The sequence below is a fragment of the Brachycentrus maculatus genome, unplaced genomic scaffold (genome assembly GCF_059751285.1).
Source record: "Brachycentrus maculatus isolate JH-2025_06_01 unplaced genomic scaffold, ASM5975128v1 h1tg000210l, whole genome shotgun sequence".
Lineage (NCBI taxonomy): Eukaryota > Metazoa > Arthropoda > Insecta > Trichoptera > Brachycentridae > Brachycentrus > Brachycentrus maculatus.
Genome location: NW_028280961.1, coordinates 190,039 through 262,127, shown reverse-complemented (window position 1 = coordinate 262,127; position 72,089 = coordinate 190,039). Strand labels below are relative to the sequence as shown.

Genomic DNA, 72,089 nt, shown 5'->3' with positions numbered 1-72,089 from the left:
TCATGATAATTAATATTAAATTGGGTCGAATTTGGTGAGATTTCTTTTTACATCATTGACAACAATGGCGATTTTCCTGAAAGCAACGTTCGAGCTCGTTGCTAGTTATTCGTTACGAGCTCAAAGTCACCAATTACAGCAACGCCGGCGCACGCAACGCAACTGTTCCGACTTCTCGACAGCGCGGTGAACACATCTGGTTCTCACAAGCGATCTTATTATGATTTGAGTGAGCTAACACACTTTTTCATAGGCCCGATTGTCAATGGCCCATTTTCTAAAAAACAGTAGTTCGCTTACTGATATTATTTTTATACTATTTTTGACATCTCATCAAAGATGAAGAAGAATATGGAAGTCTGGGCATTTACGGGGTTTACGACGTGTCATAGCATAAATATAACGCAATGTATTAAAAATAAATATCAAGCCACTTATCGAACTTTTTACTGTGCAACAGATCTTTTTAGGTAAAACCTGAAGGTTTTTTTCTCCATATGAAAAAAGTTTAGTATATATAAAAAAAAATTAAAACCCTTATCCGCACCCCAATGATGCATAGGGCACTGTCATATAAACGCAGTGTTATCTTGATCGTTTATACATGAAGGTAAGGTGATCAGCCCTCCGCTTCAGGTACCAGTCCATGGTAATTTTGAATAAATATTACAGTGAAAAAATCACTAATATTTATTTTACCACCCTTGGGAATCGAGCCCGGAACCTCTAGAACCTTAGCCGAGCGTGCTGACCATTACACTACGAAGGCGGACAAAAATGTACTAAATATTTTTCAAATGGAGAAAAAAAGTTCAGGTTTTACCAAAAAGATTTGTTGCACAGTAAAAAGTTCGATAAGTGGCTTGATATTTATTTTTAATACATTGTGTTATATTTTTAAACTTTAAAAACGATCTCCTAAAATATCAAGTTTTTTATTTATGACGTTATTGAAAGGAGTGAGCGACATGAGAGTCAAGTCTGACGATAATTGAGAGTCAGGGTTTACTTTTAAAATCGGTAAGTACTTTAATAATAAACGCAAATCGTGCTGTTGTCATGAATCGAATTTTCCACTTGAACGATTACCAAACAATGTAGCTATGTAGGTACTGTTGAAAACTATGTAATAAATCACATGGTGTATTTAAACTCTATTGGCAAGAAAAATCAATACCCATAACTCTTATAATTTGTAAAAGCACGAAATATTATTGTTGGAATTAAATATTAACATTTTTAATGTGTCCAAATACTGGTTCACAAAATCTGGTTTATCTCCAATTACAGGAGTTATTTTCATATTATTTTTTGACATCTCATCAAAGATAAAGAAGAATATGGAAGTCTGGGCATTTACGGGGCTGACGACCGTCATAGGCTGGTTTAAGTGATCACTTTACACACGTGTAACATTTACCAATTCCACCCATTATTGACAACCACACTACTCGAATTCTTGAAAGTTCTATATATGTATATATGAACCAATTTTGAAATATCGTTCTTGAATCATTAGAACTTCACTAGAGACATCTATTGGCGAGATAATAAAAATGAAAATGATATTTTCTGACGTTTCTCATGTGTGTGATTATAATCCAGGATTCGGACCTCACATACTAATAAGAGTTTCTGCTCAATAAACAGCTTCTTTTCATCTCGATGAAACCAAGTCTAAGATGGTAGTAAGTCATATTCTTCTTCATCTATGTTGAGATGTTAAAAAAGTGATAAATTTCTCCTTTGATTCCCCAAATATCGTTACGTCACAGTTTGTATGTGGCAATAATACCGCTTGTGGTCTATTTATTACCTTCCACATGATGGCATTCGTGTACATACCCACATTTGCTGCAATTCACCATTAGTACCCGTACATGATTCAATTTCTGGCGATAATTCACTATTTGAAAGGCAGCCAAAGACTGAAATCTAGAAGCACGTTTCATTTGCCAACGTCAGTCGAGTCGTGATCCACAGCGAGCTGTTAAAAATCACAACACTGCCATTCTACTTGTGCTTCAATCTGACCAAATTATACATTCTGCCCTGTCATTACACACAACACTTCACAGCCAAACGTACTAATGCCTGTAGGAATTTTAATATTATCCTTTCTCAAATTTTAACAGAGAAATTCATCGTTTTATTATACGAACACATGATAAAATACATGGGGAGGCGATACACAAGTAAGTTGTTAGTAAGATCCTTGCAATATATTAGCTATAGCTAAATTAACCAGCTGCCTGACATGTCGCTCACTCCTTTAAAGAACGTCATAAATTTTAAAAAAATATTTTTCAGGAGAACGTTTTTAATGTTTAGAAATATAACACAATGTATTAAAAATAAATATCATGCCACTTATTGAACTTTTTACTGTGCAACAGATCTTTTTAGGTAAAACGTGATTTTTTATTTCTCAAATTGAAAAATATTTAGTATATTTCAAAAAATAATTAAACAATACCTTTTCTTCAAAATGCAAAAATAACACTTTTTGCCATGTAGCGGGTAAAGATTAAATTAAAAAGATGCCTCTCTTGCTGGGATATAGTACATTTTCTAGGCATTCCGAAAACATGCACAACTGAAAATTGACGATTTTTGACGTTCTTGAAAGGAGTGAGCGATATCATTACGATTAATTTTTATGTTTCCGCAATTTCGCAATGAGTTGCAACGCCTCCCATATAAGCGATAATGTGTAAATAATATTTAGTTTTAACTGGCAAATTGCTTTCAACACCAGTATCGCAATGCCCTGTATAAGAGATAAACAACATCGTTTTATGGTATGGTTGACTTTTTGTTGAAATACCCATGGTGTTTGATAACATTGTGTAACCTCTCGATTAGATAACGTTTTCAGCGTTACGTTTTTAAATGAAAACCCATTTAATATTGTAAAAAATAACAAGTGGCGTGTACAGAGAATTCAATAAGGTAGGCAGTTGAGGTTGGTAGTAAGGTAAGGTAGATATTCCTTACTAGGGTAAGCAGAAGTACTTTATTGAAAGCTGTCCCACCGCATGCCCAGATCTGATACAGAAGCATCTAGGCTTCCTGACAGATCTGCTTTTGCTAAGCATTTTTTTTACGTAACTAAGTTTATTGAAAATGTGAAACAATATATAATTGTTTACATTTAATTTACATTTAAAAGCTTTCAATATACCTGTCACTGCCAATCTAAATAATGCAGGTATTCCTTGCTAGGGTAGTAGAGATAGGTAGTAAGGTAAGCTAGGTACTACTTAGTAAGGTAGAGTAGGTTCTGGATACGTTTTTATGTCACGCGGGCGCGGGTATGTAAGGATAGGCACTGCTTTTCTGGGTAAAACATATACTTTAGGCTAGCCACTATTTATTTCATTTTTAATCTCACCAATAGATGTCTATAGTGAAGTTTTAGTGATTTAAGAATAATGTTTCTAAATTGGTTCATACATATATATATATATATATATATATATATATATATATATATATATATATATATATATATATATATATATATATATATATATATATATATATATATATATATATATATATGTATATATATATATATATATTTATATATAAATATATATATATGTATATATATATATATATATATATATAAATATATATAACGTGGTAATATTTTTCTTCGTAAATTGGGTGTAAATAATATGTAAAGTAAGTGTATTATAATAAAATAAACAATCTGTTGCTTTGTAATTAAAGTTTATTCTTAATTTATCTTTATAATATTTTTCTGTCTATCAATCTGATTCTGACAATTCAGAATATTATATTTTTTCTATCTGATGTCTTTTGTTTTATTCAGTGCGACGCATGCGACATCTGGTGGTAGAACTGTTTTATGTAGGTACTATTTGTAAGTACTAAATAAAATGTATAGGTAGGTACCTAGTTATATTATTACATATATAGAACTTTCAAGAATTTGAGTAGTGTGGTTGTCAATAATGGGTAGAATTGGTGAATGTTACACGTGTGTGAAGTGATCACTTAAACCAGCCTATGTCGGTCGTCAGCCCCGTAAATGCCCGGACTTCTATACTTCTATATTTTGATGAGATGTCAAAAAATAATTAAAAAAAATTTAAAAAATTTTTTTTTTGTATAATTAGAGATACTTCGTTCGAAGGTTTAAACTTTCTCTTGCAAGTTACTCCGAAATAACTGCGCGCATCAATATAATAATGCAGTTGCATCGGTATCTATGTATGTAATTAAGAGTAGTGTAAAGAAAAGGAGCAATTAAAGCACGATTTACTCGTGCCTAGAGTTGTTTGAAACTAGTATTCACTTGCGCTCTTCTGAAATTGACAAGAAAATTCCGGTTTTCTCATTAGCACGAGCATTCGTTTGCCATTAATTATTATAAAAAATGTCAATTAAGGAAAAAGGATGTCAACTCTTTTTGTTTTAATTGTATAAGATATGTAATTATTACATTAAAAAATAATGATGAAAAAAAAACAGACTCGTAAGACTGCAAAATGTATAATGGGTTGGAAAATGTGTGATGAGATGGCTTAATGCATGAAGAATGAAAAGAGTCTGAAAGAATTTAAAAAGAAATGTTTTGTATACTATAAGTAACATACGAGTATATATTATTTAATTTTTAATTTAAGTTTTACGAAGTATTTTATTTTTTTTTTTTTACTAACATAAATTGTGTAGATTGATTTAAATCACAATTTTAAACATATTTAAAACAATTTTTTTGCAGAGACCTATCAAGCCACCTTGTGTGTCTCGTCGGTGGGATGCAGTCAATACCATTATTTCAATTGCAACATTTTTATTGTGTCCAAATACTTGATCACAAATCTGGATTATTTCCAAGTAGGAGTTATTTTTATATATATTTTTTGACATCTCAACATAGATGAAGAAGAATATGGAATTCTGGGCATTTACGGGGGCTAATATTTACATATCGCTCACTCCTTTCAAGAACGTCATAAATCAAAAATCGTCAATTTTCAGTGGTGCATGTTTTCGGAATGCCCAGAAAATGTACTATATCCCAGCAAAAGAGGCATATTTTTAACATAATATTTACCCGCTACAGGGCACAAAATGTTGTTTTTGCATTTTGAAGAAAATGTATTGTTTAATTATTTTTATAAATAAATAAAATATTTTTCAAATGTAGAAAAAACCTTCAGGTTTTACCTAAAAAGATCTTTTGCACGGTTAAAAGTTCAATAAGTGGCTTGATATTTATTTTTAATACATTGTGTTTTATTTTTAAACTTTAAAATCGTTCTCCTGAAAAATCAAGTATTTTGATTTATGACGTTCTTGAAAGTAGTGAGCGATATATGTAGAAGTACCAAGAATTTGAGTAGTGTGCTGTCAATCATGGGTAGAATGGTGAATGTTAAACGTGTGTAAAGTTATCACTTAACCAGCCTATGACGGTCGTAAGCCCCCGTAAATACTCAGACTACTATATTCGTCTTCATTTCTGTTGAAATGTGAAAAAATCATTTGAATTGAATTTAAAAAATAGTTCGTATTCAATATGGAGTTTGTTTTATGAAAATTGTAAAATGCTTATATTCTTAATTTTTCTCTCTTTTTGTGTGTATATTAAGGTTAAAATGGTTAAAAACAGTAAAAATGCATTAAAAAAGAACTACACCGACAAGACACATAAGGTGGCTTGATGAGTCTCGGCATTTTTTTTAAAAATATGTTTGATTGTGATTTAAAAAAATGTATACAATTTATGTTTAAGTATTTTTTAATATATAATATATATGACCCCTGATATAATAAATATGACCCCTCCTCTCTTTCTTAAACTTGCTACCGAATTCTACCTATTTATCATTAGAATCCTAGAATACTTTTTTGTCTAATTGTTAATTAATTGTTTTTTAGTTTTTTGATAAAATCTATTACATCAGACAATAATATGTATTAACTTTTAAAAACGTCTGAGACATTACTATCTGTCATTAGAATCCTAACTGTCGATCAAACCTCCTCCCTCTACCTCCTTCCCTAAATTCCTTCTTCCTTTGCCCTCCTTATTATCGTCTTTTGTTAATTTATGTTTCTTTTTAAATGTCAATTTGTAATTTATGTTTTTTTTAATTGTTCAAGTACTATCTGCCCACTGATTGCAAACGGCTATATATGGTATCAAACGTTTTGATCAATATCACTAGTCTGTCTTTGGTCGGTTGGAAGATATTGCTTTTTAGCAATAAGCCCGCCAATGTACTTTTTATTTTCTGTACATGAAGTTTAAATAAATATAAGCTAATTAAATAAATAAAAAAGGAAAAAACAGTAAGTCAGATATTAACATTCTGTCCTCTCTGCCTACCACCTTCAGGAAATGATGTAACAGCAGATAACTTTAGAATACTCTACTAAAACAGAGACCTTCGACGATTTTTCTTGTATTATTGACCATTATTTAGCAGAAAATGATACAATCCTTGAATCTATTCTAATGCCAAGGTTGTCGAAACTACCATTTAGCCAGAGCTAGCATTAAGTGAAGTATATGCATTTTCATTTATCGTATACTTATCATACCGGACAGTACAGCACGCGAAGCTAAAAATATATACGCCTGAGTTAGGTAATTCATAAATAATTCAACAGATAAATTAATTACAACATTTTGAGTGTGCCCAAATACTTGTTCACAAAATCTGTATTATCTCCTATTACAGGAGTTATTTTCATATTATTTTTTGACATCTCATCAAAGATGAAGAAGAATATGGAAGTCTGGGGATTTAAAGGGCTGACGACCGTTAAAGACTGGTTTAAGATATCACTTTACACACGTGTAACATTCACCAATTCTACCCATTATTGACAACCACACTACTCAAATTCTTGGAAGTTCTATACATAAGTATATATGAACCAATTTTGAAACATTGTTCTCGAATCACTAGAACTTCACTAGAGACAACTATTGGTGAGATGAAAAGAAGCTTTTTATTGAGCAGAAACTCTTTTATTAGTATGTGAGGTCCGAATCCTGGATTATAATCATAACTTCTGTAATTAGAGATAATCCAGATTTCGTGAACAAGTATTTGGACACACTCAAAATGTTGTAAATTCATAAATAATTCAACAGATAAATTAATTGGTATAAATTCAACAAAATAAGAGAGATTAATCGTTTTAACGTAGTAAATTACTTACAACATTTTGAGTGTGTCCAAATACTTGTTCACAAATCTTAAGCTAATCAAATCACAAATCTTGGTCAAATTATAAGCTAAAATAATAAGAATGAAAATGATATTTTCTGGTGTTTCTCATGTATGTGATTATAATCCAGGATTTGGACCTCACATACTAATAAAAGAGTACATGTTAAACCCTGATGATGACAAGGTTCTTGTCGAAACCAGAAAAAGTGTACCAGTAAAAAAGTGGTTAAAAACAAAGTTGTTTCATTTTTATTTTATAAAGTTTATAAAATGTGCCACAAAGTATCTGCGATAAACATTCAAGATATAAAAGAGTTTTTAAAATAAAGTAACAACATATAAAGTTTTTCCATTAATATTTTCATCAGTCTGATGATGTCGGTATATAGAGTCTAGAAATACAAAATAAAACGTTAAGATCCATAATATAATGTAAATTATTAGTAATAAATTATTTTTACGCATAACTGTAATAAGTATATTGTGTATAAGTACATGTTCAACTTTATTGTATAACAAACTTTTATACAATATGGTGTAAGATGTAAAGAACTAAAGGTAACGGTTTTATTGGCAGTGTGAAATTTGAATCGATGGCGTTTCTAATGAAACAATGGTGGCATCATGGGATATTCCCTTCCTATATAGTAGGTACTTAGTATAAATATCTAGTTTAATGCCATGAAATCAATTCATCACTCGTTATTATATCTACAGGTATTTTAACGTAGGTACATGATATTAGTCGATTTCAACGCATGGTCAGTTCAGAAACTTCTATAACTAGTCAAATTATAAGTTTAAAAAAAATCATGTTTTCGGACATCTCCCGGTACACAAAAAATTCTAAAATAATCTTAAATACATTTCATAAAAATCTCTGTTAAATAAAAAGCTTACTCAACTCAACCATAGATGGTGTCGAGAGCTCACATGTGAAAGAAAGTGTCAATCAAAGGATATATACAAGTTCCTAAATTTAAGCAGTGTGGTTGTCAGTCATGCGTATTCCATATTCTTCGTCATCTATGTTGACATCTCAACATAGATGAAGAAGAATATGGATGTTTTGTTTTTACAGGGCTAACTATATTTATATCATATCGCTCACTCCTTTCAACAATGTTATATTTCAAAAAACTTGATTTTTCAGGAGATCGTTTTAAAAAGTTTAAAAATATAATTAAATGTATTAAAAATAAATATCAAGCCACTTATTGAACTTTTTACAGTGCAACAGATCTTTTAAGGTAAAACCTGAACTTTTTTTTCTCAAATTGAAAAATATTTAGTGTATTAAAAAAAATAATAAAACAATACATTTTCTTCGAAATGCAAAAACAACGCTTTCTGCCCTGTAGCGGGTAAATATTAAGTTAAAAATATGCCGCTTTTGCTGGGATATAGTACATTTTCTGGGCATTTCGAAAACATGCACAACTGAAAATTGACGATTTTTGATATTTGACGTTGTTGAAAGGAGTGAGCGATATGCATAAACTTATGTGTATTTGTGTTAATATATATTTTAATTAATGAAATGAAAAAAAAACGGAGGTCATTTTCGCTACGAAAAGGTTTATTTAAAGTACTTATGTGCAAGTTTATAATTGTAGCTGTAGATGTGTAGCTACATTTTGTATATTGTATTTTCAAGGATTATATTGTAAAAGGTTATTTTTTTCTAATTAGTAACGAAACAAACAATTAAAACTTCAATTTATTTCTTGTGTTTTGACACCACAGACTTTGGTAATGTGGATTTGAAAATTTGATGTTAATTAACGCGAAAAAACGTAATCATTCCACCGTAAAGGTCAAAGACCACAAAAGTTCACCTGAACTAGGATGAATCTTACTCTTCACGTTGATTGGATGTCTAATTACTCTCTTAATTTCAATTAATTAACATTGCAAAGCATAAAATAATGTCCGCCTCCGTAGTGTAATGGTCAGCACGCTCGGCTACCGTGCTGGAGATCCCGGGTTTTATTCCCAGGGGGGTCAAATAAATACAAGCGATTTTTTCACTCTAATATTTATTCAATATTATCCTGGACTGGTACCTGAAGCGGAGGGCTGATCACATTTCCTTCATGTTTTAACGATCAAGATAACACTGCGTCTATATCATAGAGGGCACTGCATTATATAAACGCAGTTTTATCTTGATCGTTAACACACGAAGGAAAGGTGATCAGCCCTCCGCTTCAGATACCAGTACAGGGTAATATAGAATAAATGTATTTATTTCCTTTATGTGTCAACAATCGAGGTAACACTAAGTTTACGTGATGCAGAGCCCTATTCATCTTTGGGGTGCGGATAAGGGTATGAAGAATATGAATATACAGTATAACCTCGATATAACGTACTTATTGGGGGGAGGGGGTTTCCGTTAAAGCTGAAAGTCCGTTATATAAGAAAAAGGTTTAAAATAAATCAAACAATTGTTGGGTATATATAATATATCCAAAATTAAACAAGGTTTATTTGCAACATTTTCAGTGTGTCCAAATACTTGTTCACAAAATCTGGATTATCTCCAATTACAGGAGTTACTTTCATATTATTTTTTAACATCTCATCAAAGATGAAGAAGAATATGGAAGTCTGGGCATTTACGGGGCTGACGACCTTTACATCTCACCAATAGATGTCTCTTGTGAAGTTCTAGTGATTCCAGAACAAGGTTTCTAAATTGGTTCATATATATAGAACTTCCAAGAATTTGAGTAGTGTGGTTGTCAATAATGGGTAGAATTGGTGAATGTTACACGTGTGTAAAGTGATCACTCAAACTAGCCTATGACGGTAAATTATCTGGTCAAATTATAAGCTTAATAATAAAAATGAAGGTTTATTTTGTTGAATTCTACATTTATTTATGTATATGTTAATACGTGACGCGTTTCGTCTTCTTAGGACATTATCAAACACTCAATGATGTTTGATAATGTCCTAAGAAGACGAAACGCGTCACGTATTAACATATACATAAATAAATGTAGAATTCAACGAAATATACCTTGTTTAATTTTGGATATATTACCCAACAATTCAATATGGAATTCTACCAACTGTCTGCAGTTACAATAAATAAATCAAAAAATTTAAAGTAAGCTTCTTTGTTCGAAATAGTACGGATTGTCTTTGGTATATACAGCATGTTGCATTTACCTTATGTTGCAGATGTAAAATGATGTAATTGCATGTAGATTGCGTAATAACTAGACCCTAGACCCGTTTGCATTCTGCCCGGAACACGCTCGGACCAGGAAGGCTTCCCAGAAGAGATGCTGCCCATAGAGAGATGTCGGTAGTTATATTTAAAATAAGTGTAATATTTCAGCCGATAGTTGTCGAGGTACCGTTGCGGCAAAATTGAACGGAGCAACATACCGACTGCCTTGGGATAACTGGCTCTCACAGCTGAGTCAATGGCCGCACTGCCTACTAGAAGAATTTTGACACAGCGCTGACAAGAGTTGAACAATACCGGCGTCAATAATTAAATACAGGCGGACCTCAACTTTCGCACATGATTGGTACCTGAAAATGTGTGCGAAAGCTAAATGTTCGAAAGTAGAGTGATGTAAAAAGAAATAATAATAAAAAAACACCAAAAATAGGGCTTTGTAAAGATGTAAGATTATTGGCTAATAAATTTATATGAAAAATCAAGACTATCGATGACATTCTTATTGAAATCTGTAGGGAACTAAGGGAGATATTAAAGTTTAAACATTAGATACATATTTGAATAAAACGGAAAACATGCGTTCCCATACGTCATCAAATTTCCGTCATCGAACGTTTTATGACGTCATATGGTTTATAGAGCTGTAATAGTAGTAGTATGGATTGTTTGTTTACCACCACACTACCATTTGTGTTATACAAATATGAGGGCAGGGGGGGAGGTGGGAGGGTGGAGGGAGCCAATAATTTAGCAATGTTACCAATATTAAAATAACACCATGGTTTCTGTGACGTCATTCATTGCCAACTTACGAAAAAAAATTTTTCGATGGCGAATTTTCCAAAAGAAAATGATGAATGAAAATATTAATTATATCGGCTGTTATAATATAATATAATCCTTTATAGGTTGAGTATGTTAAATTAGATATTCCTCCCGTCTGACAAAGATCCATTACGAGTTTATTCATTACCGCAATAAAAATTTGAATATTAAATTGTCATACTTAATATTTTGCACGTTCTAAATACTAACGCTGAAAACGGTGACCGAATTTATTACCGTTATCGTTTAAATAATAATAAATTTGACTCGTACTATACTGCGTGCGGAAAATCGACATTGGATTTTTCTCATAATGTTGGTTTATTTGCCAGTAAATTAAGATGAGAAATCACAAGACTATCGGTAACATTCTTATTGAAATCTGTAGAGAACTAAGGGTAGATATTTTAATAAAACGAAAAACGGACACCGCTATACGTCATCAAATTTTACGTCATCGGGTGTGTTATGGGGCGTATGTCTATGTATCTGCTTTATAGAGCTGTAATAGTATGTAGTAGTGTGGATTCGTTTCTGCGACGTCATACGTTACCAACGTACGAAAACAACGTATTTACGAAGGCGAATTTTGCAAAAGAGAATGATGAATGAAAATATTGATTAAATCGGCTGTTATAAACACAAAACGAGTCTTACACAATCCTTTACAAATTAGATATTCCTCCCGAGTGATAATACCCTATTCGTTCGTTAAGAGAAAAATGTGACTAATTGAAATTTTATAAATTTAAGAAAAATATAAATTATATTTTTATTCTAATTTTTCATATTTTTCCTTCTTATAGATCCTCGGATTTGTGTGTTCAGTTATAATTAATTTAATTGGCATCATACTGTATCGAATCGAAGCGGTGTTATTTTGATTACTCAAGCAAGATTGCTGAACGCTTTAACCACTACAAAATATATACAACTTAGAAAATGAATGCAATGTGGATGTTCAATAATTGGTAAAATGGTGATCGATACACAGGCATATAAAGTGATCACTTAAGCCCGCCTACAACATGTCACTAAAAATGACAAAAAAAATACATACTCTTTTACCATAACAAAATGCATAATGTGTATGGGTAATAATGTAATCTATAATGTGTACTTTGATTATTAAAAAAAATAATAGTAAAATGAACTCCCTCTCTTAACACAAGTATCTAATTTATTAGAGGGGTAGAAACGTTATATTTGAAATGTATTGTATATTTACCAACTATTTATTATTATTTAAATATGTATTGTAAAAAGAAATCAATAAAAAATAAATGGGACGTCTATAAAATAATATATCTTGGAAAAAAATCATTAATGGAAAATAAGACTTTTCTATTGTATGTACTTCAATATATATAAATCAGTAGTGTGGTTGTCAATCATGGATAGAATGTATAAATATTACACATGTATAAAGTCATCACTTAAACCAGCATAGACAGGTCGGAAGCCTTTTAAATTCTCAGACTTCCAGATCCTTTTTCATCCCTGTTGAGATTATCAATGTAAATAACTAATAAGTGCAGACAACCCCAAAATTTGTGTACAATGATTTGGACATTTAGTACCTGAGGCGTAGGACTGATTACCTTGCCATGTATGTATACAACTTTCAAGAAAACATTGCATCGATACGATGCAGTGCCCTATGCACCATCGGGTGGAAAAATGAGCTAGAAGGAGAAGTACGAAAAATATTTACGATATATCTGCTTCTAAATAAAATAAAACCGTTAAATTTTTCTTAAAATCTATTATTTAGGTACCTACATAACCACGGTTTTAAAAATCGCTAGGGTTTAGTAAGTAGGTACTTACTTGTATAAAAAATAAAATGGGTATATCATTATTTGCGCTAAAGAAAGTAGTAGAACATTATTTCTCTGTCGTGTTCCCGCAAGATTTCCTTGCAAAATGTCAGCTATACCTTTTTGTATGAATCTGTATGTGTATTGTATTTACTAAAATAGGTCCTTAGAATGAAAACGGGTTCAGGTCCTTGAAGACGTAAACACAACAAAAGTAAAAGGACACAAGTAAGACTCACCAATACAGAGTTATTCCAAGGAATTCGGTTAATTCTTTCAACTATTTCACTGAAAAAAAAACGAAGAAACACCAAATAATTTAACAGTATTTTGAACTGCAGTCACTATGAATGTTTTCGGCGGGCGAAAAGGTCACTAAGAGTGTTAAAAGACGATCAGAGAACGGTCGGCGTTCCTGTCAAATGGCGCGTTCGGTTTCTCGACCAATGGGAGGCGGTTAGTCGGAATTGCGGATCGAGCGATTGGACGTTGTGGAGAAATGGCCGGCGGTTCGCGCGCCAAGACGGACGGCTAGATACGTGCGCAGCGGCGGACGGAGAGCGCCACACTACCGCGGGACAAGTCTCGAGCCCCATGAAGCGATGGCCTCGATAAAATTAAGAATTGCTTCTGGCACGAGCAGACCAAACTGTGGCGCGGGCACCGAGGAAATTGATAACAATAAACCAGTTCCCAGTAATAATAGTGTTAATTTTCTTCTTTATATAGATCTTCAGAATCTGTTTGTGCCTCCACCTGTTGCTCTTGGGATAGTACTAACAATAATAGTAATATAAGGAATAATCGGCGGGTATGTACGAAGTCCACCTCCATAGTGTAGTGGCTCGATAGGCTACCTTGCTGGAGGTCTCGGGTTCGATTCCCAAGAGGGTCAAAATAAATATACGTGATTTTCCCGTCTAATATTGATTTAATATCAGACTGAAAGTAGTACCTGAAGTGCAAGGCTGATCACCTTTCCTTCGTATATTTAACGAGCAAGATAACACTGCGTTTAAATGATGCAGTACCCTATGCACCATTGGGTGTGGATAAAGGTTAGAAGAAGATGTCCGAGGAGATGCATGAATGTGGAATAGACAATGATTGTTTGCAAAGACAGATTTGTGCAGCATTCTTTCCTTTCTGCCTACCCTTGTGGGAAAGGGGCTTGACGGATAGTTAGTTGTAACATGTGATTTTTCACTTATTTATAACATTCATTACTTGTTCACTTTCATTACATTCTTTACATCATTCGTCACTTGTTTATATTATTCATCAGAACCGTCGAGACGCTGTTTAGAGCTGCCCAAGCAAGGACAATTACTCTCAAGTGATAGTTGACCTCAGGGGGACTTGACATGACATGCACATAAGAAGGAGATAACTTTCATTCAAAATCATACTAGTGGTAGGTAACTAAAACGCAGAACTGGGCTTCTTTCCTTCATATATAACGATTAAGATAAAAATATGATTACTACTGTAATATGATCACCTACATGTGTAGGTGTAACCTACATATTACGTCACTGTTGCAACAATGACGTAATTAAACTTTTATAAATATTACAGGAGATGCCATTCAGACGTTGTAGCAACAGAAATGGCGCCATTTGACTCAATTCTACAATGTCACTCACGCCATCTCGCAGCATTTCACCACAAAATCAATTCTGTCCATGTTTCTCCCGAAGTAAATAGTTTTTCCACAAATTTTGACATGTTTAACTTGTTTTTTAAAAAAAGGTGTAATTACATCATTGTTGAATCAAATAAGCGATATATGTCAAATACCTAAGTAATGCCAATCAATAACCATATTTACTGACATAAGTCCTGATAATATTTGATCTAGCGACGAAAAATTCACACAAAAAAATATATTTAGCCGGTCCTCATCCCCTGTATTATACTCATTACAAAAAGGAAGCTGAAAACAGAAAATTCAGCGTCAGGAGCCCATTAAAAAAAGTTTGACATTCCTCGTTTCCAGCATAACATCGGCGCAGGGCACTCCCGCCTCACGCACACCAGCACAGCTCACCTGTGTTACATTACACCCACCAACACACTCGCAATACACCTGTGGAGCACCCACACCAGCGCATGATCAATTCGCATTCACACGCTACGGCCAGAACTATTCACTTTTAATGTAACAGCATACCATCACACACACAAACACACACATGCCACTTGTGACCAAAATAAGAAATCGGGTGATAAAAAATAAACAGGTACTACTAAATCGAAAATGCACAGCGTGTTGCATTCTTCTACATGACCCTATGGTAATCATAAGTGGTACAACAAGGCACCACATAAAACCGATGCGATGTTATCTTGATCGTAATATATAGTGAATTTGTTCAATTTGGCTACGAATGCTGGACGATATATAACACCTACTCTAGGCGACTAGAACCTGCTGAAATGCGAAATTAGATTTTTTCAATTTATTTAGTGATTTACAACATTTTGAGTGTGTCCAAATACTTGTTCACAAATCTGGATTATCTCCAATTACAGGAGTTATTTTTCATATTATTTTTTGACATTTTCTTCATCTCACCAATAGATGTCTGTAGTGAAATTCTAGTGATTCAAGAACAATGTTTCTAAATTGGTTCATATATATAGAATTTCCAAGAATATGAGTAGTGTGGTTGTCAATAATGGGTAGAGTTGGTGAATGTTACAAGTGTGTAAAGTGATCAATTGAACCAGCCTATGACGGTCGTCAGCCCCGTAAATGCCCTTTTTTGCCTAGAATTTTCACTCATGAATTACATGAAATTATAGTTATTTTAAACATAAAGAGTTAATCCACTCACGAGTAACATAGGCTATGAAACTTATAAAGTTGAAGCCTGAGTAGGGACATGATAAACGGTGTTGCATAAGCCGTAGCTAGATTTCAGAGTCACTTGGACGTTAGGTAATTTATAAATATATATATTGAGTAGTGTGGTTGTCAATAATGGGTAGAATTGGTGAATGTTGCACGTGTGTAAAGTGATAATTTAAACCAGCCTATGACGGTCGTCAGCCCCGTAAATGCCCAGACTTCCTTATTCTTCTTCATCTTTGACGAGATGTCAAAAAATATTATTTTGTAATAATTAATATATACTCATATATTACAAAATGTCCACCAATTATCCGCCTCCGTAGTGTAATGGTCAGCACGCTCGGCTACCATTCTGGAGGTCCCGGGTTCGATTCCCAGGGGGGGGGGCCAATAAATTAAAGTGATTTTTTCACTCTAAAATTTATTCAATATTACCCTGGACTGTAACCTGAAGCAAAGGGCTGATCACCTTTCCTTCGTGCGTTAACGATCAAGATAGCACTGTGTTTATATAATGCAGTGCCCTATGCATCATTGGGGTGCGGATAAGGGTTTGAATTGAATTACAAACTAAAATTTCAAAGCGTCTCATCAGAGATGTAGAAGAATATGGAAGTCTGGGCATTTGCGGGGCTGACGACCGTCATAGGCTGGTTTATTCTTCTTCATCTTTGATGAGACGTCAAAAAATAATATGAAAATAACTCCTGTAATTGGAGATAGTCCAGATTTTGTGAACAAGTGTTTGAAGCAGGTTCTAGTTGCCTAGGGTAGGTGTTATACATCTTCCAGAATTCGGAGCCGATTTGAAAAAATTCACTATATATTACGATCAAGATAACATCTCATCGGTTTTATGTGGTGGGTATATATATATATATATATATATATATATATATATATATATATATATATATATATGTGTGTGTATATATATATATACAAATATTTATATATATATATATATATATATATATATATATATATATATATATATATATATATATATATATATATATATATATATATATATATATATATATATATATATATATATATATATATATATATATATATTTATATATATATTTATATATATATTTTTAAACCCTTATCCGCACCCGATGGTGCATAGGGCACTGCGTCATATAAACGCAGTGTTATCTTGATTGTTTACACATGAAGAAAAGGTGATCAGCCCTCCGCTTCAGGTACCAGTCCTATATATATATATATATATATATATATATATATATATATATATATATATATATATATATATATTTATATAAATATATATATATATATATATATATATATATATATATATATATATTTATATAAATATATATATATATATATATATATATATATATATATATATATATATATTTATATAAATATATATATATATATATATATATATATATATATATATATATATATATATATATATATATATATATATATATATATACATATATATATATATATATATATATATATATATATATATATATATATTATATATATATATATATATATATATATATATATATATATATATATATATATATATTTATATATATATATATATATATGTATATATATATATATATATATATATATATATATATATATATATATATTTTTTTTTTTTTTTTTTTTAACTCTTTATTCCAGCTTGACTAAGTGGTGGGTGCAATACTTAGTCAGCCATATATGTTTTACAACATTTTATTTAAACAATGAAATTAGAAATAAGAAGGAAATAAGAAATTGAAAGAAATATTAAAAAATAAAAATAAAATAAAATAAAAATAAAAATAAAAATAAAAATAATAATAAATTTGGAGAGATGTAGACGAAAATTAGCTCGCTGGCAAACGCAGCACTGCGCTCCAGTGCCGCCACATGTCCAGCCCCCATCTGTGCTCCACAAGCCGCTTTATGATGAGGTTGGAGCTCTTCATCAGCCTCTCCCGGAAGCCTGCCACTCGGTGCCTTAACAGGCCATCCCAATGTGGTAGGCGTGCTGTGGCAAACATACCACTCGCGCTGCAGTGTCGGGGTAACTTCATTAAAGCTCTGTAGCCGTTATTGTAGCATATTTTCATGCTCTTTAAGCTTCGTTGTGTAACCTTACACCATAGCTCGCTGCCGTATTGCTGCGTACACAACACTTGGAACAGTCTATTTTTTACCTGCGCGGAGCAGTGGGCAAAGCGGCGTGTCAGCATATTGGACCGCACGCAATGAGCACGATACTGGCGCTTGATGTCCTCATCATCCGCACAGTTCTCCTGTAGGATATGTCCCAAATACTTGAAGCTACTTACCCGCTTAACTTCTTGTCCATTTATAGTTATGGGCGGTACCTTTAATGAGTAATTTTTGGGTTTAAATACCACAAGCTCACATTTTTTGGCGTTGTACTCTAGGCCGTTTTCTGTGGCATAACATTCACAAATGGCAATAAGTTTACGTAGGCCAGCTATCGATGGTGCCATCAGGACCATATCATCGGCGTATGAGATGGCATTCACTCTCCCTCCTCCTATGGAGCATCCCGCATTTACTTGGTTTAACCTATCATGTAATGCATCCACGTAAAGGTTAAATAGGCTAGGAGATGTGATTCCACCTTGTTTGAGTCCTCGCTGAGCTTTAAACGGAGTTGAGGTTTCGGTCCCCCATTTTACTCTATAAATGAGATTTTCGTTCCAGTTTTTTAACATGCATTTCGTCGTAGGACATTCAATTGATTTTTGTATTTTTTCTTCCAAAATGTGATGTACTACTGTATCATATGCTTTCCTGAGATCCATAAAACAGGCATATACTGGCGTATTTCGGCGCACATATATATTTATAGTATTTTTAACAGCGAAGACAGCTGTGTCCGTTCCCGATCCTTTTTTAAAACCAAATTGGTTGTCGGTCGTTTTTAGGTTTTCAACAGCTTTCTCCATCATTATGTTTTCTATGGTTTTTGCCGCCATGGTGGAAAATCGCTATTGGCCTGTAATTTTCTTTTTCTGTTAAATTTCCCATAGGATTTTTTGCAATAGGTATAATTATTGACGTACACAGAGACTCAGGTATGAACGAGTGCCGGAACATTGCTGTGAAAGCTAGCGCCCACAGTACGTGTATTCTCGCGCTAGCATATCTAAGGTACTCAGCACAAATTTCGTCTCCTCCGGCGGCTTTATTACATTTCAGTGACCTAATGGCAGTCTGGATTTCCTTCACTTGTATAATGCAGGGACTCAGTGGATGCATATTGTTAGCATTATTATTGTAAATATTACAATTTTCCGCACTTCCTGTTTTCTCATACATTGAACTGAAGTGGGCTTTCCATAGTTCGCTGATTTTTCCGTCACCCGTTATGTTATCAATTTCTGTGGGTCTTGTAGCTTTGGACGATCTCATTTTATTTGTTTGTTTCCAGAACATTTTGAAATCAGCAGTAAGCATATTCTTTGCCAATATATCGGCTTGCATCTGTTTTTTTATTCTTCACCACCGTGCGTAGATTTGTTTTGAAAATACTTCGCGTTTCCGCTCTCCTCTGGGCAACTGGTCCTGTAGACGGTTTTCCCTCTATGAGCCACGCTTTGAAGGCATTTCGTGCATTAATATGGCTTTGTTTTACTTGCTCATTCCATCCTGGAATGTTTCCTGAATTTTGTTTTCCGCTTTTGGGCCCCCCTGCATTCACTTTAAATGCAAGTTGTGCGGCATTTCGCATAGCTTTTATCGTACTTTCGTAAAATTCTTTAATAATGAATTTATGATGTGGGTTTATACACTGTTCACATGTTAAAGCTTCGTAAGGAATTATTATTTTCTTAAAGAGCGACTCTGTCTTATCGTGGTATTTCTTCAGTTGTATTTGACTGTATTTGTTCCAATTAATTTTTTCCTCATTTATTTGAGTATTACTTTTAGATGTATATTTACACTTCATCTCCACTTGTATGTGTAGTGGAAAATGGTCGGACATCTGTTGGTTGTCGTCAATATGGATATTTGTGATCCGCTGTTCGAGCGTACTGGATATTATACAATGGTCCAACCAAGAGGTAGTATTATGCGCCTCACTGAAGAACGTAAAGGAGCTGATGTCGAGTTTTTTCACGTCATAGATACTATACTCGTTTTCCTGAGAAAAGGCATCTAATTCCTCCATGAATCTACTGTGTATGGGCGCATTGAAATCTCCCATACAAATTAACTCATTCACTTGAGTTTCATCTACGATAGCTGTAACTCGGCTCAAGATGTCCACAAAGACAGGCAGGTTTTCGTTGCAACATACTGGCATATAAACATTTACCAATAGAGTGACTCCGTGGCTATGTTGTATGGTTATTGCCGCCATCCGATCGTCACCACATTCGATAATAGTTACATTAGCAATTTGCTTCCTTACCAGTATGGCTACGCCTCCGTGTGGTCTTCCCTGGATTATTTCCTCGGAAGAGTTCATTGCTGATGTTCCAGTGGCCAGAAACTCCTCGTGGATACTATTCAGGAAGTTTAAGTCGTCCTTCATCAACCAGGTTTCTTGTAGGAGAAGAATGTCAACATTGTTGCAAATTTCGTGTATACCCGGTGCTATGCGATGTACTGATTTACAGTTGTAGGAACATATTCTAATGGAATTGTTCATGATGAAATATTAGTTTTTTTTTTTCGCTATAAAAAAATCGTCGTACAAAAGAGTACTGTGGCCAAATATCTCCGTTTAGTGTGGTACTATACATGGATTCAGGAACTCCTATTTTAAAAGTCTTATAATCACCCGATTTTGTTTGTAACTCCTCACATTTATGAACGTCCACATCTTTTGTTTTCAGAAAGTCAATGATCATCTCACAATTCGTTTCTAGACTTAATCTCGATACCACTAAATATTTAACATTTTCTATTGCCTTAAGCCCAGACGAGACATTACTGCCTCGTATGGCGTTTTTATTTTTGAATTTTGGGCGTTTATTATCGTTATTATTGGAGTTATTTTTACTCTTTGCATTTTTAACGATTGTCCACTGGCTAGAAGATTCAGTAATATTATTTACATTTTGAGTTTTGTTTTTAGTGACATCTGTCAATTCATTTCCAACTATTTCGCTATAGAGCGTTGGTGGCTTTGGGTCGCTGTTCACAGATGGCGTTATCTCTTTGTTCGGTATGAATTTTTCATGCTGTCTCCTACCTACATTATGGTGGTCGTTTACGTTATGTTGACGTTTAATTTCTGCCACTTCACATTTCAGAGATTGGATCGATTCCGAATTCTTTGGCGTTTCAATGTTTAACTTATGGATTTCGTTCTTAAGATATGTTAACTCTCTAAGTAGAGAACTCACATCGATATAGTCAAACGTGATGGGAGGCAGTCTATTGATGTTTAGCACAGCGAATTTGGGCAGAGTATCTGGGTCTGTCTCTCTCAGAATTTTAATAATATCGTTGATATTACGTTTCTTCTTACCTTCGCCCACTCTTCTGGTTTGTGCAGCAGGCACGTAGGTTATTAAGATTGCCTTTGCGGCATCTATTTCGTCTTCCTTGAAGAATTCACAAAGTTGGCACAAACTGACTTCGTCCATAACATATATATATATATATATATATATATATATATATATATATATATATATATATATATATATATATATATATATATATATATAATTTCTTATTCTAAAAAACAAAAAAAGATTCTTCAAAAGATTATCCAAATAGATTCTTTTAAAAATCGAGCGTAAGGACATTCTGATTTGAACGCTTGAAATCTGGGCCTTAAAATGACTAACCACAAAAAAATTCTAAAAATATGAATAGCATATGCATTTTTATTCGTATAGATTCTGTACACTTCAGTCAGATGGTCGCTCAAGTAAATGTGGATATTATCGATAATTTATTGATCTTCAATCAAAGGAAAATGAGCACGAGATCGCGTAGGTACTTTCTGCACTCTCTCGAGTCATAAGTTAGTGGAACGCGGCATCCGCAGTTGCAGGTAACCCATATACCCAAACTCTGTTCTCGGCGTCTTGGGCCATGTTCGATCACATCCGCTGATCGTCTAGTGATCACACATTGATTACTTTAAATTATCGTTATTGCGAAGCGCAGTGTTGCCATCGCCAGTGATCTAATCTTCCCTCTGAATGCTGGGAACAAAGTGGATTGCGTACGGAATTCAGTTTTAGCAAATAAAAACCTTTCAGCGAAAGCTTAACTGGAAGAATACGATGGAGTCCTGGTTCCAACTCTGTAAATGTATGGAAGCGGTGTTAGCAAAAGAAGCACGAAATTAGGCTGAATTCAGTCGAAATGCGTTCTCTCAAACGAGTGTGCCGCAAATGGAATAATCGGCGAGTATGTATGAGGAGATGCATGAATTTGGAAAAAGGGAAGATTGTTTGCAAAGGTAAATAGATTGGTGTGGTATTCTATACTAAAACATGATTTTAAAAAAATCAAAACACAGGTACATATATACTCGTATTTACGCATAGGTGTATAAAATGAACAAAATCATTAAAAACAAAGAACAAAACCATTATTACATGATTTTCAGACAAAAACAAAAACAAAATAATGCACATTTCGAAATGACGACACTTTATGACAATATATCTAGTACATTTGTTATGACGTACTTGAAGTCCCATCCCATTAAAAAAATACAATGCAAAGTGCGTGCATTGTTTTAGCGTTTGAGCTCTTGTATTTATTTTATTGCTAGATTGATATATTACTTTCAAATAATGTGCTAGATCTAATGGATAAAGTAATATCGTACAATAAGAGCGTTCGTGCACTACACGGAATTTTACCGTCCGGCCGTCCGGTTTTTAAAAATAAAAGCGACTACGACAGTTTAGCGTGATCGAATTAACGCACCGTGATCACGCACTGATCCGAAGAAAGACGGCCAAAAGCACAAGCCAATCCAAGCCAAGCTAATCGGACTGCCGGACGGTAAATTCCTGTATTGCACAAGCGCCCTAAGTCGGGTGAGTGTTTTGACCTCCGCCGAACCCGGGAGACTGACTCACCAAACCCCTGGGGTTTCATCGAACCCAGGTTAAGAACCACTGCGTTAGAGCGATCATTCAATGATCAGAAGTAGTAACAGAACGCTCTGAAGTCTCTCTACTTCTTTGTGCCTAGTAGCTTCTCGCATGCACTGTTCATACTCGTAAACTAATTCAATATAACATGCCGACTTCCGACTGGTATACTCTGCAGTCTACAGGATGTTACAAACAGATGTTATAACCGGAAGCTGTATAAAAGGTGAGTGAAAATGGTAATGAAAATTATATCGTGATATATTTTCGACTTATGCTTGAATTGGCGGTTTTAAATCAATCTATATCGCGCACCTAGATCAAAACTGTATCGACTCAAAAATTATGATTTTTTAGACAGTCACTTATTCAGATTCTACAAACGAAGACGCATACCATATATCAATTTATCCGATTTGTCAATATCTTAAAAATTATTCAGTATATAGCACTACATATTCCTTTTGGTGAATAAAAGAGTTCGATTCTCTCTGCCTACCCCTTCGGGGAAGCGGCGTAATGGTTGGTTAGTTAATTACAATGAAATGTTTTAATGTAAATATTCTTAAGTATGCATTGTCCATTCATAAAAGAAAACAGGAAACTTGTATTACATAAGACGACATCACTATAAGTTTTTCGTCTCTCCTGAAAAAACAGTTATTTTGAGTTGATACTCTTTTGACCTAGGGGTGCGATATAATAAAATAAAAATAAATATTTATTTGTTAAATATATACAGTCAACCCCCCTTTAACGTTGAAATAAATACTACGTTATCGGAGAGAACGTTATAGAGGATAAATGTTTTTAAATTGTATTTTAATATAATAATGGCTCATATCAGTTATTTCGGCTGGTTTGAATGTAAAAATACAATTTAAAACATTAACTTCTTATAACTTTTCTTCGACAACGCGGTACCCGTCAACGTTATAGGGGGGTTACTGTATTTACATATGTATAAACACATATAAACATTCATTTAAAAATTCATATTAACATAATTGACTTTTTTGCAAAGACCCACCAAGCCACCTTATGTGTCTTGCAGGTGGAGTCTTAAAAAATGTAATTCCAACCCCATCAGCGAAAGCTAAACTGGCAGTACACAATGGAGTCCTGGTTTCAACCCTAATGTATGGAAGTGAGGCATAGAGTTGTCAAAAGAAGGATGAAAGAAGAAATTTGATTATTTTTGTAAAACGTCCAATTTTATCAGTCGAACGTCCAATTTAGTTAGTTAAACGTCTAATTTGATTAGTTAAACGACCAATTTGATTAGTTAAACGTCCAATTTAATTAGTTAAACGACAATTTTTTTTAATTAAACGTCAAATTTGACTAGTTTAACGTCCAATTTACTTAGTTAAACATCCAATTTGATTAGGTAAACGTTCAATTTGATTAGTTAAACGTCCAATTTGATTAGTTAAACGTCCAATTAGATTTTAAAGGCATCCAAATTGGTTCTTAAAACGTAAAATTTTAAGTGAAAACCCTGTATTGTCTGTAGAAGTCAGAAGTGTATAATGATTTTTTTGTATGATATTCATAAATCGATTAAAACTTAATAATGAACATAAAACCCAGGTTTTATTCATTTTAAGGTTCCTATGAAACATGTGGTGTTTCTAAGCGGTCCCGTTACCAAAAAAGTTTGAGAGTCGCTTATAGAATCTCAAGTTTTTTCTTGTAATTTAAATACAATCAAACCTTAAATCTGGCTCTGTATAAAACATAAGTAAGTACTTATTAAAATGTTATAGTTTTCTCAGACAGTAAGCATTATCTGGTTATTTATTTTCACATATCAATCAGCGGCAACAATCACAGAAATAAATCCACTCATTCTGAAAACTCCCAAAATGTGGAATACATGATTACATTCTCGAAAAAAGGTACATAGAAAACCAACCATGGCAATATATTTTAACTTTATAAAATAAATAAAATTAAGACTCCGTTTTGAATCAGTTTTATTTTCGTATTATTTTTTCAAACGGTTTTGACCGTTTGAAAAAATAACCGTGTCTTTTTCAGGATATGTTATTAGTTTCGGCAAGCATCTTGTCTTCTCCAGTTTGGGGGTCTCGATGCTTGTCTTCTTTAAGATATATTGACGGTTTCTAGCATACAAAAAAAAGTCTCTGCGTAATAAAAGCTTTTTAAATCCAATCATAGATGTATGTTTTGAACTCAATCACGGAACATCAAGAGATGGATCATATATGTATGACTTGAATTGGAATTCGAGAAGTGTGAGTGAATTTACGTAATGTACAGGAATATATGGATAATAAAAACAAGATTTTTCTGGAAACAGAATGGATATACAGTAAAACCCAAATTTTACGTCCCCGGATTTAACATTTTCCCGCCAATCGCGTGTAATTATTTCAGTCTCGATATATTTTCGTATATTTATTACCTGCATTTACGTTTTTCCCCCAGTTTACGTCTAAAATATCCTGTTATTTGATTTTTGTCTCTAACTGTGACGCTTTTTTTTACATCAATCGCAGTTTTTACGTTTTTTGTTTGCTTTGTTCCTCAAGTCAATTGCAGTTTTTACAAAAAAATCAATTAAAATGTTTTTTTTAATGCATTTCCCTCCACATTTTTTTCTATGCAAAAATTCTCAACTACATAATTTTCACAGGAAATAATGAAAATTAATTTTTTTTTTCAATACCCCGAATTCATATTTTCCCCTTCTTCTTCTGCTTCTTCTGCGCCTTGTGGCCTGTTTTTATGAGGGATTAGCCTCCTGCGATGTCGATTTCCAGCTGTCTATCAAATTTTCCCTCCATTTTTTTCAGTCCTTTTAAAAACGTAAATAGGGGTTTCACTATGTTTAAAATAATCGCGTGTCAGTAATGATTTACAATTAATACATAGATACACAGTATATGAGAGTCAGTGATGCGGAAATTATTAGTCTACGTACTCGTATGATGCATTGTTACCGACGTACTGAAATCTCAATTCTTGGTAATATGGTATTATCCATTGTTTGATGAGACCCAGGCTTTGGTTACCAGGTCTTCTAAACTCGAAAAAGATCATTTATATGTTAGTATTTATAAGGGGGTACTCTGAAACGTAAAAATTTAGTACCACACCTGTTTTCTGCGCACATTTTTTCTTAGAATATCTAAATATGTATTAGAATATATACTGATGTCTGGAATAATATATTATTTTGAGAAATAAAAAGACTTTGTGTTTTGATCCACTCAAATCATCATTAACCAACTAGTTTCGGCAACAACCTGTTGCCCTCTTCAGGGTTTAACTTTTGATAAATTACTAGTTGGTTAATAAAAATGTGAATGGATCAAAACACAAAGTCTTTTTATTTCTCAAAATAATATATCAATTTAATGCTTTCAATATTCAAAACATCTGGAATAATATATATTGATATATAGAGTATACATAAATAAATATGTATCTATCCGCCTCCGTAGCGTAATGGTCAGCAGGCTCGTGTACCGTAGAGGTCCCGGGTTCAATTCCCAGGGAGGGTAGTCAAATAAATATATAAAAAAATTCACTCTGATATTTATTTAATATTACTCTGGACTAGTTCCTGAAACGGAGGGCTGATCAACTTTCCTGATCAAGATAACACTGTGTCAATACGATGCAGTGACCTATTTTTTTTAATACAAAAACGGCGTTTTAAAAAAAATTATTTACTTCATGTTACCTGGCTTTAAAGATAATTATGTTGCTATTTAACGCCTCTCATTTTTGCATTGAATAAAAAAAAATAGTTATTTTTTTGAACACGTTCGATCCAAAAGGTTGACGATTTCTTTTGTCGGTAAATATATCATTCATCGCGAGAGCACCTCGTGAGATAGAAGATCGCAGGTACAAATACTGACTGTGAAACAATAACTCCGTAATTATGGTTTCCATCAATACGATGAAGGTACAACTGAATTGGAACATATGAGAATATAAAGCATACATTGTAGGATGATATACTTGTCTTCGTGAAGGCTGAGTTTCATTCTTTCGGATAAGATAATACTCTCCGTTGCATCATCCGAGAAAACGTGCATTCTATTTATCTAATGAAGTCAAACTGCTTAGGCGGCGGTTCGAAAGTCAATAACAGGGTATTATCACTTGGGAGGAATATCTAATTCAACATACTCAACATATAAAGGATTGTATAAGACTCATTTTGTGTTTATAACAGACGATATAATTAATATTTTCATTCATCATTTTCTTTTGGAAAATTCGCCTTCGAAAAAACCTTATTTTCGTAAGTTGGCAGTGGATGACGTCACAGAAACGTTGGAGTTATTTTAATATTGATAACATTGCTAAATTATTGGCGGCTCTAATTGCTCATGTCTATGGTCCACCCTTCCACCCCTCACATTTGTATTACACAAACGGTAGTGTAGTGGTAAACAAACAATCCATACTACTACTATTACAGCTCTTTAATATGACGTCATAAAACGTTCGATTGGAAGCCCTGTAAATGCCCAGACTTCCATATTCTTCTTCATCTATATAGAGGTGTCAAAAAATAATGTAAAAAAATAACTCCTGATTGGAGGTAATCCAGATTTGTGAACAAGTACTTGGACACACTCAAAATGTTGGTTGATATGGTCTAGTCACGGTACTCGGCGAGTGTTTGACGAGTTATCGGGTCGCAAAGCAGCCTTCACATTTCGTTATACGGTGTTACGAAACGGAGCCATCTTCTGGGATCACTTCCAATCGCACGGCTAGCTACTCACTGCGCTGCTCGCAGACTCGCGAACTTTTACCATATCGGTCACTCGTTTCAACAACGTCATATATCAAAAATCGTCAATTTTCAGTTGTGCGTGTTTTCGAAATGCCCAGAAAATGTACTATATCCCAGCAAAAGTGGCATATTTTTAACTTAATATTTACCCGCTACAGGGCAGAAAATGATGTTTTCGCATTTTGAAGAAAATGTATTGTTTAATTTTTTAAAAATATATTAAATATTTTTCAAATGGAGAAAAAACATTTGGGTTTTACCTAAAAAGATCTGTTGCACAGTAAAAAGTTCAATAAGTGGCTTGATATTTATTTTTAATACATGGTATTATATTTTTAAACTTTAAAAACGTTCTCCTGATTTATGACGTTCTTGAAAGGAGTGAGCGATATGTCATGGGCAATTAATATGAAAAAAATTCTATGCTAATAAATTAATATGAAAAATCACAAGACTATCGGTAGCATTCCTATTGAAATATGTAGAGAAATAAGGAATATATGAAGATTTAAACTTTAGATATTTTCATAAAACGAAAAACGTGCGTTTGCATACGTCATCAAATTTCCGTCATTGAACGTTTTATGGCGTCATATGGTTTATAGAGCTGTAATAGAAGTAGTGTGGATTGTTTGTTTACAAATACACTACCATTTGTGTTATGCAAATATGAGGGGAGGGGGGATGGACCATAGACATCAACAAATAGAGCCGCCAATAATTTAGCAAAGTTACCAATATCAAAATAACTCCATCGTTTCTGTGACGTCATTCATTGCCAACATACGAAAATAACGTTTTTCGAAGGCGAATTTTGCAACAATTCTCTCTGCTTTCCTCTGCGATGAGCAGTGTGATGGTTAGTTAGTTAGTTTTACGTTCAACGAATCAATGGGTAAGGAATTAAAACGCAACATAATTATAAATGTTTTATTCATAAAAAAAACATTCATGTACTTTTTTAAAACATTTTCAATAGACTGCATATATTTATATAATAATAATATGTACTACTACTTGTCTTCTCCATATATACATCCTAGAATGAAAATTCGTAAATCAATACAAATAATATAAATAAAAAAAATACTTGCATAACTAATAAATAATTGCCATATAATTTATATTTGAAGCACAAACATTGTGATTTTCCGTTTTATAATTGAAATATAACTTTGTTTTAAAAACACTATGAATATTTTATTATAACTTAATTATAATGTCCACCGGTTTCGAAGCTAACCGCTTCATTATCCAATACATTACACACATGCAATAGAGGACTAAAATTAGATTACTTAAAAATATTAGAAATTAAAAAGGCAATTGATAATAATTTACAATTAATAAATACACAAGTAAATGATTTTTCTTAAAGTCTGTTATTAAATATGTTTCCAATCACTCATCATCCCTGATCCCTTTTGACAGTGACTGCCAATCAACACAAAAAATGAAGCCGCTTGAGATCTAACCAAGCTCCTTTGACTAACCGTCAAAATATTTAGAATTTTGTTAAGTAGATAGTGTTTTAGTATTGATCAGTCTTGATAAAGAAGCGAGCTTCGAAACCGGTAGACATTATAATTAAGTTATATAAAATATTTAGAGTGATTTTAAAACAAAGTTACATTTTAATTATAAATAATTGCCAACTCAGATACTTACAAATGCACAATTGGAAGCATGTTACGGAATGTGCAAATGTGTACAAGATCCAAAAATATTCATGATATTGGTTTAATACTATATGCAGGTTATTGTGATATGTTGAATTATATTATATATTACACATGTTCTTTTAAATTTTATGACAGTAAAACCTTGATATAACGAACCTCTATTTAACAAACTTCGGGCATAACAGACAGAAAATCCGGTGAATGTATTCAAAATAATTTAAGAATGAGTTTAAAACCCATTTTCGTCATTTTAGACAGTTGATTTAAAAAAAAAACAGCAAACTTCAAAAATGCAAACAAACCATGATTCTTTTTTCAAAGCGGGATTACCGAAAGTAAGCGTTTCGATATCAGACAGCAACGTCACATAAATATGGTTTTAATGATTATTTATATTTAAATACTTAAATTTTTTCAATTCAATTCCAACCCCTTACCGCACCCCAATGGTGCACAGAGCACTGCATCATATAAATGCAGTGTTATCTTGTAGTTAACTAATAAAGGAAAAGTGATCAGCGCTCCGCTTCAGGTACCAGTCCAGGGTAATATTTAATAAATATTAGAGTGAAAAAATCACTTATATTTATTTGACCCCCCCTGGGAATTGAACCCGGGACCTCCAGAACGATAGTCGAGCATGCTGAACATCACACTGCGGAGGCGGACAGATATTTAAATACAGTGTTTATATATTTTATTATGTATAAGTTCCTGATTTAGTCTTGATTAGATTTTGATTAGTCCGTTATATCGAGGTTTTACTGTATATTATAAAACAAATTAATAATTTCAAGAGGAAACTGCTTTAACACAACATATTAATGCAGATATTCCCAAAAATGCATTTGATAATCTAATATACATTGACGTGTCAACATAGATGAAGAAGAATATGGAAGTCTGGGTATTGATACACTGATTACACGCTTGTACCATTCACCATTCTACCCATGATTGACAACCACATTATCAGTCACTTCATGTGTGAGTTCACAGCAGCATCTATGGACAATTTGAGTCAAGTTTTTATTTAGCAGGGATTAACTATTATTGTTTTTAAATGTACGCAAGATCCTTTTCGCAGTTATTTCGCATACTGGGAGACACAGGTATTTTAGACTCTACATTTATTTTCAGTGTCTGAATCCTTGTTAAAAAATCAGGGTTTTTCCAAATTTTAAAAATATTTAATTAGTGTATGTTGAGAAGAAATTTAATGGAATGAAGGTAAGAAATACAGATAAGTCATAAAAATCCGTAATATTACTAAGTAAATTTATATAAACATATTTATTTATATATATATATATATATATATATATATATATATATATATATATATATATATATATATATATATATATATATATATATATATATATGTATACATATTTATATATCGTAGTCATACAGGAGAAAGTGACCAAATGCGTTTTTTACAAAAACATTATCAACTATTTGATATCTTACTAGCTTAATATTGCCCTGAAAAAAATACCAAAGGATTTTAAACTCGGAAGTATAATATATTGACTTGTTAAAAATGACTAACTGCATTGTTGTTAATTTTCTTGCCAAGCCAAAGTGATTTAAATGGACCTCCTGAACATTTAATGTTTTGTTATGTAATTTATTATTAGATTAAAACCAATATTTTTAGCTTTTCCACTTTTTTATTTGACCAGCGACCGGGTTTCGTCGTTACCGACATCATCAGACTGGTAATTTTGTTATGTGTTCACTTTCTCCTGTATGACAACGATATTAAGGTGGAGACTAACCGGAGCATTTCCTCGTAAGATAACGTCGTAAAATTTCTCGCGGCGAGCATCACCGAGTATCCGAAACTATGGATGGAGCGCTCGGCTCGGTGTACTGACTGCCTGAATACTCGCATCGTAACGTGTTATGCTACGATAAAATGCTACGGTCAGTCTCCACCTTTAACAGTCAACAATTTTGAAAATGTTTTCGTAAAACTTTACAATAGTTCAATATAAATTTGTCAGAGAACCTACTACCTATATTACTAATATCACTAGCTAAGTTCTGACTGTTATTTTATTGAATTGTTACTTCATTATAGTAAGATTATATAAATTACACATTATCTCAATCAACAAGGATTGAAAAAAAATAGGTAGATGAAAAAAATAAGAAAATAACAGTGTTTTTAAAAGGTTGAGTCAAGTATTGTATATTCACACATTTTTCTTGATCCATGTTCATTCCCTAAGTGTAGCAAGTTGACTCAAAGCCACTTTCTCATCTGTCATAATATTACTAACACGTTGACACCCAACTACGAGATTGCATTCTTTACTAGGACGCCGACTAGGAGTTATCTCATAGGGCGATTGTCCACTACCCGGAATTTGACCATCCGGCTGTCCGGTTTTGAAAAATGAAAGCGACTACGACAGTTTAGCGTGATAGAATTTAAGCGCAACGTGTTCACGCTCCGATCCGAAAAAATATGGACAAAAGCACACCAAGCCAATCGTCATTTTAAAACGCTAACGCTAAGACGGTAACATTCCGTGTAATTCCGTGTAGTGGGCAAACACCCATACTGTTTACTTGCCGTATTCCTGCAGCTATGATAAAATTCCTAGTATATCAGTGTTAATATGGATAGATGGCAAATGGGAAGAGAACGAAAAATGAATGCTGGCGCTTACATGAACGGAAAATGGATGAATAAATTAACAGAAATCAAAATAAAAAAGTAAAAGAATATCTGTATTGAATATGATTTGATGAAATTGGCTTTTTTAGATCATAATTATGAATATTGCCTAAGCAGTCAACGTGTTAAAACAGCAAACAATGGTTTAGACATTTTGAGAGAAAGAATGATTGGTAAAAAAGTTTTACAATGCAAATATTGTCAGACATAGAAGCCGAGGAAGACCATGAAAGGCATGGAATATCAGACATGACAGGTATTGAATTAAAATGAATTCATATTAGTAATCAAATATGCATATATTTCAAATTGGAGATTTCTATAGTCTAAATAATTGGCATATTTGTATAAGGAAACTGGAAGGTCAAGAGGGTGATGTGAGATATTTTGTAAAAATACTGACATATCATTAATCCAGTACAGTCAAACTCGGTTAAAACATGTATTTAAAATTCACAAAATAAAAAAATACTTTGATTTTTACCAAAACACTTAATGATAAGCTCATTGCTTTTTACATACTCAATATGTACTCATCTTTAGAGCTTTATTTGATTGTAAATGTTCAAAAGTGAATTTTTAAGTGCCATGAAATTATATTTAAAAGCTATGGGTATATTACGAATGATATATTTAAGAATAGGTCATAGAAATAGTGGTCCAATATCAAAGGGATATTATAAGAAGAAAATAATTCAATACTTTAAAAGTGTATTGCGTTGTACATACTACTTTATCTAATGTATACATACATACAAATATATGTATAAATATGTACATATACAGTGAAACCTCTATCATTCCTCAAATAATCATTTTCCCGGATGTGTCGCTTATTTCTTCTACCCCGAATTCATTTCATACAAAAATAGATCGCATCGAAAGTTTCTCTATCACCATTATACTGCATTCATCGTTTGAATTACGCTGCGTTTGCAGCATCAAATGGGTGGATAAGTCATTTTAATGATTGCAACGGTCCACATTCAATAACAGATGATGAAAAAAATATCATTTGCAAAGCCTAAAATATACTGTTGACTTACGGAAATAAAACATTAAAAAGCAAATGTCGATGGCAGATTATTTACAATACAATAAACTTAAAAATTTTCATGGTTTGTTTCAGCTTTGTATTATAAAAATACATTTATTTGTATCTAAAACTAGGATTCTTCCTAGAATTTTAACCTACCAATGATAATGCGAATTGGGAGGAAGGTATCTTTACTCGATCGTATCTCCTCGTGTATTGACCCCTTAATCCCGCATTCATAGTTTATTTCAATAGGTCATTTTAAAAACGATAGATAGAGATTTCACTGTGTATAAGTAACACACATATATAAATATGTGTGTGTAATTTTTATGATTATCTCTATGTATATCTTCAAATATGTTGCCTTCATTAACACACTCCGGACGCATATTTTTTACACCTGCAGACCGCTGGCGACGGGATTCGATAAATATGAACATAAAGTTAAGACCAACAAAGAGATTGGTACATAATATTCATATAAAAACATTAAATATGAAATTCTTTCATTTCTGACATTGAAATGATGCTGGCGAAAAAGGTAAATATACCCTTCCCGTCCTTAAGCATCAACCGACCAAACGGCCAAAAATACCTTTCCCGTCCATAGTGTGTTAAGTATGCAAAACTTGATTTTAACACAACTTCAAAATAACAATTTTGACAATGCGTAAATATTATTTGAAATCTTCTACATCCCTCGCATATACTTACTACTCAGTACATACTACATATGCGCAGAGAGGTATGGGGAAGAGGGTTGAGTGAAAATTTTTGATGCTTTTTCTTTTTTAGAAATATTTTTTAAACAAAATAAGGATACGATAAGCAAAAACGAATTTTATTTTTGATATCATGAATTGATTTTTACATAAAGAATCATTTCCACCATAGTTTTATTTTATTTAAGAATACTTTCTTTACACAGTATTGTGTGAATTGTATCTAATATGCAAATGTGGAGTTCTGTGTGTACATAAAAAATATCACAAGGAATAAAGTGTAAGCAAATGTTCAAAAGAAAAAAGAAAATATTTACAATTAAACTGTTTGCAGGACAATTCAGCAAGGATTATAATGTTTTTCTATATATTTCCAATCGTAAAACAGTAAAATCTCATTGATTCGAACAAGTAAAATTTAAATTTTGTCGTAATTTGAAAAATATTTCAAAATTCTGGTCCCTCTACTAGCATTCATAAATAATATTAAATAATAATTGGAAATCGTCGGGATAAGGGCATAAATTTGTAAACAGACAAACAAAGAAATATATATAATAATGATAATCATTAGAATAATAATTTAAGCTTGACTAACTTCAAAATGAATAAATAAATGGATGAAATAATAAAAATGAGTGTTTTAAAAAATAAAAACAAATTTGGTATTGCGAATTTTGAAATATGTTTCAAATTTCGTTTCTTTTAATTATGAATCAACAAGCTTTAAGTAGAATTAAAAATAACAGCAAAATAAATATACATATTCGATATGCAGGATTTCATGTTTAAATAAATAAAAAATAATAAATCTTAAATGTAATTTAATAACAATATATTTAACAATATATTTTTTTCAAGTGATCTTAATAAATAGAATATAAAAAATATAAACATAACGAGATTAAGCAGACAGACACTATTTAAAGCAAATAATAATCACGCGTCATATGACGTGATCCACATGCCTCAACCATAGGGCGATTAGGCATTCGATAGCGGCCGCAACGCACACCAGAAATTCCGTATGACTCTGGTGCAAGATGGCACTTTTAGCGATCAAGTCTTTGCTCGGGAATTCCTTCAGACCGCTTGGACTAGCTTCCACCGATATGCTCTTCATCTCTGCCGCCAGATCGAGAGCCGAACCCGCATTCGCGCCACCGTAATTGGGTATCGTCTTCAAGCAGAATCTGCAAACCGCCCCGTAGTCTGGAAGAATCGACAAGGTTCTAGAAGTTGACGTCACGACCGAAGATGCGGAGTCCAATCGAAAAAAACCTGGCTGATTTACCTGACTAGCTGTCTTTGTCAATTTGATACTGTCATTTAAAACAATTTCGACGCGGAGAGTTTGATTGTCTTCAAAGTAAGGGTTGTTAATTACTTGATCGCTGGTCGCATTTTCTAACGAATAAAATTCAGATTCTAAATCAGAATCAAATGGAGACTCAATTCCGGAGTTGGAACGACTAGAAAAAGATCCGCTCAACTCGCTATCCGATATTTCATCCACGTATTCCCGGGATCCGTGATCTCCGCGGGAATAAAACGTATCCTCTACACCTCTACACTTGTCTAAAGTACTTGAACTCTGTTCCCGACAGAGCCGTGGAATGTCTAGTTTTGGCCTCTTAAACTTAATACCATAGTTCCTGTTGCAAGAGCACACCTCCTCGGATAATACTGAAGAAGAAGAAGAGTAGGATCTGGGGCTGGCGGCCTCACTTGTCCGCGCTGATACTGGCCATCTTGGTGGTGAGGGAGGAGAGGGATCTCCCGGGAAACGATCCAACAGCGACATCATATTCAGAAAACAACTTCCGAAAACTGGAAAGATAAAAAATAAAATAATAGAAAACATTAAGAGATATATTCATTTTTAATTGGTCAGGGTTGTGTATATTAGTGATGTTTTTGTGAGTAAACAACTGGTAAAAGTTTAAGTTAAATAAAAAATTAAAACAATGTTTTTGACCACTTAATGCTTTTGAAGGAGCAGCGTTCGCGGACGGAGCACGTGTCATATCGTGCCAATCCGAGCACTGCTCGCGTGTTTCACTTGTTTGCGTTACAAAAGATAAAAAACCCAACTGAACTAGCCAGTTTACAATTTACTTAGAATTCTTCGATAAATTACCAATTTTTTTTGTATTTTTTATTATTATTAAAGTTAGAAACATTTTTTTGCACATTTTATGTTAAGTTTTCAAAATATTTTATTACTTGCTTTTTTTACAACTGGACAACTTTTAAATTATGTTAACTATTTAAATAAAACATAAAATAACCTATGTTTATGTAAATAGTCTATATTTGTGAAAAAAAGTCTCATTAAACATTAAGCATTAAGTGGTTAAGCATCTCCTAGTTTGTAAAATAATGTTTTGAATCTTGTGATTCTATGTACATTTTCATAAAGTGTGTTAATTGTGGTTTGTGTACTTTGTTAGGAGGTGCTTTCTTGCATTATATGAGAGTAATTCTTAAATGCATATGTAAGGATTGTTTAAGTATATGTATAGTTGTTCGTCTGTCATAAGTTGTAATTGGTTGAATATTTTCTCAGTGAAAGTCCATCTCGGAACGGAGTGAAAGTGTTAATAGGATCTTTATAAAATTAATAAACTTCGTTTTCACCACTTTTTTTATTAATACAATTCAACCAACCGGTTTCAACAATACATTGTCATCATCAGGGTTTATTTTAAATCAAAAACATTAAAATACTTTCACCAAAAACTTACACACACTCCATAAAATGATGACAATGTTTGTTGAAACTGGTAGGTTGAATTGTATTAATAAAAAAAGTGGTGAAAACAAAGTTTACTAATTTTATACAGATATTATAATTATTATAATTTTTATTTTTTTAAAGAAAAAGAGAAATATATTTGTTTTTATCATTGATACAAATATTTCTATTTCATACTATTTCTGTGAGCCTAAGCGGCTCATTATTAGAAATAGGTATCAAATTACGGTAGAGGGGTTCGAACCGTGAAACTCTGACTTAAGAGTCCGCGACACTAACCACGGGACAACAAACCGACACAATGTACCACAAAGTATCTGAGGAAAACATTCAAGAAAAGTGTTAATAGGAGATTAGCTGTTTTATTTATGAAGGAAACTCACAACTTCCGTATGCCGGAGGGCTGTCTCTTCCAGGGAGCATCGTCAGGCTCGCAGGGCAGCGGCCCCTGCACCGCCGGCTCCGAGTCCTCATCGTGGGCAGCCGCAGATGTAGACTCGGAGTTGCTGCAGACCGTGTGCACGGGAGACACCTCAGCCTCATTGTCAGTCCTGGCACAAATAGTTCGTAATCAGATTTAAGTGTTTCAGATTATAGTTTCCTCGTGTTATCCAGGAATTCTTAGCATAATGTAGGTGATGCTACGGATAATACACACATTCTATCACATGCGTGCAGTAAAAGTTTGTTAATTCTAACAATTATTATTACTGTGTTTGGGTGATTTCCTTTTTTTACAAAATATTATGAATTAACACGTTGTCGTCGGGTTTTTTGCGGACTGTCGGTCAACTACGGGACACGGCAAATGCCGTTTTTGTCGACTGTTGGTTATCGGCGGGAAACGGCAATATACAGGTTTGTTATCAGCGTAAAATAAAACGCGTTGAAGGGTAATTTGCTACCTGGGTGCAAGGCGACAGTCTGTCGACGTTATTTGAGATGCCTTGTCCGAATTGGCTAGTGTGCCGCTTGTAAAGGCGTCGCCAGAAATCTAGAGTTTTTATGCGATCTCAATCTCCAGTTTAGTTTGAGTCATTTCACGTATTGGACTATTTTACATACTGCTCGCACTGTTTTGTTTACTGTTTGGTATTTTATTATTTGAATATATTAGCATTGTATGGGGAATGATACTTCGGAGGGGAAGACTATTTTTTAGAGTTTACAATGCTTCTAAAATTGTGAAATCCGGAATACTTAATTAAAAATTATGATTATAATTTATTTTTGATGAACAAATGTCATATATGATTTCTTTGAAAATTTCAATCCAAAATATTATTTGGTTTTGAAATTGTGTCAATTTTAAGAAAGCAATATATTTTTGCGGTAATCGCAAAAAAACATCCGCTATAGGCTAGAGTCTAATGATCGAAGCGCCCGACTACAATGTGTTAATAAACAGTATTCTAATAAAAAATTACAAATCACGTTTTCAGGAGTCTTCTAGGACGGAAAAAAAATCAGGAAGAATCTGACATACATTTCATGAAGGTCTCTTTTTATAAATGAATAAAATATATTGAGCTTAACCATAGACGGTACAGAAGACTCACATGTAAAAGAAAGTGTCAATTTAAGGATACATAAAACTTTGGAAATATGAGTGGTGAACGCAAATGCAGTGGTTAAAGTGTTAGTAATTTGCAAAAAACATGCATGTTTTAAGCGTTAGTTTCTGTCGAAATTGTGCAGTTGGTAAAGTGTTAAATATGATTGAAAAATACAAGCACTTGTCCATAATATTTCATAAGTAGTGTAAATCCCGTATTTTTACTTAGCTGGATAATATTTCAGATATTGATAAGTTCAATAAACAAAGTAAATGTTCTTATCAAGATAAGATTGAACAAATACCAAATAATTCTTGAAACAGAAAAATACAAATGATATTTAAAAACTTATGGGGAGAGAATTAAAACTAAAAATATTTACACAATTTTGAGTTTGTCCAAATACTTGTTCACAAAATCTGGATTATCTCCAATTACAGGTGTTATTTTCATATTATTTTTCGACACCTCATCAAAGATGAAGAAGAATATGGAAGTCTGGGCATTTACGGGGCTGACGACTGTCATAGACTTGGTTTAAGTGATCGCTTTACACATGTGTAACATTCACAAATTCTACCCATTATTGACAACCACACTACTCAAATTCTTGGAAGTTCTATATATATAAACCAATTTTGAAACATTATTATTGAATCACTAGAACTTCACTAAAACCAGCTTATGACGGTCGTCAGCCCCGTAAATGCCCGGAATTCCATATTCTTCTTCATCTTTGATGAGATGTGGAAAAATAATATGAAAATATTAATTAAATGACTAGCTGTAGACACACATTACGGAGTATCAGTCTGGTTAAATGGAAAATAAATATAATAGAAAGCACACATTTCTAATACAGTGGAACCTCTTATAACGAGCATAATTCGTTCCAGAATCTTATTCCTTAAGCGAAACATTTTTTGTTTTGACTGGCGTAGAAGTCCAGGCTCACAAGTGAATGTCGTGAAAATGGGACTTGTCCTTTCTCTGTAACTTGTTATGCGAAATATTGCTTGTTAAGGGAGGAACATTTAATTCTTTTTTGCTTATTATGAGGGGTGCTCTTTATGAGAGGTTCCACTGTAATTATAATTTAACAATGCTTGAAAGCAATGAAAATATTAATAAAATCTATTATAGAACAATAATGCCATCGAAAAGAAAAGAATTTATCGATTTGAAATTAACTTTGGGGATTAATATAATGATTTCAATAAAACATTTTTATGAGACCGCTTTTTGAGATCATTGATGTAAACACGATTAGTTTCGAGAACTACAGATGTTCTCATCAACAGTTAAAAGTACAAAACTGTTTTGTAAAATTATACAATGAGACAAATCGCTCACTCCTTTCAACGTCCTATATCAAAAAACTTGATTTTTCAGGAGATCGTTTTTAAATTTAAAGAATATAATGAAATGTATTAAAAAATAAATATCAAGCCACTTATTGAACTTTTTACTTTGCAACAGATCTTTTTAGGTTTTTGAACCTGAAGGTTTTTTTCCATTTGAAATGAAAAATATTAAGTACATTAAAAAAAATAATTGAACAATACCTTTTCTTAAAAATGCAAAAACAACACTTTCTGCCCTGTAGCGGGTGAATATTAAGTTAAAAATATGCCGCTTTTGCTGGGATAAAGTTCATTTTCAGGGTATTCCGAAAACATTCTCAACTGAAAATTGACGATTTTTGATATATGACGTTGTTGAAAGGAGTGAGCGAAATGTCACAATAGATTTTGAGAAATAGTAGTATTTCTCTTCTTCAAACTCTTATCTGCACCCGATGGTGCATAGGACACTGCATCATATAAACGCAGTGTTATCTTGATCACATGAAAGAAAAGTGATCAGCCCTGGGCTTCAGGTACCAGTCCAGGGTAATATTGAATAAATATTTGAATGAAAAAATCATTTATATTAAATACATATTTGACTCCCCCTGGGAATCGAACCCTGGACCTCCAGTACGGTAGCCGAGCGTGCTGACCATTACACTACGGAGGCGGACTTAATAATAATATTCACGTTATTGTGATTTGTAATTAATTAGATGTATAATGATTAAAGAAAACACTTCGTTTTTTACCACTTGAGTTTTATTATGAAGTGTTTTCTTTAATCATTGTAACATGTCTTACCACAAAGTTAATGCCGAAACAATAAATAAAATTAGATGTATGATGAAATATAAATGAATTCATAATAATGGACATTATTTCTGACTATGGAAAGTCCTCTGCATACATTAAGGTGGGCACTGACGGGAGCATTTGGTCGTAACGTAATGCGTTACGATGCGAGCATTCATATAGTCAGTACAGCAAGCGGAGCGCTCCATCCATAGTTTGGGATGCTCGGTGATGCTCGCCGCGAGCGATGTTACGACGAAATGATCCAATCAGTCTCCACCTTTAAGTTAACAGGACTGGCTGACTCGACTACACCACTCACACATACACAGAATGCGACACTGAAACAGTACGGGTGCGACGTGGCTGATGTAAGGAAGAGTGCAGATATTACCATGCAGTTTGAGGTACCTGACAGTCTTCTGGAAGGCCTCGAGCTGCTCCCTCAACTGGTCGCGCTCCTTCAGGAGCTCCGCCAGTTGAGAGGCACCTCCTCCGCCATTCTGCAAACAAAAATCCAGAATATAAAGGTCTTAGTATAATTACTTGTTAGTCCACGGCGATGTTCTCTTATTCTAATTCTTAGACTTCTCGAAGTTTGGCCAGTATATTTTTTATCGCAGTCACCGCAAGAAATTTCATAAATACCGCTTCTAACTAATACGTTAACTATTGATTTTGAGTTTCCGAGAATTTGACCCAAGTTGTTACTCATATAATACGCAGGTTGTATATGAGAGGGTAAAAGTTTAGTAATTATTTTTCGGAATTTGCAAATCATATCACGGAAACTAACCACTCATTTGACTCTCATACACTTAAACTATTGCACTCTGTTACAAATAAAGGTCAAATAATGAATAATTTAGAAAATTTAGAAGTACATGAAAATTTTAATTCAGATAAAACATTAATTAATAATATACTGTTTCAAAATACGTCACCATTATTATCAATGTTTCCTTTTACAAAAAATCTTGTTCCTTAACCCCCCTCCCTATATTTATTAACCTATATATACACCTAAATATATTTTTGTTCATTAGTTTTAATTTGTACCAGAAGATGAAAGCATCTGTCGTTTTCGAAACAAGTCGTAAATATAAATAAAACTCATTAAAGTGGTTTATTCAAGTGATTAATTTTAATAAAATATTGTATAAATTGCCAGATGCTTTTTGGAAGGTCCGGACCTATGCAGTTTCAACAATACTTTGAAACAGTAGGAAGGAATGTGCAATTTGTAAAAAATGTAATAGTAAATAAATAATCTAAACTTTATTTCCTTACATTATCTGTGGTCAAGGCTTGCCGTAGCGAAATCAACTCTCTCTGACGGGTTTGTGCGGCCGCCTCGAGTTCAGCTCGCTGATTGCAAACTACTCGCATCTGGAAATATCGCCATGTCAATAAAACATCAACAATTTTTATTTTTTTAATGAAAAAAGAAATATTTGTATTTGTTATTATTCAACAAAATACTTAAATTTCATACTATTTCTGTGAGTCTAAGCGGCGCATTATCAGAAATAGGTACCAAATTGTGGTAGAGTGGGTTTGAACCTAGAAACTAGACTCAAGAGTCTGCGACACTAGTCACGGGACCATAACCCAACACCCAGTTGTTATCCCTTAAAAACAACATGGAGTTAGCACATTGATTGCTGAGTATGTACACGCTACCGACATTTCGTTAAGCGTGTAATACACGGCAAGTGCATACATTTTACAAGGGAGGTTTATAATATTATAGGTGTCTCAATTTGAGATGAAAAATCTATATTTTTTTATATGGAAGAATATGGAAGTCAGAGTATCCTAGGGCTAACTAACGACCTGGCATTTGGCTGGCTTAAGCGGTCACTTTACACACCTGTGTAACACAAGTGTGTAAAGTGTTTACTTAAGCCAGACAAATGCCAGGTCGTAAGCCCTGGGATTCTCAGACGTTCATAAAAACATGTTTCACACCTATAATAATGACATTTCATCCGTAGGGTGAATAATCCAGTGTCTGAATAAATAATACTAAATTGTCACAGATTTATGTTTTAAGTGATCACTTTATACATTTTACACAAGTGAAACAAAAATTTTCTTTTGAAATAGAGTTTTTTAAGGGGTATTACACAAAGTTAACAATGAATGATAAGGAGAGTATTAAGGTGGAGACTGACCGGAGCATTTTGTCGTAATGTAACACGTTACGTTGCGAGCATTCAGGCAGTCAGTACACCGAGCAGAGCGCTACATCCATAGTCTCGGATGCCAGGTGATGCTCGCCGCGAGCGATGTTACGACATTATATTACGACGTAATGTTACGACGAAATGCTCCGGTCAGTCTCCACCTTAATATTACCATACCACAAAGTTAACAATGCTTTTATTATACAAAATACTGTCTATAATAAAAGCATCGTTAACATTGAAAAAAAAATCTATGTATCTGTGAAAAAAATAATTAAATACTTTTCTACCACTAGCAGATGTAAAAAAAATTCTACGGTGGTATGGAACAGATAGACCAACATCACAGCAGAATTAATTGGCCAGTACAATGGAATTTTCGATTGGTATCATAGTTTTTAAAACAGCCTTGTAAAAGTTCATTTTCCATTTATCTTGACCATATGTCAGGAATGTGCAAGGACATATATTTCCCCCAAAATTACTTGGACAATTTGGCTATATATATTTTTTGCTATAAAATCGTCAAAGACACCATAAGATGTGGATATGAGAGTGTTATACTCACTTGATGGAGAAGATATTTTTGTTTGCGTCTCACTTCACGACTTGTCGCTGCCAATCTCTTCACTTGAGAAGTGAGCTGAAAAAAACAATATTATTCGGTTAATTTTAAAGAACAAAATTGGAAAATGTTTGAGAAAATTATATTTTATACTATCAATACATTTTTATAAAATTACTAGCCAATACAAAAACTTAAAATAAGAAAGGTGTGTTGAGATGGTTTGGACATGTGGAACGTATGAGTGAAGAAAGAACGGTGTAACAATTTTATGAGGCGAATGTAGTTGGAAAAAGAAGCAGAGGAAGACCGAAGAAAACTTGGCACAATCAGGTATGTCAAATACTTGAAAGCAGCCGGGTCAGGAGTAGTAATAATCGTCGGGTATTTATGAGGAGATGCATGAATGTAGAAGAGGCAAAGAATGTTTGCAAAGACAGAGTGGTGTGGCATTCGATTATCTCTGCCTACCCATGCGTGAAGCGGCGTGATGGTTAGTTAGTTTAGTTATTTTTTCAAAAACTTTTATTATGCAATAAAGTTGTAAAACCTGGTTCCATTATTCATAAAGGCAGTAAAAATAGAAGCTAAATATAAAAAAGCTATTCATAGTGAGTATAAAAAGGGGTTTGACTACCTCTAAAATTGCAGTACCTATTTACATATAAATATTCACTGCTTTATTTAGTCATTCTATTTGGACCCTATCTCCCTCCGTGCATTCTTTATTTAAAATTTACTAGTCCATTCCATTCGTAGATTCAGAAAGTAAGTAATGAAAATTCTTAAATTAAATTTTAAATTATGCTGTTTACTTTGATTTTTACACACTGGCAACACAAGATTTATAAGAAAAAAGATGGCGGACAGACGAATGGCTTGTCAGGCGGAAAAAAACTTATAAATTGTTATGAACTCAGTCTTGACTATGTATTTTGGACCAGTGATGAGAACCCATAGAATAATGACATAAAAAACTACTTTTATATGGATATAAAGATTAAGACACCAATAATTTATGACTTTTTTACCAATAAAAAAAGATGAATGGATATTTCAATAACAATTAACTCACATATCAAAGTCGTACAAGAGAAAGTGACCAACTATAACAAGACGTAATATGTTCAGGGGGGCCATTTAAGTCACTTTTGCTTGGCAAGAAAATAAACATCAATGCAGTTAGTCATTTTTAACAAGTCAATATATTATACTTCCAAGTATCAAATCCTTTGGGATTTTTTTCAGGGCAATATTAAGCTAGTAAAGTATCAAATAGTCGTTTTTGTAAAAAATGCACTTGGTCACTTTCTCCTGTATGACTATGATATATTTAATAACTTTAAAAAAACACTTAATGAATATATAATTCAATGTAAACTGTATGTTGGAGTTAATGTATTTAAAAATTTAAATACTATTGTTTTTTTTTTAAATATCTTACATCTTGATTGAAAAATTTATCTTTGAATACTGAATACATCAATGACCAAAAGACTACAATCATTTTTTTTTTTAAAAAAAGGACAGCAAATTATAATTTTTATTTTATCTGGTTTTGGATATACATGCAGATTGTTCACTGTAGGATTTTCAAGCGCTTCAGAATTTTCCCTACCTTTTTTTTTTAGTTGAATAATAATTCTCAAGTTTGACCCAAACCCCAAAGATAAAAATAGAACAGATAATGGGTTTATGAGCAACTTAAGAAATGATTGATTTGCACAAAGATAAACAAAAGAATTCTACCATTCTAATTCTAGGGCAGTCTTATATTTCTGAGGATAAAAATATTTGTATTACAGTAAACAGAAATAGTGATCAGTCATGTTTTTACTAAAGTTTTAAGCTTATAATACGTTGCTTTCATTTTGTAATGATGGATCTAATTTTAATAATATTAGCACACAAACCTAATCACGCAAAAATGTAGAAAATTATAATATCTATTATTTTCATTATCATTAATACCAAAGTATTATATTCATCTATTCACAACACATTTAGTCCACCTACGTAGTGTAGCGGTCAGCATGTTTGGCTACTGTGCTGGAGGTCCTGGGTTTGATTCCCAGGGGAAGGTCAAAATAAATTTAAGTGGTTTTCAGCTTATAATACAATGCTTTCATTTTGTGATGATCGATCTAATTTTAATAATATTAGCACACAAACTTAATCACGCAAAAATTTAGAGAATTATAATATCTATTATTTTCATTATCATTAATACCAAAGTATTACATATTCTATTACTTTGAGAAATAAAAAGACTTTGTTTTTTGATCCACTCACATTTTTATTAACAACCAACTAGTTTTGGCAACAACCTGTTGCCCTCTTCAGGGTTCAATTTATTACATCAATATGATCCGCAAAGTTAATGCTTTCAATATTCAAAACCAAAAATATTATATATTCATCTATTCGCTCCACATTTGTCCACTTATGTAGTGTAGCGGTCAGCACTTTTGACTACTGTGCTGGAGGTTATGTATGGGTTTGATTCCCAGGGGGGTCAAAATAAATATAAGTGATTTTCCAATCTAATCTTATGCGCGTATGATGTCAGGCCCCCCTGACTTCGACTATCACTTGAAACTAATTGTCCTTGTCTTGGGCAGCTCTAAACAGTGCCACAACAGTCCTGATCGCCGTCCAATCTCGTATATTCTGGAGTCAGGAGATCTGTCTTCTGCCCACACCTCGTCGACCCTCTATTTTGCCATTTATGATAAAACTACCTTGTCTAATAGTCATTTAATATTACCGTTATATACGATCAAGATAATAATAAATTGCATGTGTTATGTCACTTGGAGATTTACTAAAACTCTTATAAATGTTTGTCAAGGAGTTCGAGAGATGTCGCTAAAAAAAATCTTCAGAGCTTGTGTTCAAGCAATTTCCAACCATTAATCATATGAAACTGCCGAGATGTACGCGCTTGAACTTCACTATGTATGGGTCTTATACGGCAGGACTTGTATACATGCTAAGTGCCGTACAATGCTACATATGTTACATATGCAATACACATTGTATATTGCATATGAGCTTTGTACGGCAAATTGTATTATTGCAAATGAAAACCCTTGTTTTTTACCATTTTGAGTTTTATTTATTTTCCAGGATTCGGACCTCACATACTAATGAAAGAGTTTCTGCTCAATAAAAAGCTTCTTTTCATCCCACCAATAGATGTCTCTAGTGAAGTTCCAGTGATTCAAGAGCAATGTTTCAGTATTTATGTATAGAACTTCCAAGAATTTGCGTAGTGTGGTTGTCAATAATGGGTAAAATTGGTGAATGTTACACATGTGTAAAGTGATCACATAAACCAGCCTATGACGGTCGTCAGCCCCGTAAATACCCAGACTTCTATATTCTTCTTCATCTTTGATGAGATGTCAAAAAATAATATGAAAAATACTCCTATAATTCGAGATAATCCAGATTTGTGAATTAGTATTTGGACACACTCAAAATGTTGTAAATACATTTATTTTAACGACTAGTTTTTTGTGAAGTTACAGATGTTTCCATCTAAGAGTCTGAATTTAACATTGTGTTTATATTCAGACCCGTAGATGGATGCATCTATAGCTTCTAAAAGTAGTGGTTAAAATAATTGTAGCTTTAGTGGTAAAAAACAAGTGTTCTCATTAACGATTTCATCATGTCTCACCACAAAGTGAATGCCGAAACAATAAATAATGTTGTGTTATGTTTTATATTCTTACCCCTTCGATGATCTTTAGTTTCTCCTGCAGCAAGGCATCCTTCTCTCTCAGGGTGTTCCTCTGTTGTTCTTGCATCTCGCCCATGCGCTTCCAGAGATTCTCGTCCCCGGAGCCGCTCTCGGCCGATGAGGAGGCGCCCTGCGGACCCTTGGCGGCCGCAGTCGGGCCCCCGTCCTTCTCCTTGTGCAGCCGCCGGTTCTCGTCTTGCAGTCTGGTCACCGCGGAGACCAGCTCTGCGGTCTCGGTGCGCCATTGCTCTTCGATGATCTCTAGCTCCTAAAAATAACATCATCATATTTTATTATGCTGGAAAAAATGCAGTTGGGAAAATGGCTGACTTAAAATCTGGCATTGGGGGTTAGATTTTAGACAGTCGCAATTATGAGTCACAAGAATGTCATAAATCAAAAATCAATTTTCAGTTGTGCATTCGGAATGCCCAGAAAATGTACTCCCAGCAAAGGAGGCATATTTTTAACTCAATATTTACCTGCTACAGGGCAGAAAGTGTTGTTTTTGCATTTTGAAGAAAAGGTATTGTTTAATTATTTTTTTAAATTTCTAAATATTTTTTAAATGGAGAAAAAACTTTCAGGTTTTACCTAAAAAGATCTGTTGCACATTAAAAAGTTCAATAAGTGGCTTGATATTTATTTTTAATACATTGTATTATATTTTTAAACTTTAAAAACGTCCTTCTGAAAAATCTAGTTTTTTGATTTATGACGTTCTTGAAAAGAGTGAGCGAAATGTGCAAAGCAATCCATGGAAAGATCCGTGCTTGGTGTAAGCCTGATGGCTAAAGTAAGAAATGAAGATATTAGGAACAGCATCAAAATAGAAGATATCATGGATCGCAGAGCAAGACTTAAGTGGCAATGGGCAGGACATATTGCAAGACAGGACCCCAAAAGATTGACAGCAAAATTTAAAGATGGGAACCTTGGGAGAATAAAAGAGGAGTCGGAAGACCCCAAAAGAGATGGTCCGACGACATAGTTGCTCTGAGGGGTAGAAACTGGCTGCACAGAGCAACTGGCCGAAGGAAATGGAAGGATACGGAAGAGGTCTATATCCAGCAGTGGAGGACAGAGGGCTCATGAAGAAGACGCTCTTCCGTAAGAGTTGAGTATAAACTGTGTCTACTAATACACTCAAATATTTATTCCATATTACCCTGGACTAGTACCTGAAGCGGAAGACCGATCACCTTTCCTTCACGTGTTAATGATCAAGATAACACTGCGTTTATATAATGCAGTGCCCTATGCACCATTGGGGTGCGGATAAGGGTTCGAGTTGAAAAATTTTAGAATTTATGTTTTTACTCTATCCTATAAATAAAACTCAGTTAGACACTTTGGTGTATACAATGGTAGTCTTATAACATATGGAACACAATAAAGTATATTTTTAGAAATAATAAAATTTGCTTTATTTGAACTTTAATGTGTCAATCTCCTTAATAGAATTAGCCCTGATGGAGTTAGACACTTTACGAATTAAGAGGACTATATGTATCCATATGCCTCTCGGGTAAAACCTGTTTTAAAGACTCAAAATTATGACCAATATGTTCTGTTTCTATTACAAATGCAGTGAACCAATGAAGTGATTTTAAATTGGCTTATTGATTTTGAATACTTACTTTACTTTTCATATGGCTATAAAAATAAAGCAAGTTTTCAACTTATGCAAATCAATAAGCCAATTTTAAATCGTTGAATTATAACATATTTTTATTAATAACTGAGGTATGACATATCGGATTGGTTCACTGTATTTGCGATAGAAACAAAACATATTAGTCAACACTTCGAGTCTTCAAAACAGGTTTTACTATGCGTGAGAGAAATATGAAAGTTCAAAATGCAAATACGAGTATTTACGATATCAAAGTATTAATCGTTACACAAAAACTACCTAAAATGAACTTCTCGCGATGTGACCTTTGAAGCGAGGCACAGGCATAATTTTAAATGTCACAAACTACGAGTAAAGTACAAATATAACAAAAAATATGTATGGAAACCGGGAGAACATACCTTTTCAAAACGCTGCCTGTATTCCGCTTTTTCCAGCTTGTCATTTTCCAGTTGCGAAATTTTATCGTGCAGATCTTGGAGGGTAGAATTTTCCCTCTCATTTCGTGTGGCCGAGTTTTCCAATAATTCCAGGGCATTGATTACTTTGGGGAGAAGAGACGTGATCGCCTCCGCCCCGTACTTGTCTATAATAATTTCACATTCCTTCCCGATGTCCGAAGCGATATCGTAAACGTCCACCACTGTCACATCGTCACCGTTCTCCGCATCCGACATTTTCGACGCGTACCGCCTATGAAGTGGCATAAATTCGATTTCTTGTTTTCTATTTACGATCCTATCCCGACAGACAGACGCAGATGTCACTCGGGCGCCATAACTTTTTTGATGTCATTAAAAGTTTATGGCTATAAAATATTTAATGTTGCCAACATTTGAATTGTAAAATAATATAACCTACTTCATTTTAAAAAAAACGGGGTAAAACTATAAATTTAATAGATTATTCATTTTCATACATTTATTGATTAGGTAGGTAGTAATTATAAACAACATACTAAATATTTTGATGAAACAAAGCCGTTCGAGTATACTGCTATTAAAAATACATATTAAATATTAATTATTATATATTGTTAAATACATTATTTATATTTTTACTCTAGTAGAGTTATAATTTTTAGTGACCTTATTTTAAGTATAAGGACAAATACGATATGATAAATCGCAACTTTTTTTGTAAACCGTGGAAAAATTTTACGTAATTGAACTTTTTACTTAAAACACCGGTTATGTATTGAAAAATAAGTTTTTCTTCGGAATAAATCTTTGTTTTAATTTTTTAAAGGTAGGGAAATACCAATATTATTATATTATTTATTGATTCGGCATTAACTTTGTGGAATGACATGATTATTAGACATGTTTTAATTTGTACCAGAAGATGAAACCAACTGTCGTTTTCAAAACAAGTCATAAATAAAAATAAAACTCGATAAAGTGGTTTATTCAAGAGTTTAATTTTATTAAAATTACCAATATTATTATTTTTTTAATTTATTGGAAACACGTCTAGCTCCTAGCGCGGCTGGTCGCGTACTGAATTTGAACGTTTGAAATCTCAGCCTTAATACTGACTATTTACTTATGTTTATTAGGTACTAACTTTTTGTAACACAATTTTATGTCTCCAATTATCATTTTCATTTACTACTGTGTTAAAGGAAAAAATACTTCACCTCTTATAATTTTATAAATAACTTCACATTTCAAAGTTCACCACTTATTATTATTGAAGTCAACGAGTTTTATAATATAATAATATAATAATATATAATAATATAACATTTTATAATAATAAAAAATCTGTAAATAAAGAATAAATAAGTAAATCTACCGAAAACGTAAACAAGGTTTCTGACATTGATGAATCAAATACTTTTTAGGTGTTTTATTACTCATTGAATTCACCAAATTGCTGCTTTGCATTGAAAGTGAGGCAACTCCAAAAATAAAATAAATCTAACACAATTATTTGAATAATAACAATGATTATTTTTTATTATAATTTAAAATTAACTTGGTAAATACCACGAATTTAAAACACATATTTATGACACATCGCTCACTCCTTTCAACAACGTCATATATCTAAAATCGTCAATTTTCAGTGGTGCATGTTTTTAGAATACCCAGAAAATGTACTATATCCCAGCGAAAGCGGCATATTTTTAACTTAATATTTACTCGCTACTTGTTGTTTTTTTAAATAAACTTAATATTTTTCAAATGGAGAAAAAAACCTTCAGGTTTTACCAAAGAATATCTGTTGCACAGTAAAAAGTTCAATAAGTGGCTTGATATTTATTTTTAATACATTTCATTGTATTCTTAAACTTTAAAAATGATCTCCTGTTTTTTTTTTGATAAATGATATATGTTGTTGAAAGGAGTGTGTGACATGCTTCAATGTACTGATTATTATCACACAGCGAAATGATAATTATAATGATGTTGAATGCGTCGAAACGCGCGTCATGATAATAAGATAATAATTTGTGGTACATATTTAAAAAGTTAACTTAAAATTTTACAATGGTTACATAGATATTACCATAAAGTAACTTCCAAGTTAAATTATTAATAAATCATTATTATTCTTCATTCATTTCTTGGCCCCTATCTGCCCCCAAATGGTGCACAAGGTACCGTATCACATTCTTCATACATTCAGGCATCTCATCATACATTTTCAAACCCTTATACATTAAACAATTTTGTGAACCGGTTTTTTTCAAAAATCATTTTCAAAGTCTTATTTTATCCTTATTTCTAGAATTTCCTTATCCTATGTTCTAGAATTTTATCGTTAAAATATTTGGTTAATTTATCGTTAAATTTTTTATTTACAAAGATTCATCAGTAAGTCACTTTCCTTGAACCCATTATAAACCTTTATCACCAAAGCCTGTATTCAGTCTACTTTCATCCTTCTTTTGCCAACTCCATAAAAAAATATATAGACTTTCGTTCGTTAAAATCCATCAGGCTTAGTTGGGAGGGCGGGAGTAGTCTACCAAAATACCTGGTTAGGTATTCTGCATAAGCTCAGTAGAAAAGGGGGATATTCTTTTCAATACTAAGGTAGCTACGCAAGCATTTTCTTTTACATGCAAATATATTTCATTCAATTACAGTAAATTTTCAGTCAGAGATTCTAAATTGAATTAGAAATTCTCAATGCGTATCACGTATTAAGGGGATATTCGCAAACACAGAATTCAATCATATGTAGGTCGACCATTGGAGAGGAAAACGTCTCTTTACGGCCGATTTTTTAAATAATGTTTTTGGATTTTTTTTGTTCTTTAGAATATGTACAGAAAAATATTTATATAATTTTTCCTAACTCCTTACCTTTCAATAACTCTTTTAAAATTTATTGAATGATTTTGAAGGAAAATGATTTTTTAATGCAAAAACGGTGTTTTAAGGAAAAAAATATTACGTAAAATGTTACCAGGATTTACAGAAAATTAAGTTGTTACTTGATAAATACTCTGCCTTAAAAAAATCCTGCTTTTCCATTACACATGAAGTCATTTAACAGCAAAACTATGTACAAAAGAGCTTACTTCATAAATGGAAAACGGGCGTGAGTATACGAGTATTTGAAAAACATTGTATCATTCGGCCATATCATCCATGATTGAATGACTCATGATGTACAAATAACCAATAAATATCTTAATAAACAAACAAACTATGTAACTAACTAACCATCACGCCGCTTCATCGCAAGGGTAGGTGGAGTAAATAGAAGGCCATACCAATCTGCCATTGTAGACAATATTCGCCTCTTCCACAATCATACATCTTTTCATACATACACGTCTATTATTCCGAATGAAATAAATAAACCCTTCTTAATAACCAAATGTTGTAAAATGTGCCTACGACACGGGAAAACCCAGTAAGGACACGTTACTTTAAATTTTAAATTGTAAATACAGCAGGACCTGTTTAATCCGAACTCCCGCTAATCCGAACACCTCTGTAATCCGAAAGCCTAACCATCCCTTAAATGCACGCCTGAAATGGGCTGACCAAGTGGATATTCCTGTGCCAGAGAAGATGCTTTTTGGTAATTGAGAGTCAAAGCTTTTTACTTATCATTAAATAAATCTAGGAACTAAAATATTTACAACATTTTGAGTGTGTCCAAATACTTGTTTACAAATCTGGATTATCTCCAATTATAGTTATTTTTCATATTATTTTTTACATCTCATCTAAGACGAAGAAGAATACCCAGACTTCCATATTCTTCTTCATTTTTGATGAGATATCAAAAAATAATACTAAAATATTTGATTTCTTTAAAAAAGTTGTCTAAATACATTTAAAATTTAAAAATACTTATATTCGTTTTATTTGATAATATTCGTTTTATTTGATAAAAATACTCTACTTTGTAATCTGAACGCTCCACTAGTCCTTGCAGAGGGTAAATTTACGGTTTGGATTATGATAGAGGTCCTGCTGTATGAGTTTCATCAAGATATATCAAAATAAAATAAAATACCGGATCGATCCGTGACCTTGAACACGGTAGCCAAACTCGCTAGCCACTCCACCACGGGGGCGGACATTATGTATTCCAGACGCCACCTGTATCGCGCAGGCATTGAACCCGCAACCTTGCTGGTTAGGAAATCTGGCGTAATTACATGGGGGCGATTGAACTACATAATGCAAACGAACCGGCGACCTTCAAAACCGTAATCCTTGGAGCCAGTCACTCAACTGATAAGCACACATTATACAGTTTAATGCTTCTAATCTCCAAATAACTTTATAAAATTAAACAGCTTTGTTTTAACCACCTTTTTTGTATTATTCGTACACTTTAAACAACCGGCTTCGACAACAACCTTGTCATCATCAGGATTTGTTAAATTCTACTACTACTACTACTACCATCACGCCGTTTCCCCGCAGGGGTAGGCAGAGAGGATGGAACGCCACACTCTTCTGTCCTGACATACACTCCTAGCCTCCTTCACATCCATACATCTAGTCATACATGCCCTCCGATTACGCAGACTTTTGACACCGCCAGATTTTAGGTTCTGATTGATCTGATCAATCAAATTCTGAAACATAAAAATACTAAAAAACATTAAAATACTCATAGTTAATTACATTCCCTTACCAAAAACTTCCACACACTCCATACACCATGTGAAAATATAATTAAAATATGATTACAACATTTTGAGTGTGTCCAAATACTTGTTCACAAAATCTGGATTATCTCCAATTACAGGAGTTATTTTCATATTATTTTTTGGCATCTTATCTTTGGAAGAAGAATATGGAAGTCTGGGCATTTACGGGGCTGACGACCGACATAGGATGGTTTTAGTGATCACTTTACACACGTGTAACATTCACCAATTCTACCCATTATTGACAACCACACTACTCAAATTCTTGGAACTATGGTTACTACTACTACTGAGCCTTATCCAATGGTGTATAGGGCACTGTATCAAATTGATACAGTGCTAGATTACTAAACTATCCTACGAGCTACGAGTGACGTTGTTACTAAAAATTCGAAAAAAAATATGAGAGAAATAAAAATTTATGTTTCTAATCTGCAAATAACTACATATATTATGATTACTACAGCTACTGAGCCTTCCCTGCCCCCAATGGTGTATAGGGCACCGTATAAAATTGATGTGGTACTAACTCTAGATTACAAAACTATCCTACGAGTGACGTTGTTACTAAACACTCGTAAAATTGACAGAATTCAAAATTACGCTTCTGCAAATAACTACCTATACTATGATTACTACAGCTACTGAGCTTTCCCTGTGCCCAATGGTGTTTAGGGCACTGAATTACGAATTATTCTTCGACTGTATCCGCTTGTCGTCTGTTTTTCGGTCACGTGGGTGCACACGTGATCCGTGTGATCATAGGCGTGATCTTTATACAAGTAAATAAATAAAATTTTAACATATTTTTAGGTTGGATAGGATTCTAGGAACCTACTTGTATCTATTTAGTTGCAACCCTTATTTTCATTTAAAAGTGTATAGAGTTACTGGAAGTCAGTAACAAATATGATCGTTCGAGCCACAGCAGGGTGGATACGATCCAGTGGAGGAGATTTCACACATCTATAAAAATTACAACCAACATGCGAAAGAAGTCCAACAATAGTGCATACATACAACTTAAAAAAAAAAGCAATATGGATGTTCGATAATGGGTAGAATGGTAAACGAAAACACACTTAAGTTACCTATAAAGCCATCAAGACTGAAGACAGCTAAATGTCAGGCCGTAAGCCCTAGAATGCTCAGACTTCCATGTTCTAGTCTTATAGTCTCTAGTTCTTCTCTATCTTTCGTTTCAGTTGAGACACCTATAATATTTAAAATAAATGTACATATGTATGAGCTTATGCACGAATGTGGAAGAGCCGAAAATTGTTTTCAAAGACACATTGGGGTGGGATTCTTTTCTTTCTGCCTACTTTGTTAGTAAGTTAATTATATTTATACACACATATATATATATATATATATATATATATATATATATATATATATATATATATATATATATATATATATCTAAATATATATATATATATATATATATATATATATATATATATATATATATATATATTTATATATATATATATATATATATATATATATATATATATATATATATATATATATATATTTATATATATATATATATATATATATATATATATATATATATATATATATATATATATATATATATATATATATATATTATATATATATATATATATATATATATATATATATATATATATATATATATATATATATATATATATATATATATATATATATATATATATATATATATATATATATATATATATATATATAAAATTTATCATCGTCTATAGGGTATAACATCCAGTGTCTGATAAAATAAATAATGAAATAATTCATTATTTATCAATTTAATTTATTCTGATTTCACATAAACAAGCGTAGCTGAGTGACTATCAGAGCTATTTTCAAAGGAATCTGAAATTTAAACCATTCAATTATTGGCGAATCAATTGGTAAATTAATATTTCAGCTTCAATACATTTCTGAATAAAATTTGATGAGCACAGCTGACAGCCTTTGTGGCAAAATTTCGTGATATTATTTGAAAGCGTGGGATTATCACGATAGTATAAGTATTATAACTATTATAATATAACTAATGAATCTATATCTTATAAATAGTGTCTGGTATTCTATTTCGTTAACTAATTCGTTATCTAAATCAGCGGCTCCCAACCTGTGGTACGCGTAAACCCACATTAGTTGGCGGTGCGTGAAAAATAATCAGTAATATCGGACATAAAAGGTAAAAATAATCAGACATAAAAATATCATTTAAAGTTAAAATAATATATATATTTTCTATTAATATCGGTAGTATTTGGGAAAAAATTGCGTGCGGCGCATTTCATTGTTTCTGACAAATAATTTTATATATTTCTGTGTATTTTTTGAAAATAAAAATCAATTGTAAAAAAATACTTATAAAAATAAAGTCACCCAATAAAATATATAATGCAAATAGAAAAAAAAAATTCCCGATATACCGTAATTTTTACGAAGTGGTATAATAACAATGTGGTACGCGAGCTAACAAAGGTTGGGAAACGCTGGTCTGAACGGTTCTATAATTTCAAAAGACGGGAAAAAATAATTTTTATATTTCTTACCCTATAAAAAAAACCCTCTACCTTAAGGGGGAATTCGAAGAGTTCAATTTCAGAACGCGGACGACCATGTAAGAGGTCGGTCATGCCTTCACGCGCGATTTAAAAAAAAATAATAGCGGAATATGACTTTTTTACAGAATTATTAGATTTTTTTTTACTTTATACCTTCCAATTACTCTAAAACATAAATTTATTTCGAAGAAAACTTATTTTTTCAATACAAAAACAGTAATTTAATGAAATAATTTATTCAATTACGTTAATTTTTTTTCAAACCCGCACCCCAATGGTGCATAGGGCACTGCATCATAAAAACGGAGTGTTATCTTGATCGTTAATACATGGATGAATGGTGATCAGCCCTCTGCTTCAGGTATCAATCAATCCAGGGTAATATCGAATAAATATAAGAGTGAAAAATCACTTATAGTATTTATTTGACCCCCCCTGGGAATCGAATCCGGGACTCCCAGAACGGTAGCCGAGCGTGCTGACCATTACACTACGGAGGCGGACAAAAATGGCGTTAAATGTTACCAGGGTTTAAAGAAAATCAAGTTTAAAAAAATAAGGCCCAAAATACTATTTATCGTATATTCTTCATAATTTTTGTTACACCCTGTAAATATAAAAAAAAAATAAACATAATCCAACAAAAGAAAATGTTTACTGTTTACCCTAACGTCTTTTGCCAAGAAGGGCTTAGTATAAGATAATATTGCGTACATTCATAAATAAAACAGAAAATTTATCTACTCAAAGTTTCCTTTATATCTTACCCTGTAATCCCTCTTTAAAAGAGATTGATATTTTTTTTAATGTTCACGGAACTAAAAAGTAAAGCCTGCCTTTTAAGCTTCTTTTGTTAAGGATTGAGAGTCTGGAGGAAGGGAAGATTAGAACAGGAGGAATGAAATATTACCCAAAAAAATCTGGACAAATTATTTTCAAAGCGTTTCCAAGCGACTCGTGTTTTAAACAAAATATTTTTAATTATAAATGTGGGTTTATAATATTTTTAGTGTATTTAAATCTTATATATATATATATATATATATATATATATATATATATACATATATATATTTATATATAAATATATATATATTATATATATATATATATATATATATATATATATATATATATATATATATATATATATATATATATATATATATATATATATATATTTATATATATTCTTAGACACTGTATTATTCAACCCACAATTTCAATATTAACTAAGGGTGCACATTCAAATACACAAATCCAAGAAGACAGACGTGTGTCCCACGCACATTTTTATTATTTGAATATGTGTTAAAATTTGTATTTTTCTAATATATTTTGAAAGAATATTTTTATAATTTTTAAAAAATTCTCTAAATAATTCTTTTCTTTTCAAAGGTATGTATTTATGTCGAAGGAAAACTGATTGTTTTCAATCCGAAAAAAGTGTTTTTTGGCAAAAAAATCAATTACGACAAATGTTACCTGCGTTTAAAGAAAATTCAGTTGCAGGCTATCGAATATCCCGCCTTAATGCAATGTGAATATTCAATTATGAGCACAATGGTGAATGTTAAAAAGTGATCAATTAAGACAACCAAATGCTAGGTGGTACGCCCACAATCTGATCATAATCTGCCCATAAAAATTCTCACATTATCTCTCCAGAATTCTTCTTCGTCGACAAGGAGAATTACTGTCATCACTTGAGAGTAATTCTCCTTATCTTGGGCAGCTCTAAACAGCATCTCAACAGTCCTGATCCCCGTTCAATCTCGTATATTCCGGAGCCAGGAGATCTGCCTTCTGCCCACACCTCGTCAACTTTCTATTTTCCTTTTATGATTAGTTGCAACAATCATCATAATTGTTTTTAGTTATGAATGAGACGAATCCCAATTTTTGCCTAAATTAAGATCTTTATTTTCCAAATTTTGAAGGAATGGGTTATCTTTTTAATATTGAAATGAGACTTAGAGGTGGAATTTATTGCTGGGAATTTATTTAAATCTGATTTTCCAAGAGAAGTGTACAAGAAAATCTGAGAAACTTGTAAAATGTTCCAAATTTTAATATAAAGGAAACGACTAATGGAATTGGATTCTCTAAAAGCATTTTGCTTAAATTAGAAGCAGCTTTTACTCACCGATTTTAAGAAATGTACAAAGATATAAATTTTATCACTACGGAAGAAAATTTTCAAATACTTTGGTAATCTATCTATATAAACAAAAATGTATTTGTTCGTTTGCTCAAAATCTTAAATATTAAGTAATTCAATCACCTTTGAAATATTGTCAAAACATTGCGTTCAAATTCGCGCAAGTTTTTATTTTTCTATCTTCTTCTTCTTCTAATCGTTATCCGCACCCAATGGTGCATAGGGCACTGCATTGTATTGACATAGCGTTCTTTTGATCGTTATTTGTATGAAGTCAATGTGATCACTACGTTTTAGGGACCAGTCCAGGGTAATATTAAATAAATATTAGAGTGTAAAATAATATGACATATATTTTTGGCATTTTATTCTCTCTGCCTATCCCTGCGGGAAAGCGGCTAGTTTAAGTTATTTAAACTATCACTTGTTGAGTTTTCCCTAAACGGTGTGTATATTATGTATTCAAATATACAAAGCATTAAAATAAATGCTAAAATAATCTGTCTCGGTGCTTAGCAACCAACGTAGAAAAAGGGTGCATTTTAATTATTTTCATTTTAATAAATAGCCTTTACATGCGTAAACAAATGACGCGGAATGGATGATCTATTTGAATCAACCCTTGGAAAAAGGAAACTTTTTTCAGTTTAATAAATATTTTTAAAAAATCTCCTTGCCTACAATGATTTATATCATATTAAGTTCATATGTCGCTTACTCCTTTCAAGAACGACATAAATAAAAAATCATCAATTTTCAGTTGTGCATGTTTTCGCAATGCCCAGAAAATGTACTATATCCCAGCAAAAGCGGCTTATTTTTTACTTAATATTTACCCGCTACAGGGCAGAAAGTGTTGTTTTTGCATTTTGAAGAAATGGTATTGTTTAATTAGTTTTTTTTAATATACTTAATGTTTTTAAAATGGAGAAAAAACCTTCAGGTTTAACCTAAAAATATATGTTGCACAGTAAAAAAATCAATAAGTGGCTTGATATTTATTTTTCATATATTGTATTATGTTTATAAACTTTAAAACGTTCTCCTGAAAAATCAAAATTTTTGATTTATGACGTTCTTGAAAGGAGTGAGCGATGTCTTAAAAATGAAAGTGGATGTGTATTGTTTATAATTAATTAATAAAGTTGATTCCCAAAAAATACAAAAGATACAACAATACAATAGACATAATGGATTCATTATCTTATATCAATCAAGATTTGTCACTAGGTTCATTTGTTTGTCTTATTCGTCCTGTCATACTTTCTAAATGAGACACCACTAAATCCGATAGATCTTTAACTCCTATTGCCTCATCAATATTTGTCATCTGCATACCATCATTAACTAATTCTGTTTCCAATTTAAACCTTTCTATTTACAGCATCTCTTAAAACCATCTACATAAATAAATAAAATATTTTTTTTGAAGGAATTTTCATCTGGCTGGACAAATTTTCATCTTCGTGGCGTTGTGGTTAGCACATTATCTACCACGTTAGAGGTCCTGTATTCGATTGGCTGAAGAAAAATAAAATATCTGATTTTTTCAAGCACATTTATTTTAGCTTGAAAAAATCAGATATTTTATTTTTCTTCAGCCCATCGAATACAGGACCTTCAACGTGGTAGATAAAGTGCTAACCACATCACCACAAAGATGAGCATTTGTCCACCCAGATGAAAATTCCTTCAAAGTTATTGTTTTTTTTAAATTTATTTATGCAGATGGTTTTAAGGGATGCGGTAAATAGAAAGGTGTAATATTATTTTTTGACATCTCATCAAAGATGAAGAAGAATATTAATATATAGTCGTCAGCCCCGTAAATGCCCAGACCTCCATATTCTTCTTCATCTTTGATGAGATGTCAAAAAATAATATGAAAATAACTCCTGTAATTGGAGATAATCCAGATTTTGTGAACAAGTATTTGGACACACTCAAAATGTTGCAGAAAGGTTTAAATTGAAAACAGTATGTGCTAAAGAAGGTATGCAGTTGACAAAAACTAATGAGGAAATAGGATATATATGGTAGATCTACCAGATTTAGTGATGTTTTATATAGAAAATATGACAAGACGTAAAAGACAAATAAATGAGCTTTGTGACGAATTTTGATTGATATAAGATATTGAATCCATTGTATTGTTTTTAGGTATCAATTTTATTAATTTATTATGATAACACATCCACTATAATTTTTAAGACATATGAACTAAATATGCCATAGATCCTTATATTTACTAGGCAAGGAGAATTTTCTAAGGGGATTTTTTTTTATTTTTACAAAGGGATGCTGTAAATGTGCGCTTCAAATAACTCGATTAATACTGAACGCACAAATAGCCCATTTGCATACGGTGTCACTTCGAGTCTATTCGCTATCCTGCGCCGACAGGGATACAGGTTTTGACGTATCTCTGTTTATTTATGTGCGAAACTGTGAACAGTCGGGAGAATATCGATCACGTAGTCGAGAGGAGAGGAGTGGGGAAAATGAGGGAAAACACAGTAACTAAAACAAGCGCATTCATCAGTATCATTTCGCCGCTGCGTCGAGACGCACGCGTCGGCCGACATCTCCGCGTAACTATCACGACAATTGTTTTCAAACATGCTGGGGTATAATGGTTCCCCAAACAAATACGTGTGTCCGAACGACAGGCAACTCTCACTTAGAGCAAAGTAAGTCTAAATTATACTAAATCATCTGTTTATATTATATATTTATTTTCAAATATGCACGCTGTTGCGTTCGCTTGGACCTGTTGCTTATTTCAGGTTATTTGTGACAATATGTTAGGGAAGTCTTGCCTAAATACGAAGCACCTACCTCTGCATATATGGGATAATATGTGTAATTTTTTGTGTTACTATCAAATACTGATAACGGTTCTTTTATGTCCCGATATTCATTTGATAAATGGTGAATTGTATGTATATACCCCGAGCTTCATAATATTTATCAGTAAGATAACTAACGTGTTCCTGTTTCATAATCTTAAATTAATTTCATTTTTTGTTTGTTTCTTTTGTTGGCTTATATTACATTTAATACAACACATTTTTTACACATAATTTACATTAATATATATAAATATATAAATATATATATATATATATATATATATATATATACATATATATATATATATATATATATATATATATATATATATATATATATATATATATATATATATATATATGTAATAATAAAACCCTTATCCGCACCCCAATGGTGCAAAGGGCACTGCTTCATATGAACATAGTGTTATCTTGATCGTTTACACACGAAGGAAAGGTGATCAGCCCTCCGCTTCAGGTACCAGTCCAGGGTAATATTGAATAAATATTACAGTGAAGGCATCTCATCATACATTTTCAAACCCTTTTTCATCATATTTTGATTTGCAATTTTGCAATTTTGCGACTCAAAATGGCTTATTTTATCCTTATTTCTAGTACTATGTTCATGAAAGTATGTTTAAAACATTTTATCCTTTAAATATTTAGGTAATATATCCACTATTTTTATAGTTTATTCACTATTTTTTCTCTTATTTTATCGAAGAATAAAATGTCAACTATGTTGTTTTTTCCACGTGAATTTTATTTGATCAGCGACCGGGTTTCATCGTCACCGACATCATCAGACTGGTATGAGGCTTGAATGAAAAATTTACACTTCACTATGTTACATACACAACCATGTAGAGGTTAAAAACCATGATTTTATATAATTTTTCTGGCAAATTGAATTTTAATTGAACGAGATTAAGTATTGTTTTAAAATTTAAAATTTGTAATATTTATATTTTTGTCCACCTCCGTAGTGTAATGGTCAGCACGCTCGGCTACCGTTCTGGAGGTCCCGGGTTCGATTCCCAGGGAGAGTCAAATAAATTTAAGTGATTTTTTTCACTCTAATATTTATTTAATATTACCCTGGACTGGTATCTGAAGCGGAGAGCTGATCACCTTTCCTTCATGTGTTAATGATCAAGATAGCACTCCGTTTATATGATGCAGTGCCTTGTGCACAATTGGGGTGTGGATAAGGGTTTGAATGAATGTTATGATAATTCACAACATTTCGAGTGTGTCCAAATACTAATTAACAAATGTGGATTATCTCCAATTCGTTATTTTTCATATTATTTTTTGAAAAAAACTGTCAAAAAATAATTTGAAAGATATTAAATTGTCACATTAGTGTAACATTATTGACAAAAAAATTTGAGACACCTAAAATAATCCATATTGAAATATCAATTAAAGGGTGAATAATCTAGTGTTTGATAATAAAAAAATATATGTGTATTTAGGTACCAAGTACCTATATTACAAGTAAAGCACTGGGTAGAATACCCTTTTCCAAATAGCCAAATACGAAATCAGGCATGCAGAATTTTCCAAACAAAAAATAAATATGTCAAATCGGATTGACGTAGGTAAGCTTTGAAAACCCGAGAGATTTTTCCATTATATAAACTGATTTGTTATGCGATCGATATGAACGGATTCCTATTTTTTATTTTAACCTTGAATATATCGTAGTCGCACAGGAGAAAGTAACTAACTAACAAAACGTAAAATGTTCAGGAGGGCCATTTAAGTCACTATTGCTCGGAAAAAAATTAAACATCAATGCAGTTAGTCATTTTTAACAAGTCAATATATTATACTTCCAAGTTTAGAATCGCTTTGGGATTTTTTTTCATTATTTTTCCAATCGCTTAACATCTCTGATCCCTTTTGACTGTGACTGTCAAAAGGGATCAGAGATGATCAGATCAATACAAAAAAATAAAGCCACTTGAGATCTACACAAGCTCCTTTGCCTAACCGTCAAAATATTTTGAATTTTGCTAAGTAGATAGTGTTTTAGTATTAATCAGTCTTGATAATGAAGCGATTATTTTCGAAACCGGTAAACATTATTACTAAACTAAAATAAAAAAAATTAATAATAATTTTAATATAAAGTTACATTTTGTTTATTCACTCAAAATGTTTATTATTAACAACATTTTGAGTGTGTCCAAATGCTTGTTCACAAAATCTGAATTATCTCCAACTATAGGAGTTATTTTCATATTATTTTTTGACATCTCATCAAGATGAAGATGAAAATATATGTCCTGTAATTGGAGATAATCCATATTTTGTGAACAAGTATTTGGACACTCTCAAAATGTTGTAAATAAATTATCTGGTCAAATTATAAGCTTAAATAATAAAAACGAAATTGATATTTTCTGGCGTTTCTCATGTGTGTGATAATAATCCAGGATTCGTACCTAACATACTAATAAAAGAGTTTCTGCTCAATAAAAAGCTTCTTTTCATCTCACCAATAGATGTCTCTAGTGAAGTTCTAGTGATCCAAGAACAATGTTTCAAAATTGTTTCATATATATAGTACTTCCATATTCTTATTTATTCAATATTACCCTGGACTGGTACCTAAAGCGGAGGGCTGATCACCTTTCCTTCGTGTGTAAACGATCAAGATAACACTGTGTTCATATGAAGCAGTGCCCTATGCACCATTGGGGTGCGGATAAGGGTTTTATTATTATTTATTATTATATATAGTACTTCCAAGAATTTGAGTAGTGTGGTTGTCGATAATGGGTAGAATTGGTAAATGTTACACGTGTGTAAAGTGATCACTTAAACCAGCCTATGACGGTCGTCAGCCCCGTAAATGCCCAGAAAAAAAAACTAAAGACGTAAATGTCAAAAAATAATATTTATTATTGTTAAAACTAAAACTACACTTGTAAAACGTGGAGAATTCTCTTTACTTGGGCGATTAAAGCAATCGTCATGGGAGAGTAATGGAACTTGCATCGTAAAAACAAATCAATTTAATCAAGGGGTAAATTAATGGTGGTATTTTGCAATGAAATTCCAAAGAAGTGTTTCATGTACATTGTATATGTGTATGTTGGGTATATGTACATGTCTGTCTCGAAAGGGAATCGATCCACTAAATTTATTCAAACTTTTGTTGGAGTTTGGAGAACCGTCGATCTTGGAAACATCTAAATAAACGGGCAAAAGCGTTTTTTGCCCGTTTTAAACTTAAGTAATTGAACTTTAATAAAAGCGGGTAAATATTAAGTTTAAAAAAAATTTAAACTTAATATTCACCCGCTACAGGGCAAAAAGTGTTGCTTTTTCATTTGAAGAAAAGGTATTGTTTAATTATTCTTAAATGTACAAAATATTTTTCAAATGGAGAAAAAATAATCAGGTTTTACCCAATAAGATCTGTTGCATGGTAAAAAGTTCAACAAGTTTTTTTAATGTTTTTCGCAGATACTTTAGCACATTTTATAAATTTTATAAAATTTAACAACGTCGTTTTATCCACTTTTTTATTATTAGTACACTGTAACCTACGGGTTTCGACAAGGACCTTGTCATCATCAGGGTTTATTAAATTCTAAAACATTAAAAACATTAAAATAGTCATAATTAATTACATTCCCTTACCAAAAAACAATTTTTAGGTTAAAGTGTACTAATAATAAAAAAATAGATAAAACAAAGTTGTTTAATTTTATAAAGTTCAATAAGTGGCTTGATATTTATTTTAAATACGTTTTGTTACATTTTTAAACTATAAAAACGAACTTCTGAAAAATCAAGTTTTTTTTACTTATGACGTTCTTGAAAGGAATGAGTGATATCACTCACTCCTTTCAAGAACCTCATAAATAAAAAAACTTGATTTTTCAGAAGTTCGTTTTTATAGTTTAAAAATGTAATAAAACATATTTAAAATAAATATCAAGCCACTTATTGAACTTTTTATTGTGCACAGATCTTTTTAGGTAAAACCTTTCTCCATTTGAAAAATAACTAGTTTATTTAAAAAAAATAATTGAACAAAACCTTTTCTTCAAAATGCAAAAACAACACTTTCTGCCCTGAAGCGAGTAAATATTGAGCTGAAAATATGCCTGTTTTGCTGGGATATAGTACATTTTCTGGGCATTCCGAAAACATGTACATCTGAAAATTGTCGATTTTTGATTTATGACGTTCTTGAAAGGAGTGAGCGATATGTACTGTAGCGATATGTATTATATACATATTTGGGAGCTCCAAAAATTTGAAAAGTGTCGATGTCAATCGTGGGTAGAATAGTGATTGTTGCTCGTGTGTAAAGTGATCAGTCAACCAGCCTATGACAGGGCATAAACCCTGTAAACACCATTTTTATTTTATGTCCAAATCTTTCACCTTGAATCTGGGTAATCTCCACTTGGCAGTTATTTTTACATTTTGACATCTCAACAGGCATCTCCCAGTATGTAAAATAATCCGGTTAGGATCTTGCATTGCGTTAAAAATAGGTTTCTGCTAAATGAAAGCTTTTTCAAACCAACCATAGATGGCTCCCGTCAACTCATAAAGCGTCGTATGATTTATGATATATGTCTTCTTCTAACCCTTATCCGCACTCATTGGTGTATAGAGCACTGCATCGTATGGACGTAGTGTTATCTTGATCATAACGTACATGAAAGCAAAGCGATCACTCCTGCGCTTCTGGGACCAGTCTAGGGTAATATAAAATAAATATTATAGTGTAAAATCACTAATATTTATTTTTAACCCCCCTGGGAATCGAATCCGGGACTTCCAGCGTACCTTAACACCCTAACCATTAAACTACTAAATACTACATATACTTATACCATATGTATGAGTTCCATGATATATGATTGAGTTTTTAAAAAAATGAGTAGGTAGTGTGGTTGTCAATCATGGGTAGAATGTTGAATGTTGCACGTGTGTTAAGTGATGAACCATCCTATAACAGGTCACAAGCCCTGTAAATAAATACTGAGACTTCTATATTCTTATTCATCTATGTTGAGATGCTTAAAAAACATGTAAATATGAGTTTATTGGAAAAGAGCAGCATTCCGTTTTTCCGCTGAAAATATTAAATTTACGAGGGTGAAGAAATATACCGGGGGTGAAATTTGATCAGTCGGGTGCGTACCCCGTAGGACAGGGATGAAAAACCTTTTAAAGCCTGAATTATTAAAAAAAAATGAATATAATAATATGTGAAGGTTTAACAAATACTTACATTTCCAATATTGCGCAAAAATCCTACTAAAACGTATCTGTTGTGTTTACTGTATTCTATCGAAATCTTAATTAGGGCTGCGACAAAACGTGACCAATCCTGTGTTAAACCAATATGAAATCATTAAATCGCACCAAAACTCAACAATTTTACAAGCTAGAATTCCTTATTACTTAAAATATTTATTTACAACATTTTGAGTGTGTCCAAATACTTGTTCACAAAATCTGGATTATCTCCAATTACAGGAGTTATTTTCATATTATTTTTTGACATCTCATCAAAGATGAAGAAGAATATGGAAGTCTGGGCATCTACGGGGCTTACGACCGTCATAGGCTGGTTTGAGTGATCACTTTACACACGTGTAACATTCACCAATTCTAGTGATGTCTCTAGTGAAGTTCTAGTGATTCATGAACAAGGTTTCTAAATTGGTTCATATATATAGAACTTCCAAGAATTTGAGTAGTGTGGTTGTCAATAATGGGTAGAATTGGTGAATGTTACACGTGTGTAAAGTGATCACTCAAACCAGCCTATGACGGTCGTAAGCCCCGTAGATGCCCAGACTTCCATATTCTTCTTCATCTTTGATGAGATGTCAAAAAATAATATGAAAATAACTCCTGTAATTGGAGATAATCCAGATTTTGTGAACAAGTATTTGGACACACTCAAAATGTTGTAAATAAATTATCTGGTCAAATTATAAGCTTAAATAATAAAAATGAAAATGGTATTTTCTGGCGTTTCTCATGTGTGTGATTATAATCCAGGATTCGGATCTCACATACTAATATAAGAGTTTCTGCTTAATAAAAAGCTTCTTTACATCTCACCAATAGATGTCTCTAGTGAAGTTCTAGTGATTCATGAACAAGGTTTCTAAATTGGTTCATATATATAGAACTTCCAAGAATTTGAGTAGTGTGGTTGTCAATAATGGGTAGAATTGGTGAATGTTACACGTGTGTAAAGTGATCACTCAAACCAGCCTATGACGGTCGTAAGCCCCGTAGATGCCCAGACTTCCATATTCTTCTTCATCTTTGATGAGATGTCAAAAAATAATATAAAATATTTATAATAATTAAAGATAAACACTTCGTTTTTTACCACTTGAGTTTAATTATAGACTACATGTTTCAGAAGCTAAACTTCCATCATTCAGGTCTGTATAATAACTAAAATATAAAATATAAAATTGTTCTATAAATAAGGATAGGGGAATTTCGATAGAACAATTTTATATTTTATATTTTAGTTATTATACAGACCTGAATGATGGAAGTTTAGCTTCTGAAACATGTAGTCTATAATTAAACTCAAGTGGTAAAAAACGAAGTGTTTTCTTTAATTATTGTAACATGTCTTACCACAAAGTTAATGCTGAAACAATAAATAAAATATTTATAATGCAAATGTTACGTTTTGGTGATGACCACCACATGCTATGGAAATAAAAATGCATAAAATGTTTGTGTAACTTCATTTTTTTAATATAAAGAAAGCATTAATATATTGAAAAAAATAATTCCTACTTATTAATGTCAAAATAAAATAACTAAATATAAAAAAGACTCATTAAAAAAAGGAAGAACCCTTAAAACTTCAATATAATTGAGAGTTTTATATTATTTATTGATTCGGTATTAACTTTGTGGAATGAAATGTTGATTGTTTAAAAATTAAACACTTGTGAGTTTCATTTCAATAAACATGACTAGTTTCGAAAACTAACAGACGTTTTTATCTACAGGTTAAAAATTAAAGTTTTACTTTACACCTGTATGTGAAAACGTCTGTTAGTTTTCGAAACTAGTCGTGTGTGATGAAACAAAACTCATTACCATAAGTGGTTATACAAGTGTGTTTTATCTTTATTTTTAAATGATATAAATTTTTGTTATTGGATACAAGATGGGTACTATTTTTTTTATATCGGGTACATAGCTGGTAGCTTTTTTATAAAATACAAGCAGTATTACTTAACAAGCAAATACACATGGCTATATAAATATTTTATATATTTTTAAAACTGTTTCTTAAACGTTTTTGATTTAACTTTTTTTTTTAAATCTCCTTTATTTAGGACTATGTCCTTTTATTTTCTGGTCCGCTCCTGGGAGGTGGAAGACCAGTTATCTCTCCATCGTTTAGGTGGTCTTCATGGGTGTCTATTACCTCTTATGCTGCTGTCTGCTGCTATCCTCACCACTCGATCCGCACTTGCTCTTCCCACATGATTTCTCCCGAAACGTCTTCTGTCTCTTCCCCATCGCACAACATCTTCGATATCGGTAGAATCACTTTTATTTTATCTCGCTCATATTATATCTCGCTTATTTTATTTTGTCCGCCTCCGTGGTGTAATGGTCAGCGTGTTTAGCTACCGTGCTGGAGGTCCTGGGTTCGATTCCCAGGGGGGTAAAAATAAATATTAGTGATTTTACACTGTAATATTTATTTAATATTACAGTGTAAAGTCATCGAATCGTAATTAATATTTAATAATATTACAAGAGTGATCACCTTACCTTAATGTAAGTAATGATTAAGACAAACCTGCGTTAATTCGATGCAGTGCCCTATGCGCCATTGGGTGCGGATAAGGGTTAAAAGTAAGTATTTTATTTCATTCGCTTGCCATGCAAAATTGTCTCACGTGTCGTCGATGGCACGTGTGCCATAGGTTTGACATCCCTGCCGTAGGAAGATCTCATTAATTCTCTACTTTGGGGATGGAATAGTCAGTACAGATGTTTCCATGGCAACACCGCTGTATTCATCACAAATTGGTGAATCAATTCATATTATCCCCTTTATAACGTAATATAATAGACTGATGTCGGTAATTTAAATTAAAATATACATAAATATGTTTTATGTATATATATATATATATATATATATATATATATATATATATGTATATATATGTATATATATATACATATATATATATATATATATATATATATATATATATATAAATATGAATATATATATATATATATATATATATATATATATATATATATATATATATATATATATATATATATATATATATATATATATATATATATATTATATATATATATATATATATATATATATATATATATATATATATATATATATATATATATATATATATATATATATATATATATATATTTATATATATATATATATATATATATATATATATATATATATATATATATATATATATATATATATTCATTTTTAAGTCAAGCCAGCGATATGTACAATGTAATGCTTAATAAAATAGACATCCATAATGTTTATTTTAAAACGTTTAAGAGAAATATTGTTGATGACTATTTGACTAGTTGATAATTTTTTTTTTTTTATTTGATAAAAACATGTAGTGTAAGTTTATTATATAGTTTTACTTTTATGTACATGACAGTTTATTTTTATTTTTAGTCAACTTTAGTGAAAACCTGTAAATGGAATGAAATTTTATTATATTATGTTATTTTTATAAATTTTCTGTTGGTTTTCCAATAAATAAATAAAAATAATTTTAAAAATCCACATTAGTGTGGCGTTCTGTTCTCTCTGCCTACCCCTCCGGTAAAGTAGCGTGATGGTTAGTTAGTTAGTTCAGTTTAGTCTTAAATAAAATTTGTACTTATAAATATAAATTCACATAATTTAATTAAGATTCCAAATAATGATAAAAAAATTGTAATTTAAATTCCATATGATGATAAAAAATCTTTAATAGAGATTCCATATGATGATAAAAAATCTTTAATTTAAATTCCACATGATGATAAAAAATCTTTAATTTAGATTCAACATGATGATAAAAAATCTTTAATTTAAATTCCACATGATGATAAAAAATCTTTAATTTAGATTCCATATGATGATAAAAAATCTCTAATTTAAATTCCTCATGATGATAAAAAATCTTTAATTTAGATTCAACATGATGATAAAAAATCTTTAATTTAGATTCAACATGATGATAAAAAATCTTTAATTTAAATTCCACATGATGATAAATTTTTTTTAAATTTAGATTCAACATGATGATAAAAAATCTTTAATTTAAATTCCACATTATGATAAAAAATCTTTAATTTAGATTCAACATGATGATAAAAAATCTTTAATTAAGATTCAACATGATGATAAAAAATCTTTAATTTAGATTCAACATGATGATAAAAAATCTTTAATTTAAATTCCACATGATGAAAATCTTTAATTTAGATTCCATATGATGATAAAAAATCTTTAATTTAAATTCCATATGATGATAACAAATCTTAATTTTTTATCAAAAAAAATAGTTTACAGGAGCATTGCAACTTTGTTATGTCATATATATTTATTTTCCCACAAATTTGTCCAAACTGGACCAATTTTGCCAACTCTCTCCTATATTGGTAATTCCAATTCGTGCAATATTCGCGACCATGTCACAATGATATTATTATCCATTAAAGTTGCATATTGTTTTCACATATCACTTTTGAATATTGCATTTCGCGATGTTGCATCACGGTAATTAGGTTGCAACCTGCATTTCCCCAATATAACGCAAGCTTTGAAATGAAAACTGATGGAAATATAGCATTTTACAACATTTTGAGTGTGTCCAAATACTTGTTCACAAAATCTGGATTATCTCCAATTACAGGAGTTATTTTCATATTATTTTTTGACATCTCATCAAAGATGAAGAAGAATATGGAAGTCTGGGCATTTACGGGGCTGACGACCGTCATAGGCTGGTTTAAGTGATCACTTTAAACACGTGTAACATTCACCAATTCTACCCATTATTGACAACCACACTACTCAAATTCTTGGAAGTTCTATATATATAAACCAATTTAGAAACCTTGTTCTTGATTCACTAGAACTTCACTAGAGACATCTATTGGTGAGATGTAAAGAAGCTTTTTATTAAGCAGACTTAAATGCCCAGACTTCCATATTCTTCTTCATCTTTGATGAGATGTCAAAAAATAATATGAAACATAGCATATTATATACCATATATTTATTTATCAAAAATTATTATACACTTGGGCCTCGTATAACACGGTTTTATATAACACTATTTTAAATAACACGGATGTATAAATTGTGGCATATTTTTTGTACAACACGCTTTTTATAACACGGTTTCAGAAAAATATATGTTTTTTTTTATTAAGATTATAAGGATTCGATAATGGAAAGGCGTTCGAAATTCCTTAGAAATTAAAGAAATTTTGGAACTTTTTCTGTGAGCCTAAGCGGCTCATTATTAGAAATAGGTATCAATTTGCGATTGAGTGGGTTCGAACCGAGAAACTCGAGTGATTTAAGAGTCCGCAGTACTAACCACGGGACCATAACCCGACACATATTAAAATTAAATTATTTATTAATTATTTATTTACACACTTCTCAAATTCTTGGAAGACACGTATATTGGCGAGATGAAGAAGCTTTTTTATTTAACAGAAACTCTTATATTTGTATATGAGGCCCGAATCC

The 72,089-nt window shown here is 32.2% G+C and overlaps 2 protein-coding genes across 2 annotated transcripts in view; both read right to left on the bottom strand.

The window, feature by feature from the left end:
* LOC148307094 (uncharacterized) overlaps positions 1-13,643 on the bottom strand; it is a 64,301-nt gene extending 50,658 nt beyond the window's left edge. The window contains exon 1 of the mRNA XM_088263948.1: positions 13,310-13,643. The gene's annotated coding sequence lies outside the window, so the exon portion shown is untranslated. The remainder of the gene's footprint in view (positions 1-13,309) is intronic.
* Positions 13,644-30,916: 17,273 nt separating this feature from the next.
* LOC148307093 (RILP-like protein homolog) lies at positions 30,917-49,310 on the bottom strand. The gene is made up of 7 exons (XM_088263954.1): positions 48,946-49,310; positions 46,901-47,176; positions 43,164-43,238; positions 41,697-41,795; positions 40,818-40,909; positions 37,090-37,257; positions 30,917-35,778 (listed from the first exon to the last, which is right to left on the bottom strand). Exons 1-7 carry the CDS (start codon positions 49,249-49,251, stop codon positions 35,673-35,675), a joined length of 1,122 nt encoding a protein of 373 aa, XP_088120080.1. The 5' UTR covers positions 49,252-49,310; the 3' UTR covers positions 30,917-35,672.
* Between the last annotated feature and the right edge of the window lie 22,779 nt (positions 49,311-72,089).

What these genes read in the sequence shown, in the direction of transcription:
- LOC148307093 (XM_088263954.1), bottom strand. Translation starts at nt 49,251, where the DNA reads ATGCCACTTCATAGGCGGTACGCGTCGAAAATGTCGGATGCGGAGAAC. An exon ending in AAAAATATCTTCTCCATCAA is followed by an intron (nt 41,796 to 43,163) that starts GTGAGTATAACA and finishes CGATATTTCCAG; the next exon opens with ATGCGAGTAGTTTGCAATCA. An exon ending in AAGCCTTGACCACAGATAAT is followed by an intron (nt 40,910 to 41,696) that starts GTAAGGAAATAA and finishes TTTTGTTTGCAG; the next exon opens with AATGGCGGAGGAGGTGCCTC.